Source organism: Mobula hypostoma, chromosome 9 (genome assembly GCF_963921235.1).
Source record: "Mobula hypostoma chromosome 9, sMobHyp1.1, whole genome shotgun sequence".
In the NCBI taxonomy this organism is placed as follows: Eukaryota; Metazoa; Chordata; class Chondrichthyes; order Myliobatiformes; family Myliobatidae; genus Mobula; species Mobula hypostoma.
Genome location: NC_086105.1, coordinates 131,930,755 through 131,991,702, shown reverse-complemented (window position 1 = coordinate 131,991,702; position 60,948 = coordinate 131,930,755). Strand labels below are relative to the sequence as shown.

At 43.4% G+C, this 60,948-nt stretch overlaps 1 protein-coding gene across 2 annotated transcripts; it reads right to left on the bottom strand.

Moving 5' to 3' along the window:
- Nucleotides 1-11,885: 11,885 nt before the first annotated feature.
- socs1a (suppressor of cytokine signaling 1a) lies at nucleotides 11,886-14,260 on the bottom strand. 2 transcript variants are annotated; one of them, XM_063057485.1, is made up of 2 exons: nucleotides 13,905-14,260; nucleotides 11,886-12,864 (listed from the first exon to the last, which is right to left on the bottom strand). In XM_063057485.1, exon 2 carries the CDS (start codon nucleotides 12,790-12,792, stop codon nucleotides 12,157-12,159), a length of 636 nt encoding a protein of 211 aa, XP_062913555.1. In that variant the 5' UTR covers nucleotides 12,793-12,864; nucleotides 13,905-14,260; the 3' UTR covers nucleotides 11,886-12,156. The 2 variants fall into 2 exon arrangements, with proteins under 2 accessions (XP_062913555.1, XP_062913557.1); XM_063057487.1 differs by lacking the exon at nucleotides 13,905-14,260 and adding an exon at nucleotides 13,068-13,100.
- Between the last annotated feature and the right edge of the window lie 46,688 nt (nucleotides 14,261-60,948).

Genomic DNA, 60,948 nt, shown 5'->3' with positions numbered 1-60,948 from the left:
CTGTTACTATTGACAGTGAGGACCTACAAGAACCTAGGGGTGCACCTGGATGGTTGACTTGAGTGGAGCACCAACACAGAGGCTGTGTACAAGAAGGGCCAGAGTCACCTCTACTTCCTGAGAAGACTGAGGCCCTTTGGAGTACACAGGCCTCTCCTTCACATGTTCTACCAGTCTGTTGTCGCCAGTACAATCTTCTATGTGGTGGTGTGCTGGGCCAATGGCATCAATGCAGGTGATGCCAACAGGCTCAATAAATTGATTAGAAAGGCTGGCTCTGTTATAGGAGTCAAACTGGACACACTGGAAGCTGTGTTAGAACAAAGGACCCTACAGAAAATCCTGGCAATTCTGGACAATGTTTCTCACCATTTGCATGCCACCTTGGCTGAACAGAGGAGCACTTTTAGGAATAGGCTAAGACAACCGTGCTGCTTCAAAGGCGCCATTCTTACCCTCAGCCATTAGACAACCTATAGCTGGGGAACCGATGACACCCTCCTGTTAGACTGTTTGAGTAGACTTGTAATGCTACTATTTCACTTTAATTTACTTTGGGAACAATAAAGTATCTATTTTTCTTTCTATCTAAGCATAAAACTCACAATAAAATCACAATGTATGAGTAAATGTTGCTCAATTGTATATACAGAAGATGAGTTGATATACATTGATTGACTGTACGTACATAAAGTGATGCTAGATGCAGGAGTGTCTGAACACAGGGTGACTGACAGGAAATGATGAGGTGACAAGTGACTCTTAGCAAGAGGAACTCTTTGAGGTGGCAGCAAAGCATGTGAGACACACAGTCGGGCAGCGACTCATGGTAAAGTCTTAAATTGCCCTCGGAAATGCCAACTCAGTTAGGAATGGCCAATCCAGTGAAAAATTAGGAAGATGTATTTGCCTATCTTCTCATTATTCTGATAAAAATTCATAAACCTATTGTGTTAACTCTATTTCTAAGGATGTTAGTAGACTGCCAAATATTTCTCGACCATTCAGAAGTTACTTCAGATTTTTACCCAGTCTTCTGGGTATAACTTCGTTTCTTACTCAAATTAAAGTGCTCAAACATGATTTATCATTAAACATTGAATGTGTAGTTCTGTTTTTCTTACAAATGGGTTAGTCTTTTCTTAGTATCTTGCCTCCATGTTAAGAGAACCAAATACTCAAATGGCAAAATAGAACAGCCATGGCTGATAAGGGAAGTCAAAGGTAATGTAAAAGCAAAAGGTGGGGCATGCAACAAAGCAAAAATCAGCGGGAAATTAGAGGATTGGGAAGCTTCTAAAAACCAACAGAGAAGAACTGAAAGAATCATTAAGAGGGAAAAGAAAAAATAACATCAAATGGATAGTAAAAGCTTTTTCAAATATGTAAAAAATAAAAGAGTTGAGGGTAGATATAGGACCACTAGAAAATGAGGGCAGAGAAATAATAACGGGACAAAGACACAGCAAATGAACTGAATGAGTATTTTGCATCAGTGTTCACTGTGGAAGACACTAGCAGTGTGCCAGATGTTGAAGGGTGTGAAGGAAGAGAAGTGAGTGCAGTTACTATTACAAGGGAGAAGGTCCACAGAAAGCTGAAAGACCCAGGGGTACATAGGTCACCCGGACCAGACGAACTGCACCCTAGGGTTCTGAAAGAGGTAACAGTAGACATTGTGGAGGCTTTAGAAATGATCTTTCAAAAACCATTGGACTCTGGCATGGTGCCAAAGGACTGGAAAATTGCAAATGTCACTCCACTCTTTAAAAAAGGAGGAAGGGAGCAGAAAGGAAATTATAGACTAGTTAGCCTGACCTCAGTGGTTGGGAAGATGTTGGAGTCAATTGTTAAGGATGAGGTGATGGAGTACTTGGTGACACAGGACAAGATAGGACAAAGCCAGCATAGTTTCCTTAAGGGAAAATCTTGCCTGACAAACCTGTTGGAATTCTTTGAGGAGACTACAAGTAGGATAGATAAAGGGGATGTAGTGGATGTTGTATATTTGGACTTTTAAGAGGCCTTTGACAAGGTGCCACACATGAAGCTGCATACCATGTTAAAAGCCCATGGTATTACAGGAAATTCACAGGCATGGTTAGCGCATTGGCTGATTGGTGGGAGCAGGGCCGGACTTTAGGCTGGGCTGCAGCCCAGGGGCCAGAGCTGCAGAGGGGCCCAAAGTAGGTAGCTATCATCATGGCGGACAAGAAAACATGCGAGAGTGGGGCACAGAAAAGAAAAAAAGAAACAAGAGAAAGAGGACCATGAGAAAGAAGCATTAAAAAAGATATTGAAATTGACAGAATTTTTTAAACCTGTTCTCAATGATGCAGCAGTACATCGCTCTTGTCACAGTCTGAGACCGGTGGACAAATGGAGACTTGTTCAACAGCTAGTGCTAGCACCAGCGTTAGCACCAGGACCACTGTCCTTGCCACAGTCAGCAGCTAACATTGAAGAGACAGAGAGCATGACTTTGGGATTCTCGACCACAGAGGCCTCCGAACAACCAAGTTGGGTCGCCATTAATGTTAACGTTACCGCTACTGAGGATCCTTACAGCACTGATCCTGCTCCCTGGGGAAAGGAAATGTTAGATGATTCAGTCCGAGCATATTGGGCTAAGAAAGGACCAGAGTCCTGCCAGAATAAGGATGTGGATATCAAAACTTTGGAACAAGTATACAAACAGCAGGGACGTTTTTTCTCCAAATTTCACTTCAAACGCAAGCTCGTAAATGGTGAGTACATATCAAGGCGATCGCTCTTATATTCCCCTTCCGCCAGCTGTGTGTTTTGTTTTGCATGCTGCATCTTCAGTGATGGTAACTGTCAGTCCATCTTCGAAACTGGCTTTAGCAACTGGAAACATGCCACTGAGCGCATAGGAGAGCATGAAAATAACGAACACCACAGGAAAACGTTACTGACCTAGCATCTGACAGCGGAAGAATAGATACAGAACTGCAAAAACAGTTTGAGTCAGAGTGTGTCTACTGGACTGACATATTGAGAAGAGTGGTGGTGGTTGTGAAGTTTTTGGTCAAGAGGGGACTGGCTATCCGAGGCTCCAGTGACATATTTGGCAGTCCTGATAACGGCAACTACATGGACATTCTAGAGGTAAAAAATGGACAAGCTTGAGATAGCTTTTCTGAGCAAATTGTAGCATTGCATTCTTCAGCGCTTTGAAAGTGCAAGCATTGCATTGCTGTAAATCTAGACCTGTGTAATGCTGTGGATTTGGTGAGATCACTACGGGGATACATAGCAAGCTTGCGTGATCAATGTGATACCTTTGAGACCCAAGCTAAAACTATGTCTCCAACAGTCTCACAAGTGTACAAAGAAGACACCCAACAACAAAGGAAACGTAAAGCCTTTCTGGGTGAATCCACAACACCTGATGTTGGCTTGTCAGCCAGAGAAAAATTTTCAGCTACTGTTTTTTTGGTCGTGATGGATAGATTACTTGCAGAAATTGATTGCAGATTTGCATCATATAATGAACTTAACAACACATTTCGCATCCTAAACAATATCCCTTCTCTCTCTGTACAAGATTTGCGCAAGAGAGCATCTGATCTCCAAAGCAGATATTCAGCTGACCTGGAGTTAGGCTTTGTGGAGGAGATTGTCCATTCCAGGGAACTTGTAAGTGGCAAAGATATTTCATCTGCAACAGAGCTTTTATGCTTCCTCAGAGAAAAACACATGCAGGTCATCTTCCCAAATGTAAGGATTGCTTTGAGGCTTTACCTGTCTCTCCCTGTCACAAATGCAAGTGGTGAGCGATCTTTCACCAAGCTCAAGCTTGTGGCTCAGATCCATAATGGGATAGGACAGGCAGAATCATCTTACTCTGATGTCACTTGAAAGTGATCTTGTTCGGAAACTGGATTTTAGTGATCTGATCAAGGACTTTGCTGCGAAGAAATCCAGAAGAACTAGGCTTTAATTTTGAAAAACAAGTATCTGACTTTGTAAATATCTAGGCTTGTGTGTCAATACTGTTCCTGTTTTTGTGGCAATAGGCTAATAGTTGACTGTTTACAAACCTAGCAAATAATAAGTGCTCTTTACTCTGCAAGCCACACAGCACAGCAATAGGCTAGTATGTGCTAGATCTAATTTTTCAAAAAGATTATTGGAGTATTGTCAAGTTTCCTAGTTTGCCATAGCGCTATCTCTCTTGGCTGTTTTGTCTCTCATTTCCATTTTACTTTCTTAGACACACAGTTGAGAAAAATACCGAGATAAAAATGCTTTAGCATTGTTTGAGAAATAGGGCCTATGGTATGTGCAGCAATAGCTAAATAAAGATTTAAGATTGGGTACATCATACTTCATCTCCCTCATAACTTTACTAAGCCAACTAAGCCTAGGTCAATTTTTGAGAGCTTTAGATGCTGTCCTTCAAACTAAGAATCTGCATTACTTTCTGTCCTCCCTCTTAAGGCCTGTAAGTTTATAGCTTACGTATTGTACTAAACCAATGCCCTGGTCCACAGCTTTGATATTTAGACCATTATGACCTTTGCTCTTGTTCTTGCCTTTTTTTGCTTGGTACAGCAGCACTTTACGGTGTTGGCAGGGGCCCACCAGGGCCTCCAGCCCAGCGGCCCCGGCCCCACTAAATCCGGCCCTGGATAGGAGGCAGTGAGTGGGAATAAAAGGTTTCTTTTCTGGTTAACAACAGGAATTCTGCAGATGCTGGAAATTCACACATAAAAGTTGCTGGTGAATGCAGCAGGCCAGGCAGCATCTCTAGGAAGAAGTGCAGTCGACGTTTCAGGCCGAGACCCTTCGTCCGGACTAACTGGCAGGCCGAGACCCTTCGTCAGGACTAACTGGTCCTGATGAAGGGTCTGGGCCTGAAACGTCGACTGCACCTCTTCCTAGAGATGCTGCCTGGCCTGCTGCGTTCACCAGCAACTTTTATGTGTGTTGCTTTCTTTTCTGGTTGGCTGCCAGTGACTAGTGGTGTTCCACAGCAGTTGGTGTTTAGGCTGCTACTTTTAATGCTGTATATCAATGATTCAGGTGATGGAATAGATGGCTTTGTTGCCAAATTTTCAGATGATACAAAGATAGGTGGAGGGACAAGTAGTGTTGAAGAAACAGGTAGGCTGCAGAAGGACCTAGACAGATTAGGAGAATGGACAAGAAAGTGGCAAATGAAATACAATGTTTGAAAAATACATGGTCATATACTTTGGTAGAAGAAATAAATGTGCAGACTATTTTTTAAACAGGGAGAAAATCCAGAAATCTGAGATGCACAGAGACTTGGGAGTGCTTGTGCAGAACACCCTAAAGGTAGAGTTGGTGATGAGGAAGGCAAATACAATGTTAGCATTCACTTCAAGAGGTCTAGACTACAAGAGCTGGGATGTGATGCTGAGGCTTTATAAGACACTGGTGAGGCCTCACCTCGAGTATTGTGTACAGTTTTGGGCTCCTCATCTAAGAAAAGATGTGTCGACTTTGGAGGGGGTCTAGACACAGTTCACAGGGATGATTCAACGAATGAAATGGTTATCATGCGAGGAACATTTCATTGCTCTGGGTCTGTACTCACTGGAATTTGGAAGGATGAGGGGGGATATCTCAGTGAAACCTTTTGAATGTTGAAAGGCCGAGACAAATAGATGTGGAAAGGATTTTTCCCATGGTGGAGGAGTCTAGGACAAGAGGGCACAGCCTCGGGATAGAGGGGTGTCCATTTAAAGCTGGACAGGGAGTAATATCTTTAGCCAGAGGGTGGTGCATTTATGGAATTTGTTACCACAGGCAACTGTGGAGGCCAGGTCGTTGGGTGTAATTAAGGCAGAGCTTGATAGGCTCTTGATTGGATGCAGCATCAAAGGTTGCGGGGAGAAGGCTGGGGTGTGGGGCTGAGGCTGGGAAAAAAGGATCAGCCATGATTGAATGCTGGAGCAGGCTCGATGAGCCAAATGGCCCAATTCTACTCCTGTAACTGATGGTCTTATGGTCTTATTTCAAAAGTTCCTACTCAGGATTTCTTTCAATCAGCAATGTTGTAATCAGGATGAACTGCCTGGTAATAAATTCATAACTATAGTTACCAGGAAAGGTCAGCAGTTCTGTAGATGCTAAATCCACCATAATAAATGGAGGGAAGTACTGCAATTATGTGGCTCTTTCTGTTTCATTTTAGAGTTCCAGCAGTTTGCTTTTTTGGAAAACAACTTGTTTTTGTGTTAATCTTAAATACTCATCTAAAAATGCATAGGAAAAATAGCCACAAAGGTGGGTACTCCCAAGGTACTTAGTGACGTAGTTCATTAGATCCGCTGCCTTAAAAAGAAGAGTACTAACCAAGCTTTATTTCTGAATGACTTCTCAGAAATTGTAAGAAATCAGTTTCCCATTACATATCTGATAACCAAAACTTTTCCCACAAGACACGTTTCTCTTATTTCTCTTCGGCAAACCTTAGGCAAGATTAGTAGAGGAGGTTGCTGGCAAGGAACCTATATCAGGACACAAAACCTTTGCAAATCTTAGCCATAGCAATAAGATATAAAACACCAATTATGTCAATTAACTATAGATAAGGCGAGTCTTTGCTAGCAGGTTCAAAGAACCTATTCTGATATAATTCTCCTACAATTCCTGTGAAATGGGGTTTGGTCAGATGATCTACTTTGGTTACTGAAATAATTACAGATAAAAACAGTCAGCGTTTAACCCCTTCATGGAATTTTGTGTTTGGTTTTATAAGGAGAATGCTTTGTCTTGTGCTATAAATTGAATTTTTAGGCCACAGTGTCAACGAGCACACCAGTGCAATGTTGAGAGAATACTCTATTTTGGCAGAGCAGTGTTTCAAATACAACATCAAACCATGGCAACGAAAGATCCCATGGCAGGGGAGGCATCCCCTATTGTCTGGCCCACATTTACCCCTCAAACAACAGCCCTTAAAACAAGGAGTATATAGTTAACAGATTTCTGGGCTCCAAAATTCAAACATGAAGGATGGTGGAAGATTAATAAGCAGAATTCTACCTCTGGATTTTTGGTTTCTGCACCACAGATGTTCTAAATCAAATATACGGGCAGCACTTTAAAAAGTAGCCTGCAATTAAGAAGAACATTGCACAGCCAGGACAAGGAAATGAAGAGCAGAAATTTCAAGGGTTAAGGGTCAACTTTATTCACCAGAAACACTCAGTGGCCCCTTTATTAGGAGCACCTGCTGGTTAATGCAGATATCTAATCAGCCAATCATGTGGCAGGAACTCAGTGCATAAAAGCATGCATTCATGGCCAAGAGGTTGTTGTTCAGACCGAATCATGAAGAAATCTCAGTGACTTTGATCATGAATGATTGTTGTTGCCTGACGGAGTGGTTTGTGTGCATCAGAAACTGCTGATCTCCCGGGATCTTCACCAACAACAGTCTCTAGAGTTTACAGAGAAACCAAAAAACATCCAGTGAGAGACAGTTCCATGGGTGAAAACACCATGTTACTGAGAGAGGTCAGAGGAGAATGGCCAGACTGGTTCTAGCTGACAGGAAGGCAAATAACCAGGCATTACAACAGTGGAGTGCAGAAGAGCATCTCTGAATGCATGACATATTGAACCTTGAATTGTTTGGGCTACAGCAGTAGAAGACCACACTGGGTTCCACTCCTGTACTTAATAAAGTGGTCACTGATTGTACTTTTACAAGTATTAGTAGTTTACACTGATGTGCTGGTCAGGGCACGTCATACACCATTCAACAATTATAAAGAATAAAGAATTATATTAAAAATAAAATTAGAAGTTCAAGTGCAGATATGGAATAATTTTCTACAGGGGCACAATTGACAGCATCCTGACTGGCTGCATCACTGCCGGGTATGGGAACTGTACTTCCCTCAATCGCAGGGCTCTGCAGAGAGTTATGTGGACAGCCCAGTGCATCTGTGGATGTGAACTTCCCAGTATTCAGGACACTTACAGAGACAGGTGCATACAAAGAAGGATCATTGGGAACCCGAGCCGCCCCAGCCACAAACTGTTCCAGCTGCTGCCATCCGGGAAACGGTACTGCAGCATAAAAGCCAGGACGAACAGGCTCCGGGACAGCTTCTTCCACCCGGCCATCAGACTGATTAATTCATACTGACACAATTGTTATATTGACTGTCCTGTTGTACACACTATTTATTATAAATTACTATAAATTGGACATTGCACATTTAGATGGCAATGTAATGTAAAGATTTTTACTCCTCATGTATATGAAGGATGTAAGTAATAAAGTCAATTCAATTTAGTTCAATTACCAGCATGTATTTACAATATTATAAAAAGTGGTTTAATATGTTTACAGAGCAGTGCAGTTGTGGGGGTAATAGATAGCCAGGGGTGGGTCCAGACTCTCCTTAGCCTTCTATGGTACAAAAGTGACATTGAAGGATTAGGAAGCTGCAAATGTTGATGCCTGCACAATGTAGAGGAGTAAAAAATCTGATCATCAGGCCAGCATCTACTTCAGTTATTCAGTTGAAAACTGACCAATTAACACTATAGCACGTGGCTGGTGAATGCACAGACTTTTCAGAAAGATGGACCAGCAGAAACCACATTCTCAGTCCAAGTGTTGTGCATTTTCAGTAGCACATAACCAAGCTATCTCTTCCCTTTTTTTCAATCTATAGAGGCAGGGAAGGTGAAACCACACAACAGCCTTTCCTTAAATGTCTTTTCCGGAGAGAGACAACTAATAAGATGTTACCTCCCTGAGATCACACCTGAAGACAAAAAAAAAGTTTTTGCACAGGCAACGTGTGTTCTGCAGCCCGTCATCTGGCTCTGTTGGGGGAATTAAGGAATGGAGGGAATATTGTCCTAAAGTTAAAGCTAGGTTATTTTGAATTCAAACCTTGAAACAGTTTTTACTGTGGTTACTGAAAATGTTCCACCAAATCAACTGTGGATACTGGGAATAAATTGGTATCTCCAAATGATATAGGGAAAAGATTGAATGGAGTTAAGCTACAGGGAGTAGTCAGAGCAAATAGTCTATTCTTGTAGAAGATAGTGTGTTAAAATTGGGTTGCCTATATTGGATCATGGTTAAACAACATCTCAACTTAGCAGTGTGATATCTAATCACACTCAGTGCAGGAACATTAAAGCTGGGATTTTCAAGTAACAGGGCAGACATGGATGCTCTGCACCAGTTGGGACTTGTAACTGGAGATCATAGAAGAGGCCACCTTGTGGAGTAGGTGTCCCACTTCCCCACTGTCAAAGACAGAAGACTTTTCCTTGTGCAGGACCACCTAGTCCATCATTAAATCTTCCATGTCTATTCAATGGCCCGCCACTGGCTTGAGTATGGACGGCCTTCTTACTTGAGCAGAAGTAAGTATACACGGCCTTCCTGTAAGGTCTGATAATCCACGTGAGGCTCGAGCAGTTTCTCCAACATGTGTTTGTGCTCTAACTTTGCAGCAGCATCATTAACCATGTAGTGTTGCGGTTGGTTGACCTCTCACAGGGCGACTTCTCCTGCGGAGGCCTAGAGGTCAAACTCCCATTGTGCTTTTTGCGTGCAGGGAAATGTCACTCATGACTTAGCTCTTCAAATCAATTACTTGACGTGTAAATAAACCATGTGCTATAAACTGAGTTTTATAGCCAGAGTGTCAGCAGAGACACGGTGCAATGCTGTGAGAGTGCTCTATCTTGGAGCAGACTTTCAAATGCGACATCAAACTGAGGCAATGGAAGATCCCATGGCATTTCTGAAGAATGGCAGGAGAGCTACGTCCATTGTTCTGGCTAATATTTACCCCTCAATCAACATCTCTAAAACAAGGAATGTAGTTACCAGATTTATGGGCCTAGGTGGTACCTTATATGTATAATTACTACACACCACTTGTTGCCCTGGTCCTCTCCAGGTATGAACCTGTACATATAAGCAGAGCTTAGGAAGCCAACAGAATGGTTTCACCAGCTGCCCTGGGGTTGTAGGCATCTCTTATCATGTGGGAACTCTGTTTGCGGCAATATCTGAATGGATGAGTTAAACGCCCTAGTTTAAAATATCTATTAACTGCAGTTGACTCATCTTTTTAGTTAAACATATTGTCAAGCAGCCACTTTTCCAAATTGCAAACTGTTTGGGTTACGAAGTTCTCAGGAACAGAAACCCGTTGTAAGTAGGGGAGGACTTGCTTCAGCTACGTTGCTGTTATGAGTCACTAGGTTGGAAAGGCCCACTAAAGAATGAGGCCACTGTGTAGCAGAGACATTTTTCACTGTATAAGTGGGCTATAAGTGTGGTTGTACTGACTGTATGAAGTTGTGGAACTACCAACGTAGTAACTACCAGATTATTGTACAATTTTTGTGTTAATATCATGATGCAAAAGGAGAAAGTGACATTCTCATTTTAAAAAATTATACTTGTCCCTTACTAAATGGTTAATTAAACCATCCACCAAACTTCGACAGTTTTCAAGGATCAACTTTTCAAATTAATAGAAATAACTATAAACACAAGAAAATCTGCAGATGCTTTAAGTCCAAAGCAACACACACAAAATGTTTCAGGAACTCAGCAGGTCAGGTAGCATGAAAAAAGTTGATGTATCTTGCCAAGCCCTTGCTTCAGGTCTGGGAAGGGAGAAGATATAAAAATGTGGGGACTGAGATGATCTTTCTCCCACTAACAGCTGGACAGGTGCCACCTAGTGGCATAACTTGGAAGAGAAAGCAGTCAGAAACAATTTTATTGCTCCCCCTAGTCATGGTGTGTAAATTCAGCACCTGCACTCCTGCCAAAAGTCACTGCAATCTCTGCATCTAGCGCCTGCCTAATTCCATTTAAATCAGGAATTGACAGATATCCAAGTTACAAATCTACAATATTTTCAGTGGGTCTCCTTATATTCTTGATGTAAACATTCCACCACCCACACATTTTTTGACACTAACAATTTCTTACTGCCAATGGCTGTAATAAAGCTTTGGGAACAAACCGGGCAATGAGTAACTAAGTAGTAGCTATGATTCTACACTATAGTGGGCCACTGAGTTGAACCCAGAAAATTTTGAATAAACTACATTATTATACAAATTCCAATAGAGGACGAACTAAAGTTGGCACTTCAGAATGTCACAAAGCTGGAGAAACTCACTGGATCAGATGAAGGGTTCTGAGAAATGTCAACTGTCTCGAGTTCCGAAGCAATGTGGACGATAAAGATGGAAGAACTTGGGACAGTTGACATTTTGGGTTGAGACCCTTTATCTAACCCAGTGAGTTTCCTCCGGGCCTGCTGTGTGTGTTGGTCAAGATTTTCAGCACCCGCAGTCTCTTTATCTCTAGTTCTCTGGCCGACCTTGAAAGGTGATGATGAATGGCATGACAACGTAATGCTTTACAGCGCCAGCGACTCGGGTTCAATCCCACCGCCACTGTCTGTAAGGAGTTTGTACGTTCTCCCTATTACCTCACGGGTTCCTCCCACATATGGGTTAGTAGGTTAATTGGTCCCCTGGGAATAACTGGGAGGCATTGGCTTGTTGGACCAGAAGGCTCTGTTACCATGCTGTGTCTGTGAATAATAAATAGTTATCTCTTGTTCCTATTTTTTATGTTCTTATGTCCTTGGTTCAGTAATAAAGACCAGGCACCCTGAAACTCTAGCCAAAGTGACGATATATTTCTACTTAGGTGTGTGCTAAAAGTCCTGAGGACTCTAATTAGAATTCCAGACCAAACAGGAACAATGGAAGATTAAAAACGTCCCAACAAAAGTGTAATTTTAAATCTTTCACAATATATTTTGTTTTATTACAAAATGAATTAAGAATATTATAACTCTGCACGGCAGAAAAAATACAGTGGGTCACAAACCCCACATAGTGTAAACATTTTCTTTTTGTCTGTAAACAGTCATGAAATGGTTCAAGTTTTCTCCAAAACTAAAACACAATGCTACAAAGAGAAATACCCCAAATAGGACCGAACATTAGAATTCCATTGATTTGGTGGTCCCCTTTTCTTCACAGATCGCTAAGTGAAGGTTGGGGTGGGGTGAGGTGGATTGGTGAGGGTGGGTGGGGTGGGGTGTCCAGAAGGAAGGGAGAAAAGAGGGTAATGCTGCTTTTTTAAATGCGGAATGGAAACGTGTTCAGGTAATCCTTCAGGACCTTATTTAAGGGGAGGTGGTCAATGCTGTCTCTCCCATAGGACTCAATAATCCTCTTTCTGCAGATTTCTTGCAAGGGCTGCAGCTTGACTTTTCTCAGAGGTTTGGAGAGAAGGCTCCTTGGTGCTGTTGTGAAATGTTCAATTAGCTTCAAGACACAGCTGAAAAACTCCGTGCTACCATCCAAACTGAACTGTCCATCCTTAAACCGAATCCTGAAGCTGACAAGAGCAGTGGCAGTTTTGACACTGAGGGAGAAAAAATAATCCTTTTGTTTGCTGTCTCTGATGAGAAATGTCCCCACAGGTTCAGATTTAAGTTTGTTGTGTGCCACCTCCACTGACATTGGGCCCCAGTAGAAGCCACTGTTCTCCAAGTATCTGCAAGTCTTATTGATGATGAGGAAGTCCGAGTAAGATTTGAAGGGTCTGAAGTGTGTTTCCACCTGGCGGTTGCTGGTGTTACACCTTGCTGGCTGGTGTCCATGGTTGGGCTGCTGGAGGCCATGGTTGTGCTCTGTGGGTTCCAGTATCTGAGGCTCTAGATGGTCCCTGGCGTTGGCAGCTTTGTCAGTCAGATTGCGGTCTGCCACCATCCTATAGCATGGATGATCCTGGGAGGTCTCCCATAGCTAGAGGCTTCACTGTGATGCAGATAATTAGCAACCCTGGAAGGGAAGAGGAAACAAGTGAGTCAGCAAGTTCCTGTAAATGTGCCAAATGTGAAAATAAAATATGCCAGTAATGTAAACGATTCTCGTATCACTGAATTAGAAACTAAAATCAAAAACGTAATTTTGATACTGATATCTCTATGAAAGATCCAACTGGTCCACAGGCTGATCAAACTGCGCAATAGAAGCTAACTTACTCATAACGATAGTGTAGGAAATCCCATGCTCACGTCCTTTCTAAGTTTGATCACCCAGGGCAGTTCTTGCCATCTCAAGTACTTAAAAACTCTGTAAATACCCAGAAGGCAGGCGCCAACCACAGAGCGACTACAGCTAATGAACCCAAATCTACCGCTGGAACCCAATTTGGGTCACTGTAAACCGGGAGTGCAGGAAACTCCGCAATTATACATCTCGGTCTTCCTCCCCAACTCTGGTCAAACTAATTATTTTTCTCTGCCTCCGCTAGTGCCTGCGACCATTCCCACCTCTGCCCAGATGTTGGTGCACTTCCGCGCATCTGCACGTTATTTCAAGCACCTTTGATGTGGTCCTGTCCATGAAATACAAGCGATGCATCACGCAAGCCAGAAGGCCGCTTTCTAGGTGGGCTTCCAGCTTTCAGCCCTGATGCCTTGGGGTAGATGTCACGGATTACCGCCTGCTCTGCAGGTACTAGAGAAGCCTCCGAATCTGTGTGCATTCTTGATTACAATAGCGGTAAAGAGTATTAACGTTCCCTCACCCCGCCGTGCACAGGGAATCGAATCTCCAAGCTCTCACTGAAAACTATCGTTTAATTGCTTTAATGGTCACCGGGAATCTTTAACAAGATTTTTTTTTGCCTGCAAGCCTTAAGTATGAATTAACCTACTCCCACTCTCCCATTTGCACACATCTCCCATCTGCAGAATTCCTCGTTTGCTGTCATTTGCACTGTTATTTTGACATCTGCAAAATGCATTTAATATTTGAGTGCCGACTCTGTCATTTCACAAACAATGCAACGTAACCTTTAACTACGCCGTTCTTACCTTCTGCATCAGGCTTGGATCTCCGGAGAACTTAAAAGAAAGATTCCAAACGTCCTTTGCAGAGGACGAGGTGCCGAGAAAGTCCGTTCGCTTGGACGAGCTGTAGCAGCAGCGAGTGGCTGGAGTCTCGGTGAATGCTGAGTTGTGCTCCCTGAGTAGTGAACTGTATGATCAATAAACCGTGCCTCTTTACACATTTACAGGGCTCCGAGAAGCCAGGCACATTCATCGCCTCTTGTTAGATCTGGTCTGGAGTCTGAATCTGACATCAGTAGTTTTATATCACCTGCCCTCCTCTGTTCCGATTCGAGGAAATCACCTGCTTTCAACCGACCAGTCCCGTCTCGTATACTTCACTTTCGGTTTCATTTCTAAGCAATTCTAAGAACTGTGTTTATATTTCAGGTCGCTGAATGTTCTGTTTTCTGTGGAAGTGTTACTCAGAGAGCAAGTTTTTTTTAAGCCTCGCACGGCCAAATGAAGGCGCGGGTACAGCGGCAGACGAGGGAATGAGGCATTTGAGTGTGAGAGGTGGAAAGAGTGTTTAGACCGGAGACAGGGGTGGGGGGGAGGGGTAGATACCGGAGCAACTTTGCGGTGAGAGAGACAGAAAGTGTACGGAGTGGTGAGCAAAGAGATGGAGGGGGACGAACAGAGAGAGATGGCGAATTGAAGACCGGACAAATTCCACCTCGGAGCCGAGTGTGCTTGGACTAGAGCTCGGCTCTAGAACAGGAAAGACCTCTCGGTTCCTCCTCGGACCCAGCATGGATTACTGGTCATTTGTTTGAAAGAAAGCCCTGTCGAAGGCGGTCGGCGTTTACCGCTTTACGGGGCAGGAAGGGCCCGTTTTTACCCGACAACCCAGGCTGCTGCAGTTTACGGTCAGGGCAGAGCTCTCAGGGTCGATGTCGGGAGTGGGACTGCCGGGAGTGGGGGAGGGCTGGAACAGCCCCTCGTTAGTGCTGGCGCTAGGAGCACTGGTTTTAGAAGCTCGGCCAGGTTGAATGATACTCTTCTATCGCGCCTGGTCGAAACAAAACGTCGTTAGTTGCTGCAGATGGGTACTAGTTTGTGCCTCAATTTAAAGCGGATTATGCGGTCCTTTAAACTCAGTAGTGTTTATGGGATCTTGCTGTGCAGCATCTGCGTTCTTACTTCAGAACAAGACTTTACACTTCAGAAGGACTTATAGCTCTCAGACACTAGGGGCAGCCAAATGTTAGCATTTGTTTAGAAGCCAGCTGCTTTGAAAATTGAAAGAGTAATGCTCCGTTTTGAGGCCGCCCCCTTTTTACTGTAAAAGAAAATGCCTGGAAAAGTCGTCGAGGAGAATGATTACCACTTATCATATTAAATAGATCTGTAGGACACATCCAGTCACAGCGAAAATCCCTTCCAGTAAACGGTGACTGCAGCGTGTACCCACTGAATAGTTTTAGTTCTGTGTGTTGGAGGATGGGGGTTCACCTTAGAAAAAAAGTGATAGTTTCAAAGATGCCCGGGCCCACCTGTTGTGGGGCGGTCGGGCCTAGTTTGAAGCGAAGGAGCTCATGTGAATGATGGTAAATAGGGGCCGCGGTGCGCAGCCGAGCCGCCGAGTGAGATCCGGTCGCTGGTGCGCGCACACTGCCTGACAGAGGCTTCTGCTCAAGAGTTTGATAGTCAAGTTCAGGAAAGGTGGTTGAGGGTTTCCTGGAATTGGTTTCTGACCTCCTTTAGACAAAGTGATGCGCAGTTCAGATTTCGGGGAAGAGCCACCACATCAATGAAACTGCAAATTATCAACCTTCTCCATTATACAAAAAGGCGGCAACAGCAGCAGCGTCACCGATGATAATTGTCAGTCGACCCTCCTCCCCCTCCATTTCTGTGAATCAAACCCAATTCTTCATCCCTCTGTAGGTTGCATTCTGACTAGATTAGGGGGTCGCCGGGAACTAGGAGGGATGGTTTCATTTTTAAAAGGCGATGTCTCAAAAAGGCGGCATGGCCATTGCTACCATCAGGGAGGAGGTACACGAGTTGGAAGACCACTGAACATTTTAGGAACAGCTCCTTCCCCTCCGTCATCAGATTTATGAACTCTTTTTGCAATATTTATATAATTGTAATTTATAGTTTTTTTATGTGCTGTATTGTACTCACATCTTGCGACACATGTCAGTGATATTAAACGTGATTTTCAACGGGGCTTCAGATCCAGGTGCCTGGTTGGATTTGATTACTGTCATAGTGTGATACCGCTGCTTCACACCTTCTTAGTCAACTATATCTGTATTAGTGTCGCCAGTGTAAGATTGTGGTTCGTTTTCTGTAAGCTCGTTCTGAAATGCAGTAAAGGAGCGCCGGGAGAGAGCATCAGAGTTTTGCAATTTGCATAGTTTCCTGAATGTGTGAAACACCTTTAAGTCTTGACATCACGCTGGGCGATTCCAGCACACACACTGTACCCTAATGTGCTCACCTGCGATTTCTCTCGCCGCCGCTTTAATGTCTGGCATCAACTTTTAAACAAGTGCTACTGAATTTAAATGGAACAACCTCGAATAAATTCATCAATTAAAATCTGGAAATAAAACAAAGCGAGTGATGGAAAGTTGAAATAAAAATAAAATGAATATGATGGCACTACTCTTGGATATCGGGCAGAATTTGTGGAGAGGAAAAATGTTTTGGATTACTATGAAGAAAGATCTTCACTATGAAATGTGACCTTTCGTTTTTTCCTCTGGACTTTATTCCCTAAGGTATAAGAGAATGAGGGGAAATTTGATAGAGGTATGCAACATTATGAAGGGTATATAGGGAAAATGAAAGTAGACCGAGGTTGGGCGAGACTAGGTCATAGGTTAAAGGTGAACTATTTAAGGGAACCCTGATGGGGGAACTTCACTCAGGTGGTGCTAGTGTGGGACCAGGTGCCAGCTGAAGTGGTGGATGTGAATTTGATTTCAACGTTAAAGAGAAATTTGGATAGGTGCATGGATGTCTATGGTTTGGGGGCAGGTTGATGGGCCTAGGCAGAATAGCAGTTTGGTATGGAGTAAATAGGCTGAAGGGCCTTCTGTGCTGTAGTGCTCTACAACTCTGTGGGCCTGCTAAGTATTTGCAACAGTATTTTATTACTATTGAGCATATATCCTTGAAAATCCATACAATGTGGGATTTTTGTAGGCCAGGGTGTTATGGTTAACGGATCCAAGGTTGGGTATAGATCAGATTCAAAGGGCAGAATGACATTCTGTTTTTTTTCCATGTTCCCGTGGCCTGGTATTCCGCTGTGCAATTCTAGGGACCTTAGGCTTGGCATTTCCTTTTGGGCTGGAGTGAGAAAACATGAGAGTATTGTGAGCAGGCTTGGGCCCCCCTATCTAAGAAAAGACTGGGAGACCGCTTTGCTGAACATCTACGCTCTGTCCGCCAGAGAAAGCAGGATCTCCCAGTGGCCACACATTTTAATTCCACATCCCATTCCCATTCTGACATGTCTATCCACGGCCTCCTCTACTGTAAAGATGAAGCCACACTCAGGTTGGAGGAACAACACCTTATATTCCGTCTGGGTAGCCTCCAACCTGATGGCATGAACATTGACTTCTCTAACTTCCGCTAGGCCCCACCTCCCCCTCGTACCCCATCTGTTACTCTTTTTTATGCACACATTCTTTCTCTCACTCTCCTTTTTCTCCCTCTGTCCCTCTGAATATACCTCTTGCCCATCCTCTGGGTCAACCCCCCCCCGTCTTTCTTCCCGGACCTCCTGTCCCATGATCCTCTCGTATCCCCTTCTGCCTATCACCTGTCCAGCTCTCGGCTCCATCCCTCCCCCTCCTGTCTTCTCCTATCATTTTGCATCTCCCCCTCCCCCTCCAGCTTTCAAATCCCTTACTCACTCTTCCTTCAGTTAGTCCTGACGAAGGGTCTCGGCCTGAAACGTCGACTGCGCCTCTTCCTATAGATGCTGCCTGGCCTGCTGCGTTCACCAGCAACTTTGATGTGTGTTGTAAGAAAAGACGTGCTGACATTGGAGAAGGTCCAGAGGAGAGTCACAAGATTGATCCTGGGAATGAAAGGGTTAATGCATTAGGAGAATTTGTTGGCTCTGGGCCTGACCTGCTGAGGATTTCCAGCAACACACATCAAAGTTGGATTTCCAGGATTTTCTGGTTTTATTTCAGATTTCCAGTATTCTGCTTTGTGACTTTATCTGGAATTTTTCACAATGTAATTTCTACCATCCACTCATTCCCAGAGGTAGCAGGCATTGGATCTGATAAACTGTGTGAGACTTCTGAGATTACACTGGTGTTGTTGATAAGTGTTTTAGCATGTGTACATTTGACTGTGAGTAAATTCAACATGGAACACAGAACAGTGCAGCACAAGAACAGATATTTTGGCCCACAATATTTGTGCTGAACACAATGTCAAATGGCACTGAATCTCTAAACACAAGAGAATCCAATGAAAAATCTTAGACTGAAACATTTATTAGATGCTGCCTGACCTGCTGAGTTCCTCCAGCATTGTATGTGTGTTAATCTCGTCTGCCTGCAAGTGATCTCATATTCATGAACCAATCTTAAAAGTCTCTTAATCTCCATGTTTGTATCTGCTTCTACCACCACTCCTGGGCATCCTGTTACAGACACCCACCACTCTCTGCGCAATCTATGCAAAACTGTATGTGTGACTTGTAATATGGAACAGTATGAATAAGATTAGCAGCACTGAGCCAGAAGCTGGAGGAGGGGAGGTTCCATTTGTTTGGCCAGCACTTCTTTTAGACGGATGAATAATGGTGTAGGTGAATGCTATATTTAGATGATTTTTTTTGTTTGCTCTGTGGGAGTAGTGATGCACAAACTGGCCAGGACCACAAAAGTAGTTGTGATGATGGTTACACACATAAAAGTTGCTGGTGAATGCAGCAGGCCAGGCAGCATCTCTAGGAAGAGGTGCAGTCGACATCCTGACGAAGGGTCTCGGCCTGAAATGTCGACTGCACCTCTTCCTAGAGATGCTGCCTGGCCTGCTGCGTTCACCAGCAACTTTTATGTGTGTTGCTTGAATTTCCAGCATCTGCAGAATTCCTGTTGTTTGTGATGATGGTTAGTTAGTCATGAGTTAACAGCCTAGACACTGGATTGTGCTTGAGCTGAGGGAGATGTGGGGACAATTCCATCAAGTGCTGCTGGAAGGTTATCAACTCAGTGAAGGATCTACCCAAAACTTGTCAGTCTTCCAGCACCGTAAGATGTCTGTAAGGGAACAAAAGCTAATCAAAGGCCCAATCTGTTCTGATGTACACATGACAAATAAATCTGAATCTCGAATTTTACTGACTGACACAGTCCAGGCTTCAGGAGTATGCACTTACAGATGGACTGAAATTCAGTGCTACGAATGCTAAGACTTTGTGGAGTAAAACCATAGAATAGAATCCTTTTGCTACCTCACATGGCGGGGCAAAGTTGGGTGGTGAAACCCCTCGAACAATGAAAGGAGTGTCACCTCTGGGAACCACATGAGGGACAATGGTGCTTTATTTGTCTGTGTTTTATTCCTTCAAAGTTTACACAACTAAATCTACTCACCATGAACGTAAAAGTTCTTTTAGCACTGTTTTGTCCTTTTATATATTTTTTAATCACGAATATACTCTGGTTTTTAAAGGAAAAGAATATGTTTCACACAGCAATTGAGGGTCAATTCAGAACGCATCAAATGTTTGAGTTCATGAGGTAATATCGCAGCTCTATTAAACTCTGGTTAGACCACACTGGAGTATTATGTTCAATCTGGCCACCTCATTACAGGAAAGATGTTGAAGCTGTAGAGAGGGTGCAGGATGCTACCTGGATTAGGGAACATGATTTATGAGGAAAGACTTAGCAAGCTTTTCACTTCGAAGTGAAGAAAGACGAGAGACAATTTGATAGAGATGTATAAGATGAGAAGAGACACAAGTAGGATGGACAGCAATGGTGAATACCAGAGAACACCCTTTTAGGGTGAGTGGGGGGATAGTTTAGGCGAGATGTCAGAGGTAGGTTTTTTTTGCACAGAGAGCGGTGGGTGCATGAAACGTCCTGCCAGGGGTGGTGGAAGAGGCAAATACATTGGGATAGTTAAGAGACTCTTGGATAGGCACATGGATGGAAGAAAAATGGAAGGTGGGTCTGAGTAGGTGGCAAGGGGATGGTCGTGGGGTAAGTTAAATGGTGGCACAACATCATGGGCCAAAGAGCCTGTTCCGTGCTATACCATTCTACGTTCAAAAGCACTTTGTTCCTCTCAATACTTTCTCTGGAGGCTGCTTCATAGGCTGTAGCAATGCTCACAACAGTGGAAGAGGCACGTGGGTTGAGGGTGGGGCAGGCAGGATGAAAGTTGAAGGGGTCACCCAGTTCCGGTGACCTGCGTGTTCAAACTTGACCTTGGATACTGCTTATGTGGATTTTGCACTTCCTCCTAACAATTCCATGGGCTTTCTCCCCCGATGTTCTGGCTTCCCAAAGGCATGCTGGTCAGTTCAATGGCTACTGTACGTTGCCCTCTAATGTAGTGGGTAGCAGAAGAATTGGGGGAGAAAGTGGAGGAACAGGAATGATGGATATGCTCTGAAAGCTGCAGGGTCAAATAACCTTCTGCAATGTATAAAATAGGAGATGGAAAGAGTTAAACCTGGTAAACTGGAATCAAATACAGAAGCTCACAATTTCACTTTGGCGTGCTGGGGATCTTTCCTTTTCCTCTCAGATATATATTAACATAAGCAAAAAGTCCAGTAAAATTGCTTCTAATTATTAATTATGCTTTTAAGAGCCTTTACTTAGGCTGCATATATTGCAAAGTGACCACTGTAACTAGCCAGTCACCAGCAAATTTATCAGCAGGAGTTGGACATATCCTCCCCATTTCCAGCCAATCCATCTACCAACTCTAACTATCAAGGCTGTCTTCTTTCTCACAAGGATTGGTTCAGCAGTGAGATTCACCCAACCCCAGTAACCAGCACAGTGTATGGCTTCAGCCATATCTGGCTTCTGTTCCCAGCATCACTCTTAAAGCTGCCTGGGATTTCCGAGGTGCTGACTAGCTTCTCGAATTTCCAGTAATGGACTCTTCCTCCTCTCCTTCACCATTCCCCATCCCTTTTTGCTCTCTCACCTTATCTCCTTGCCTGCCCACATCACCTTCCCCTGGTGTTTGCCCCCCCCCACTTTCCTTTCTTCCATGGCCTTCTGTCCTCTCCTATCAGATTCCCCCTTCTCCAGCCCTGTATCTCTTTCACCAATCAACTTCCCAACTCTTTACTTCACCCCCCCCCCAGTTTCACCTATCACCTTTGTGTTTCTCCCTCCCCTTCCTCCACCTTTTAACCCTACTCATCTTCTTTTCTCTAGGCCTGCAGATGGGTTTCGGGCATGAAACTTCGACTGTACTCGTTTCCATAGACGCTGCCTGGCCTGCTGAGTTCCTCCACCGCTTGGTGTGTGTTGCCGCACTTTTCCTTCTCTGTTTCACAGATGGTTGATTTTGATGATGGCCACGTTCTTCCACAAGGGCCCAGGAGAGAGAGCACTGTCACAAACAATCAGAATCAGAATCAGGTTTAATATCACCGTCGTATATCATGACATGTGTTAACTTTGCGATACTAATGCATTACAGTACAATGTAATACATGATAAATATTGTCAGTATATATGTATATTAAATGAAGTTAAAATACGTAGTGCAAAAACAGAAATAAATACGAAAAAGTAGTGAGGTAGTGTTCATGGGTTCAATATCCATTTAAAATTCAGATGGGAGAGGGAAAGAAGTTGCCTCCCGCAGGGATTGCTCACTACATGACTCGCTTGTCCAGTCGTCCCGTCCCACTGATCTCCCTCCTGGCTCATACCCTTGCAAGTGGAAGAAGTGCTACACCTCCCCCTACACCTCCTCCCTCACCACCTTTCAGGACCCCAAACAGTCCTTCCAGGTGAGGCGACACTTCACCTGTGAGTTGGTTGGGGTCATCTACTGTGTCTGGTGCTCCCGGTGTGGTCTCCTGAACATCGGTGAGACCCGACATAGATTGGGAGACCGCTTCGCTGAGCACCTACGCTCCGTCCACCAGAAAAATTACGGTCTCCCAGTAGCCACTCATTTTAATTCCGCTTTCTGTTCCCATTCTGACATGTCAGTCCATGGCCACCTCTACTGTCGTGATGAGGCCACACTCCGGTTGGAGGAGCAACACCTTATATCCATCTGGGCACCCTCCAACCTGATGGCATAACATAAATTTCTTAAACTTCACCATTCAACCCCCTGCCCCACCACCATTCCTCATTCCCTTTTCCCTCTCTCAATTTATCTCCTTACCTGCCCATCACCTCCCTCCGCTGTTCTTCCCCCATTTCTTTCTTCCATGGCTTTCTGTCTTCTCCTCTCAGATTCCCCCTTCTCCAGCTCTGTATCTATTTCACCAGTCAACTTCCCAGCTCTTTGCTCCCCCCTCCACCCACCTTCTAACCCTGGCTCCTCATCTTTTTTTCTCTAGTCCTGCTGAAGGATTTCAGCCCAAAACGTCAACTGTGCTCTTTTCCATAGATGCTGCCTGGCCTGCTGAGTTCCTCCAGCATTTTGTGTTCGTGTGTTGCCTGAGTGCGTGCCTTCAGCCTTCTGTTCCTTCTTCTTGCTGGTAAGAATGAGAAGAGCTCTAAACAAGCTCTCTGCACAGCTCTCGGGGCCTGTGGAAGCACGCAGCCTCCCTCTAGGCCATTATCTAGAAAATTCAGCCCATCCTATGAATAGAATTTTCAGCTCAGGATCACTTTACGTTATATTTAAATCAGAAAGCAATTAGCTATTTCAACGGAATGATTTGGAAAAACTCAACCCAATACACTGGACCACCTTAGGGGAACAATTATCTTGTGTGAGCTGTGGTTAATTAGCACCATGTGTTTACGACATGCAATGCTTCCCACAGGGCATTGATGTTCTGCATAATGCAACTCTGAAATGGGCATGTGTATGCTATCGGCTAATAAATATGTTTAAAAGATTCAGAAATGATGTTTTATTTTTATGGAGTATCTTTCATGATTCAGACTTTCCAAACTAATTTACAGTTGGTTAAGTCTTATAAAGTTGCACAGCAGAGAAACCCCCAGCCATCAGTTTCCACTTAATATGTAGCTAATCAAAAATGGCAGCATCCGACGCTGCAGATGCTGAAATCTTGAGCAAAAATAACACAAGCTTGTTGGAGGGGTGTATTGGTCAGGCATCGTCTGTGCAGGCAAAGGGATGGCTGTTGTTACAGGTCAGGGCACCGCGTCAGGACTGCGACGGTAGAGAAAAGATAATGAGCGCCTGAATCAGGTTTATTATCACTGTTGGCTTGCGACAGCAGGACAGTGAAATACATTAACTTTAATATCAAAAAAATATATTGTAAAAAGGCTTAGTGCAAAAAGAGAGAAAGAACAGTGAGATAGTGGGTTCATTGTCCATTCAGAAATCTGATGGCAGAAGGGAAGAAGCCGTTCCTAAAACACAGAGAGTGTGTCTTCCAGCTTCTGTGCCTCCTCTCAGATGGTTGTAATGAAACAAGGGCATGTCCTGGTGATCCTTAACGATGGATGCAGCTTTCCTGAGGCATCACCTTTTGAAAATGTCCTCGATGGTGGGGAGGCAGGTGCCCGTGATGGATCTTGCCGAGTGCAGAGAGGTGAGAGGGGTTGGTGAGGCTGGGGCTGCTAGTATCGGGGACCGGTGGAATCAGGTGAGACGGAGGCTGATAGGTAGACGGGGCTGGTTGAGGAATTTTTTTGAGGGCATCACAGTCATTTTCCCGTTGTTCTTTGATATACAAATACAGTATTTGGGAATTCAAACCAGTCGGGTTTATTCAGAATAATGTAAATGTAGAGCATATCTATGTTGACATCAGGCTTTGCCATTCATTAGCTGATGTCAAAACTATGTTTCCTTTTATTTTCCTTCAAACCAAATATGATGGTATCACTTCAAATATCTAAAGCCGACTTTTGTTTTAGGGTGTGACAGTAAAATGTATTTACAAAAAAAAAGCTCTGTGGGTGGCCTAATTTGCATGACTTAGGTGTCTAAAAGAAGAGTCATAGAGAAGTACAGCGCAGGAACCTTTGGCCTATTTAGTCCATGCCAAAACCGTTTAAACTGCCTATTCCAATCGACCTGCATGGGGACAGTAGCCCTCCATACCCCTACCATCCATGTACAGTACCTATTGAAACTGCTCTTCAACATAGACATCGAGCTTGCATGCTCCACTTGTGCTGGCAGCTCATTCCATACATACTCTCACGACGCTCAGAGTGAAGAGGTTTCTCCTCATGTTTCCCTTAAACTTCTCACCTTTCACCCTTAGCCCATGACCTCTGGTTGTAGTCCCACCCAACCTGAGTGGAAAAGAAAGCCTACTTGCATTTACCCTCTCTGCACCCCTCATAATTTTGTATACCTCTATCAACTCTCCTCTCAGTCTTCTACGTTCTAAAGAATACAGTTCTAACCTGTTCAATCTTTCCTTAAGACTCAGGTCCTCCAGACCCGGCAACATCCTTGTAAATTTTCTCTGTACTCTTTCAACCTTATTTACATCTTTCCTGTAGGTAGGAGACCAAAACTGTGCACAATACTCCAAATTAGGTGTCACCAACATCTTATACAACTTCAACATAACATCCCACTTTTGGTAATGTGCCGAAAGCTTTCTTTAGGACTCTATCTACCCATGACTCCACTCCCAACGAATTATGAACCTGTATTTCCAGATCCCTTTATTCTACCACACTCCTCAGGGACCTACTGTTCTCTATGCAAGACCTACCCTGGTTGGTCCTACCAAAGTGCAACACCTCGCACTTGTCTGCATTAAATTCCATCTGTCATTTATCAGCACATTTTTCCAGCTGATCCAGACCCCTCTGCAAGCCATGATAGCCTTCCTCGCTGCCCACTATACCCTCAATCTTGGTGTCATCTGCAAATTTGCTGATCCAATTAACCCCACATTATCATCCAGATCACTGGTGTAGAAGACAAACAACAAAGGACCCAGCACTGATCCCTGTAGCACACCACTAATCACAGGCCTCCAGTCAGAGAGGCAATCGTTCACCGCCACTCTCTGGCTTCTTCCGCAAAGCCAGTGTCTAATCCAATTTACGACCTCACCTTGAATGCTGAGCGACTGAACCTTTCTTGACCAACCTCCCAAGTAGGATCTTGTCAAAGGCCTTGCTAAAGTCCATGTAGACAACAGCCACTGCATTGCCTTCATCCACTTTCCTGGTAACTTCCTCAAGAAACTCTATAAGATCGGGTAGACATGATCTACCATGCTCAAAGCCATGCTGACTATCCTTAATCAGTCCCTGTCTATCCATATACTCATATATCCGGTCCTTTAGAATACCTTGTAATTGCTTTCCTACAAGTGATGTCAGACTCACTGGCCTATTGTTTCCTGGTTTCTGTTTAGAGCGTTTTTAAAACAGTGGAACAACATTAACTCTCCTCTAATTCTCTGGTACCTCTCCTTTCACTAAGGATTATTTAAATATCTCTGCTAGTATCCCGGCATTTTCTGTACCTGTCACCCATAGGGTCCAAGGGAACATCTTGTCAGGTCCTTGGGATTTATCCATCCTGATTTGCCTCAGGAAAGCAAGCACTTCCTCCTCTGGAACCTCTACAGGGTCCATGAAGTTGATGCCACTTTGCCTCATTTCCATGGACAGTATCTGTCTCCCAAGTAAATACAGATGCAAAGAATACATTTAAAATCTCCCCCATCTGTCATGGCTCCACTCATGTATAATCATTCTGATCTTCCAGAGGACAAAGTTTGTTCTTTTCAATCCTTTTACTCATAACATACCTGTAGAATCCCACAGGATTCTCCTTCACTTTGTCTGCTAAAGCAAGGTCATGCCTTCTTTTAGTCCTGCAGATTCCTTCCTTCAGTATTCGCTTGCATCTCTTGTACTCCATAAACACCTACCTGTGTATGCCTGCTATGCACCTCCTCTTTTCTCTTACCCAGGGCCTCAGTACCTCTTGAAAACTAAAGTTCCCTACGCTTGGTTTCTTTACCTTTTATTCTGACAGGCACATACAAGCTTTGTACTCTCAAAATTTCTTTTTTGAAGGCCTCCCTCTTTCCAAGTACACCTTTGCCAGGAAACAGCCTGCCCTAATCTACACTTGCCAGATCAATACCTGTAGGAAAGTAGGAAACTTAATGCTCAATATTCAGTTGTTAAATTGTCTTGACATTAATTTTGTGTGTTTATGATCAATGGTTGATTGCCCCATGCTGGATTACAGTCGCATTAATGTGTTCTTTCTCATATCCATACAGGAGTCAGACAACCATGTATATGGTACAAATGAACAGAGTTATTTTGTGTGTGCTGATAGAAAGTGTAGTTTGGAAATGGCTGACAAACCTACATGGAAGATCTAATGTGTGACCTCTGTAGTATGGACAGCCATTGTAGCCATTGAACACCAGCTACCATGCAGTCCTGGCAGAGTGAGGTCTTTGTCCAATGACAAAGAGACCCAAAGGGCTCAAGACCAGGGTTTGCAGTATTGATATGTGACCAATAACATAAACATACATGGACACACTTACAGAAACTTGTCCACCCTTGTCAGTTACATAGACGTTTGCATACGTGTGCACGCGCGCGCGCGCACACACACACACACACACACACACACACACACACACACACATACCCCCATTTTGACATTCACACACTAATCACATACACTCACTCAACCACACAAACTTTTTTGTTGGATATATTTAAAGTGGTTGATAGGTGTTGATTTATTTAGTTAGACTCCACGCAGAATAAGTTCTTCTTGCCCTTCGAGCCATGCCCAGCAACCTCTTGATTTAATCTTAGCCCAATAAAAGGACAATTTACAATGACCAATTAACTACCAACCAGTGGGTCTTTGGACTGTGGGAGGAAACCAGAGCACCCAAAGGAAATCCACGCAATCATAGGGAGAACACACAGGCAGTGGTGGGAGTTGACCCTGGGTCGCTGGTACCGTAAGGCATGTTAACCACTACACCACCATGCCACCTTGATTAGTAAGGTGCCACCTTGATTAGAAGGCAGGAGAATGGTGCAGAGAAGGAATAATAAATCAGGCATGATTGAGGGGCAGGGCAGATTTGATGGGCCAAAATGGCCTAATTATATTCTTATAACTTATAGACTTATACAACAGATAGGAATACACACACACACACACACACACACACACACACACAGAGACACATATACACACACACATTTTTGCACAGTTACAACCTGAGCTCACTCCTGCACCCACACTGCCCTAATTCCATCTATGATGCCATCCTCCTCACCCCCAGATTCCTACCTCTTCCAGGGTAAATGATTCATTTCAGCATCTTGCAGAGGCTTTAGAGTCCAACTCTGGGTTGTAGTCACAGGGAGGACTCCCAGCTTCTGTGGGAGTTCTTGTGTCTGAGTCAGTTGACTTCTCAGTTCGAGAACAGACGCAAGTGCTCAAAATCTAGGCTAACCAGTGCTGAGGAAAGGCTGCATGCTCTGAAGTGACCTCTTTCGAATGAGACATTAAAGCAAGGCGTTGTGTGCCTCATGTGATTGCAAAGAAACTGTTGTCAATATTTTGAAGGACTGAAAAATGTCAAAGTAAAATTTATTAACAAAATAAGTACAGTATGTGTTACCATATACTACATTGAGATTAGTTTTCTTGAAGGCATTTATGGAAAAATAAATAAATACAATCGGATTTATGAAAAAACTACATATAAACAAAGAATGACAAACAGCCAGTGTATAAAAGCAGACAAATCAAGCAAATAAAAAATAATACCGAGAACATGAGCTGTAGAGTCCTTGAAAGTGAGTCGGTCTATCGGTTGTGGAATTTGAGCAGTACTTAGTCACACAATTCATAGTTATAAATTGAGTAAAGCAAGGGATTAAGCACATAGCCTGTTTATCTGTATAATGGGATATCTGGTCACTATAACATTGCTGGAAAATTACTTTGTAAAAATTGTTTTTCCTACATTATAACAATGGCTACACTTTAAGCATATTTTATTGGTTATAGACCTCTTTGAAATGTCCTGAATGGCGCATTAGAAGTGAACATTTTTCTTTTTTAATAATCAAAGGATTCTAATGTCAAAGAAGGATACTACCTGAAAATCAAAACTCTGCACCTGTTGTGTATCTGAAATAAAACAGAAAATGGTGGAGATACTCAGTGAGCCAAGCAGCATCCGTGGAAAGAGAAACAGAGGTTAAGGTTTCAGTTTGAAGACCCAATAGGTCCATATCTAGTAACGTACCGTACTCCACAAAGAGGAACTGGATTCGGACTCAGATTTATTGATCACGTGTACACTGAAACATACAGTAAAATGCATCATTTGCATTGACAATCAGTACACCAGAGGATGTGTCGGGAGCAGCCCGCAGGTGTCACTACACATTTCGACGGCAACTTAGCGCCACAATGCAAGCACAACAATAAAACAAGAGAACAGTAGCAAAACAAGTCCCTTTTCCATCCCTACCACCCACTCACACATCCAGACAGAACCCCAACCCTAGGGCGGCCTCCTCTCGTCCTTGTCCCCGGATTCTCAGACTTAGGACTTCACCCCAGGACACTGATCATGTAGCTGGCCTGCTGGGTTTTCCCAACATTAAAAATTCCACATAACAAATCAAAGAAATATATTTATCTCTTTGGTAACAATTATATCTTAGTTGAATAACGATATTCACATATCATCCTCATGACCCACACCACCAGGTTCAGGAACAGTTATTACCCCTCAACCATCAGGTTCTTGAACCAATGGGGATAACTTCATTCAACTTCACCTGCCCCATCACTGAACTGTTCCCATGGGCTCACTTTCTGATGTTCTCAATATTTGTTGCTTATTTATTTATGTATTTATTTTATTTGTATTTGCACAGTTTGTTGTCTTTTGCACATTGCTTGTTTGTCCGACCTGTCGGGTACAGTTTTCCATTGATTCTCTTATATTTCTTGGATCTGCTGTGTATACCCTCAAGAAGATGAATCTCAGGGTTGTATATGGTGACATAAATATACTTCGATAATAAATTTACTTTAGACTTTGAATAAAAGGGGTTACATTTAAAATGCTGATAAACTGTTATTCTCCAAAGGGATATTGGCATGGTGTTCATTAACAGCTGAAAGCAGATGTACAGCGATTGGTAGGGTGGTGGCAAAGTTACTAGAGGAATATTCTAGGGGCTTGACTATACACCTGGTTTATGAGTTCAAATCTTAGTCTAGAGCTTGGGAATTTATTTAACTAAAAATTTTAAGTAATGATAGCTATGAGATACTTGATCGTAAAAAGTTCTTACCTGATCACTAACGTTTTTCAGCGATGGAAATCTGTGGCTTTTATCTACTCTGAAACAAGAGAAAATCTACAGCTACTGGAAATCCAAAGCAACTCACGCAAAATGCTGGAGGAACTCAGCAGGTCAGGCAGCATCTATGGAAAGGAGTAAACAGTCAATGTTTCAGGCTGAGACCCTTCTTCAAGCGTGAAGAATGGTCTCGACCCGAAACATCGACTGTTTCCATAGATGCTGCCTGACCTGCTGAGTTCCTCCAGCATTTTGTGTGTGTTGGTTTCCCTACTCTGGTTTGTTTATGACTCCTGGCCCACTGGAGTGTAATCGCGGTTATAATGAAATGGTGTCGTAAATCATGCAGTTTGAAGGCGATTAGCGATGGCCAGTAAATGCTGGACTGGGCAGGTTGTCACAAATCGTGTGAATGAGTTTTAAAAAATATTACTAAAAGTAATCAAAAAAGGCAAGCAATGATATGTCAACCTTTATTGCAAGAAAGTTGGATTACAAGAGCAAGGAACACTTGTTGAGCTGTATTCATTTAATGGCTTAAGATATAACATGCCATGGGAAAGTGGTCATTACAATCAGTACAAATGGGTTAATTCAGTGATGTGAACACTAAGGTTTAATGGTTAGAAATTAAAGTTACTTTCACTCTTGTAGCCCACTCCTGCTGTTGTTTCATTGTTTCTTATCACTTTAGTGAATTAAATGAATAAAAATATGTGTGATTGAAACACAGTAATAAGTGACCCTGCACACACAATCAGCTCTTTTGGTTTACAAGTGCAGTCTTTAGAGAAATGGAGCATGATCTTGTAGAAATTCTCTGTATTTTCACTGCAGAACTTGCCCAAGTAATCTGTGCATTTCTGTTTATTTAAAACAAAAAGAAGCAGCAATTGTTACAATTGTTTTAAGTTAATTCTGTCCAGTTAAACATTTAGCTTTTTAAAAGTGTTCTTAATTAGTGCTTTAGCATTTTAGTGTTTCTTATAGAAACATTTTAATAATTTTCATACCTTTTTCAAATGTAAAAGTTTTTGAATGCTTCTGGACTTGAACAATTGTGAACAATTTTTGCATCCATCTGAACTGTTGGGCAACTTCAATGATGGGGACTGTTGTTTCATGGACAGAGCTAATTCTACCCTCGCCCCAGTGGAAAGCATTACATCGAGCCAATGTCTTGTTACTCCACAGGGCCTCACTGTTGACGTTTGGGCCATTCATTTGCAGGAAGCTGGTGCCAAGTTTCTGAAGTTGCTTTCAAACTTATTGTGGAGGTCAATGGCTAGTGTGAATGCCTTTATGCTAGCAGGTTGCCATAGAGTCATAAAACACTGCAGCACAGAAACAGGCCATTCAGCCCATCTAGTCCATGCTGAACTGTAATTCCCTCTGGTCTCATGGGCTCACACCTACATCCTACACTGACATCACATTGCTTGTGTACAGCAAGGCTATGGCTTAGCCTGTAGCACACTAGCAAAATCAGATGAGAGTGCCACTGTTTGTTATGGATCCTCTTCTGGGCAAAATATATACAGTATGGTCTTTGTCTGATTTGGAATACAGAAAAAAGAACAGTCCTTGGATGGCTAAGGAAACTGTTCTTTAAGTAAACATACATTCAGTGGCCACTTTATTAGATACAAGAATGGAACCTGGAGTGGTCTTCTGCTGCTATCGCCCATCCACTTCAAGGTTCGATGCGATGTGTGACCAGAGATGCCTCTTCTGCACACCAGTGTCATAATACTTGGTTGTTTGAGTAACTGCTGCCTTCCTGAACCAGTCTGGCTACTCTTGTCCGATCTCTCTCGTTGACAAGGCGCTTACGCCCACAGAACTGCCACTCACCTGGATGTTCTTTGTTTCTCGCACCATTCCCTGTAAACTCTAGAGACCGTTTTGTAGGAAAAACCCAGAAGATCGGCAGTTTCTGAGATACTCAAACCACCCATTTTATAATTATGAAGACACGCAGTCCTCTTTTATTGTCATTTAGTAATGCATGCATTAAGAAATGATACAATATTTTCTCCGGTGTGATATCACAAAACACAGGACAGAGCAAGACTGAAAAACTGACAAAACCACATAATTATAACATATAGTTACAATTATGATTTAGCATCAACAATAGGGTCAAAGGTACCTGGATCACTTTTCTTCCCCATTCTAATGCTTGGTCTGAGCAGCAACTGAACCTCTTGACCATACTTGCATGCTTTTATGTATTGAGCTGCTGTCACACGACTGGCTGAGCATTACATCAATGAGCAGGTGTGCAGGTAAAGCGGCCAATAAGTGTATTTTTTCTTGCTTTGTCCCCTCTGCCCTATCACCCTGTTCACCAGTGTTGCCATGTGTCTGCTGGTTTGGCAATATGAAATGTGGGAATCTTTCCTTCCCCAAAATGCCTCTGCTGCCAGGCAGTGCATTAATTGGGTCATGAGCAGTGGATTCCCCAACCCTACCACCAGTGTGACATTTCCTCAAAATGAATCAGCTGGGCTAGCAACAAGGGGAAGACCGAAAATGAATGGCAGTACTGTAAAAACTTTCAGCTCAAGCCCTTTCAGTAACTCATTAAAGACCCAGCAATGACACATCTTTAAAAAGCTATTGTGACCCAGTTTAATTTTCACCACATTGTCAATAAGGACTTTTTTTCCCCAAAAACCTTTGCTGTTATAACTTACTGGTATATGTAATATTTGTGAATTGCAATATAAGGTCAGTCTGCTTAGATTACAAATACTTGTGGACTCGGAGTGCACATAGTTGTATATTAAAATACAGTTTGTTTTTATTCAGATTGTGAAATATTAACAACTTTGTAGCAGCCAATTCTAACAAGCCCATTGCCACTGCTGGCGAGCTAGCATGGGTTGTTATCCTCATATGATGCACCCTCCAATCAATAAAGTAATGATGTTCCCCAAAGCCAAAGTAATGTATTTGATCCTTTATTAGCAGCTAGCAAAACAAGCAATCTGGAAGTGATGCAAGTTAGCATAATTAAATGTAACTAAGTGGAATTAGGCGGTCAATGAAAGATATGACACCTGGTGGTCCCCAGAACCAAAACGCCCAGAACAAGCCACTAATATGTAACTTATTCCCTTTGCTTTTACCACATCCCGACACATGTGACCAGCATCCACCATAAGCATAATAAATCCGTAACACGGAATACAATGCAGACAGAAAACAGTTGCATGTCTCCGACAAACATACATAATTGGAATTCAGAAAGGGAAGCCTCAACATCACAGATGTGCCAGAAAGCATCTCATTAATAAGACTCGCTCATCAGGATTGCCGTGGGCTGCACTATAAGTCTTTCTGCCTTTCCCCTTTGCTCTTGTTTAATCTCGATGTATGATGAGCTTCTTGGGATAGTTGGTGACATAAGGAAAGGAAAAATGCTGGGCTGGATGGTTTGAGCATCTCAGAAACTGCTCGTCTCCTGGGATTCTCAAGCACAATAGTCTCCAGAGTTTATGAAGAATGGTGCGGAAAACACAAGGACATCCTGTTGGGCGGCTGTTCTGTGGGAGAAAACACCCCTGTTAATGAGAGCGGTCAGAGGAAGAGGAGCCAGGTTCAAGCTGACAGTAACTCAACTAATCATGTGTTACAACAGCGGTGTGCAGAAGAGCATCTCTGAATGCACAACACATCAATCCTTGAAGTGGATTGGTTACAGCAGCAGAAGGCCACATCGATTCCACTCCTGTACCTTGTAAAGCAGTCACTGAGTGTGTGTCACTCGGGAAATTTCCCTTTAATTCTTTGAAAAGAGGAGAGCAGGTGAGAACTTCATTTTGAAAGTTGGCATTTCTGGCACCCATTCACTGCTACACTGAAATGTCATCTGGGTTCATGTTTAGTTCTCTAGAATGTGCCTCAAAGCCAAACTAACAAAGTTTCAAGACCAAGCCCACTGTTGATAAGATTTAAAGTGGGTCTCCAAGTGGCACTCTCGAATCAGCTCTACATTTTCTCAAAAGTCCGTGAGCCGGTGCTTTCTGCAGCGGTAGCGTGTTTCTCTAGATTAGATACAAATCCTTTGCTTGGGGGGGTTTTTTTGATGTCACATATAAAATTAAATTGTACAAATGTGGCCTGTGTACCGAATGGGGCTCACATACTGAAGCAGATAAGTAAGACCCGGATCAAACCTCAAGGTTGAAGGCCAAAGTTGGTGAGCCTGGAAGTCAAGGCCTGACGGTCGAAGTCAGTGGGTCAGCATATCCACAAGATGGAGGCTCCACATCTGTGAGTCCAGGCCAGGGACAACCCCCCATGTTCGGAGGCCTGTGTGACACCAGAGTTCAAAGTCTGGACTCTCACCGGCCTCTTTTTGGTAAACCATGGGGTCGATACCAAAGTTCACAGACCGAAGTTGGCATGTCTGAAGGTTGAGGCCCCTGTGTTAGTATGTCCAAAATTCAGAGGCTCAATGTGTCTAAGTCTGTGAGTCTGGGCTAGGGGCTGCAGATTGGAGGCTCTGAAGTAGCCTGTGTTGGGGTTGGAGGGTTGTCTGAATGTGGATGGGAGGGAGGGACAAAGGGGCTTGATTTACTGCTGTTGTCTTGTTGTTGTTGTTGCTTGTGTTGTTCTGCTGAACATTAAGGGCATGCCACCTTGTTGCTGGAATGTGTGACAACACTTGTGGGCAGCCCTCAGCACATCCTTGGGTTGGGCTGGTTGTTAACACAAATGATGCATTTCAAGTTTCGAAGTTCAAAATAAATTAATTATCAAAGTACATATATGTCACCATATACTACTTTATACTTTATACTTTATTGTCGCCAAACAATTGCTACTATACCGTACAATCATCACAGCGATATTTGATTCTGCGCTTCCTGCTCCCTGGATTACAAATATTAAATATTTAAAATATTAAAAATAGTTAAAATGAGTAAATATTAAAATTTTAAATTGTTAATCATAAATAGAAAATAGAAAAATGGAAAGCAAGGTAGTGTAAAAAAACCGAGAGGCAGGTCTGGATATTTGGAGGGTACGGCCCAGATCCGGGTCAGGATCCGTTCAGCAGTCTTATCACAGTTGGAAAGAAGCTGTTCCCAAATCTGGCCGTACGAGTCTTCAAGCTCCTGAGCCTTCTCCCGGAGGGAAGAGGGGCGAAAAGTGTGTTGGCTGGGTGGGTCGTTTCCTTGATTATCCTGGCAGCACTGCTCCGACAGCGTGCAGTGTAAAGTGAGTCCACGGACGGAAGATTGGTTTGTGTGATGTGCTGTGCTGTGGTTCACGATCTTCTGCAGCTTCTTTCGGTCTTGGACAGGACAACTTCCATACCAGGTTGTGATGCACCCTAGAAGAATGCTTTCTACTGTGCATCTATAAAAATTAGTGAGGGTTTTAGGGGACAGGCCAAATTTCTTTAGTTTTCTGAGGAAGCAAAGGCGCTGGTGGGCCTTCTTGGCAGTGAACTCTGCTTGGTTGGACCAAGTCAGGTCATTTGTGATGTTGACCCCAAGGAACTTAAAGCTTTTGACCTGTTCCACTTGCGCACCACCAATGCAAATTGGGTCGTGTGGTCCGCTACTCCTTCTGAAGTCAACAATCAATTCCTTCGTCTTGCTGACGTTGAGGGATAGGTTATTGTCTTCGCACCATGCCACCAGGTTCTTAATTTCCTCTCGGTACTCAAACTCATCATTACCTGAGATACGGCCTACAATTGTTGTGTCCTCAGCAAACTTATATATTGAGTTTGATGGAAACTTGGCTACACAATCATGGGTGTACAGTGAGTAGAGCAGGGGGCTGAGTACACAGCCTTGTGAGAGCTTGTCCCCTATTTTTACAGCCTGAGTCCTGTCTGTGAGGAAGTTGAAGATCTGAGTGCTAAGGCCCAGGTTCCGGAGCTTAGGAATCAGTTTATTTGGAATGATGGTATTAAAGGCAGAGCTGTAGTCAATGAAAAGGAGCCTTACGTATGCGTCTTTATTCTCCAGGTGTTCTAAGGAGGAATGTAGGGCCAGAGAGCTGGCATCTGCAGTTGACCTGTTGCTCCGGTAGGCGAATTGCAAAGCGTCGAGGTTGACTGGTAGGCTGTGACTGATGTGTGCCATAACTAATCTCTCGAAGCACTTCACAGCAATTGATGTCAGAGCCATAGGTCGATAGTCATTCACGCATGCCACCTTGCTCTTCTTCGGCACTGGGATTATCGTTGCCTTCTTAAAACACGAGGGGATCTTAGACTGAAGCAAGGAGCAGTTGAAGATGTCAGCAAACACTCCAGCTAGCTCGCTTGCACAGGCCCGGAGAACCCGTCCTGGGACGCCATCTGGGCTCGTCGCCTTCCTTGGATTTATCTTCAGGAAGGCCCTTCTAATGTGCTCCTCGGTGATGATGGATCTGGATGCTACCAGGTCCGGTTCTTCCGGAGGGAGCGGGACGCTCCTCTTCTGTTCGGATCTTGCGTAGAATATGTTAAGTTCGTCAGGAAGAGAAGCGCCACAGTTATTGATATTCCTAGCCTTTTCTTTGCGCACAGTGATCTCATTTAGACGCTGCCATAGTCTACTGGCATCCCTCTGCTTAGCCTGGGCTTCCAACTTGGCTCGATATTGCCTCTTGGCGTCCTTAATGGCTTTCCGGAGTTCAGTCCTGGATTCCATGTAATGACTGGTATCCCCGGACCTAAGAGCCACAGCTCTAGCCTTTAAAAGGGACTTGACCTCATAATTCATCCAAGGTTTCTAGTTAGGGAATACCCGGATCGTCTTGCGAGACACACAGTCCTTCGTGCATTTCCAGATAAAGTCCATGACAGCTGAGGCATACTCATCGAGGTTAGCTGCCGAGTCCTTGTATACTAACCAGTCCACCGATTCAAAGCAGTCACGGAGGACCTCATCCGTTTCCTCCGTCATTACTACCTGAGATTCTTGCGGAGATTCACAGTAGAAATAAAGAAACACAACAGAAACAAAGAAATATAATTTCACTAGTTAAGAGGGTTGAAAGCTACGAGTTCCCAGAAGTGAACATCACCTTTCTTGTTCAGGCCACTTAACTCACTAATGCCTCGACTTCCCCAAAAAGATAAGGAAATTTGACATGTCCCCTTTGACCCTCACCAAGTTTTATTGCTGTATCATGGAAAGGAGTCTATCTGGATGCATCACAGGCACTCTCAACAGTAGTGTAGTGGTTAGAACAACAATTTACAGTGCAGGAGACTGAATTGAAATATCTTTATTGTCATTGTATAGTACAATATGTCATGCACCAATACAGTGAAAATGAGTTTGCAACTCTTATAGTCAATGCTATAAAACAACAAACAAAATAAACAAACAATAAATAAAATTGAGTAACCAGCCAGTACAAGCAACGTCCAGCAGTACAAAAGTACAACTCAGATGCATGACAGCCGAAGGTTCAAGTCCCACCACTGCTTGTAAGGAGTTTGTACGTTCTCCCTGTGACTGTGTGGGTGCTTTGTTTTCCTTCCGCAGTCTGGTTGGTAGGTTAATTGGTCATTGTAAGTTTAACTTAAATTAAGTCGAGGTCTGTTGGGCAGTGCAGCGTGAAGGGCTGGAAGGGCCTATTCCGTGTTGTATCTCAATACATGATAAATCAATACATTCAAGTCAGAATTTGCTTTGGCACTATTTAGCGGGCCACTGCTGCAGTGATATCACATCCACCTTCTTCCTGGTGGGTTTCTCAGTGACTGCGCCCATCCTCAGCTTGCTATTAATCACTGAGAAAACATTGAACATTCTCCCAAACAGTCCCTTCCCAGTCATCTCCTTGATGATATCACTGCCCCTCCCAACCAAGTACAACCAACTATCCCATCATGATCCTTTCCTCTCTCATGACCCTGTCCCATTTGGCTCTCTTTCCCTCACCCAATCCTCTCCCCTCCCCATTGCTCGGCTCTCCCAGACTCATCTCTTCCACGATTTTCACCCCACACAATGGAGGAATAATATAGAGAAAGGGTCCTGTGTGCGCTTACTTGTGTGAGGTCTATTCTACCTTGAACACTTTGTATGATAGAACCTTGTGCCAGTTGGTATGAACCTGGCACATGATATCATGCATTTCCATGCATGCTGCAGTTTCTAGGCCACTGGGTAGAAACACCAGTTCAGACTATCCCTTCACCTCTTTAGAACGTGGAGCACTAAAGCATAGTACAGGTCCTTTAGTCCACAATGTTGTAACGACCCCTTAACCTACTCCAAGATCAATCTACGCCTTTTCTCCCACATAGGCCGCCACTTTTCTTTCATCCACGCACCTATCCAAGAACCTCTTAATTGTTCCTGTGCGCCCACTACCCCAGCAACATAGCCCATGCACCTTCCAGTCTGTGTTAAAAAACCTGCCTCTGACATCTCCCCCTATACCTACCTCCTTAAAATTATGCCCCCTAAAATTAATCCATTTCCACCCTGGGAAAAATGGAGCAGTATCCCTATGGTATCACAGTCTAGGTTAAAATTTCCTTAAGTTACTTTTCCTGTAATATGATGACATAGCTGTTGTTCTTTATTCCTCCTATTTCCTTCAGCATCTTATTGCTTTGAAATGCAGATCATAGTTGTACAAGCATTATTTCAATTACACAATGTTTTCCAAGTACTTTAACCTCAATACACATTACTGCAGGGCTATTTAATTGGAAGCATCGCATTAGAGCCTGATTCATCCTAGGCTTAACCCAGGCACGTTGCCAGAAATGACTGCTGAATGATGTCCTGAAGCAAGAGATCTGACTGAATAACCTTTTCCCAGCCAGACTGATGTTGTGACAATAGTGCAGTGTTTCCTCAGTTTGGACAAGGTCCATTCTACCGTCTCAAGTTGATGAAGAAGTCCCTTCTGCGCTATTTAGGAGAACTCCAGTGATATCGTGGGTTCTCAACCAACATCCCTTAACCCTTCAGCTCTACCTCACCATTTCCCCACAACTTATTTAACTTTTATGTACAGTGAATTCCAGTTAATTGGGATCAGTACATTTTGGCTCACTGTAGTGGCTGTCCCAGTTCATTGAGATAGTTAAAGGGTATAAAAAAAGATGAACTACCATTTAAATGAGCACCAATTTATGTATTCAAATGAGGTACAGAACAAATGAGAGCAACTACTGATACCTCTAAAGTACTATAAAACTATGTATTAGTTCATAATGGTTATCGATGGAGGAGTTCCTCTGTCACATTCATTTGATTGACTGTAAGTGAACAAAACCAGTACAGACACTTAGTGTAGATAATGTACTGCCTCATACAATGCTTTCGACAATTGCCTCCTCCAAATCTTCACTTTCATTGTAACATGATTGTCGATACCTTCGTGATTCCTAACGTGATGGTGGTGAAATTGTTTCATTTTCACTCGCGTGGTGTGACTAGTGCATTGAGCTGTATACATTTCAATGCAAGGAGTATCATAGGAAGGCCGGATGAGCTCAGGTCATGGATCAACACCTGAAATTATGATGTGGTAGCCATTAGTGAGACTTGGTTGGAGGAGGTGCAGGACTGGCAGCTTAGTCTGTTGTATTAGATGTGACAGAGCAGGAGGGATTAAAAGAGGAGGGATGGAGTTACTAGTCAGGGAAAATGTCACGGCAGTGCTCAGTCAGGTCAGACCAGAGAGCTCAACTAGTGAGGCGTTAAAGGTGGAACTGAGAAATAAGGAAGGTATCACTACGTTAATGGGGCTATATTACAGACCACCATCAGCTCTAGGGATTTCGAGGAACCAATTCGTAAAGAGATCACAGACTGTTGCAAGAAATGTAAGGTTGTTATAGGAGGTGATTTTAACTTTCCACATATTGACTGGGATTCCATACTGTAAAAGGACTAGATGGGATAGAGTTTGTCAGATATGTTCAGGAAAGTTTCCTTAATCAGTGCATTGAAGTCCCAGTGAGAGAGCATGCGATACTGGATCTGCTGTTAGGGAATGAGACAGGACAGGTGACTGAAGTTCGTGTAGGGGAACGCTTTGCATCTGGAGACCACAATGCCATTAGTTTCAAAGAGGTAAGTCTGGTCTGCAGGTTGACACTCTAAATCGGAGAAAGGCCAATTTTAATGGTATCGGAAATGATCTGGCAAGTGTGGATTGGGAGAGTCTGTTTTCTGGTAAAGATGTACTTGGAAAGTGGGAGGCCTTCAAAAATGAAATTTTGAGAGCACAAAGCTTGTATGTACCTATCAGAATAAAAGGTGAAGATAACAAGTGCAGGGAACCTTGGTTTTCAAGAGATATTGAGGCCCTGGTTTAGAGAAAAAAGGAGATGCATAGAAGGTAGAGGAAAGTAGGTACAGGTGAGGTGCTTATGGGGTACAAGAAATGCAAGAGAACACTTAAGAAAGAAATCAATAAGACTAAAAGAAGGGGCAAAGTTGCTCTAGCAGACAAGGTGAAGGAGAACCCGAAAAGATTCTGCAGATATGTTTAGAACAAAAGGATTGCAAGGGACAAAAATGGTCCTCTGGAAGACCAGAATGGTAATCCATTTGTGGAGCTAGAACAGATGGGGAGATCTTAAATGAATTTTTTGCATCTGTATTTACTCAGGAGATGGACACAGAATTTATAGAAGTGAGGCAAAGGGGCATCAACTTCATGGACCCTGTACAGATTCCAAAGGAAGGGTGTCTGCTACCCCGAGGCAAATCAGTATGGATAAATTCCCAGGGCCTGACAAGGCGTTCCCTTGGACTGTACGGGAGACAAGTGCAGAAATTGCCGGGCCCCCACAGAGATATTTAAAAGATTGGGGGATAGCCTATGTTGTTCCACTGTTTAAACAGAAACCAAGATATTATAGGCTTGTGAGTCTGACATCAGTTATGGGAAAGTTATTGGAAGGTTATCCAAGGGACTGGATATATAAGCATTTGGATATTCATGGGTTTGTTAAGAATAGACAACATGGCTTCGTGCATGGTAGGTCATGTCTAACAAATCTTATAGAGTTTTTTGAGGAAGTTACCAGGAAAGTGGATGAAGACAAAGCTGTAGATGTTGTCTACATGGACTTTAGTAAGGCATTTCACAAGCTTCCCCATGGGAAAATGGTTAAAAAGATACACTCGCTCAGCATTCAAGATGAGGTCATAAATTGGATTAGGCATTGTCTTCACACACTAAATACTGGTGGAACTCAGCAGGCCAGGCAGCATCTATGGAAAAAAGTTTAGGCGATGTTTCAGACCGAGACCCTTTGGGAGGTCCATGGAAAGTGGGGAGGTGGGGGTGGGAAAGATGTGCTTGGTGATGGGATCCTGTTGGAAATGGTGGTAGTTACAGAGAATTACATGCTGGATGCAGTGGCTGGTGGGGTGGTAGGTGAAGGCAAGCAAAACCCTACTCCTAGTGAGGCAGTGGGAGGACGGGGTGAGGGCAGATGTGGCAAAATGGAAGATATGCAGGTGAGGGCAGCATTGACGGTGGAGGAAGGGATGCCCCTTTCTTTGAAGAAGGAGGACATCTCCTTAGTTCTCTCCAGCCCTTTATTTCTTTCACCAATCGATTTCCCGGTTCTTTACTTCACTCCTCCCCCTCTCCTGGTTTCACCTATCACCTATCACCTATCACCTGCCTTGAATTTCTTCCTCCCCCTCCCATCACCTTCGTTCTATGAATTCTCATCTGTTTTCTTCAGTCCTGATGAAAGGTCTTGGCCCGAAATGTCGACTGTTTACTCTTTTCCATGGATGCTGCCTGGCCTGCTGAGTTCCTCCAGAGGGTGCTTGGATTTCCGGCATATGTAGATTTTCTCTTGTTCGAAAATCACATTTATGTGAGAATTGATGAAATCTATCTGAAATAACACCTAGAGAACTTGTCTCAGCTAATTAGCTTAACACCATTGCAATATGGAAATATTAATTTATTTAAAAGATAATGGCTCACAGAAACTGGGAACAATTATAAAAGTTCAAAAGTTCCAAGTAAATTTATTATCAAAGTATGAAAATGTTACCACATACAACCCTAAGATTCACTTTCTTGAGGGCATACTCAATGAAGGCATAATGGAATAACAACCATAATCAATGAAAGACTGCATCAACTTGGGCATTCAACCAGCGTGCAAAAGATAACAAACTGTGCAAATACAAAAAGAAAGAAATAATAATAATAAATGAATAAGCAATAAATATCAAGAACATGAGAGTTCTTGAAAGTGAGTCCATAGGTTGTGGGAACATTTCAATGATCGGGCAAGTGAAGATGAGAGTAGTCATCCCCTCTGGTTCAAGAGGCTGATGGTTGAGGGGTAGTAACTGTTCCTTAACCCTTGTGCTGTGGGTCCTGAGTCTCCTGAACCTCATTCCTGATGGCAGCAGTGAGAAGAAAGCATGTCCTGGGTGGTAGGGTGTCCTTGATCATGGATACAACTGGAGTCAAGAGGTACAAAGATACCTAAAGAATGTTCTCCCTCTGTACTGCATGGAGAGTCGGCTTCTGTTATGCACTTGAATCTACAGCCTTTCAAGGTTTCCCAAGTCCCCTTTCACCACTAAATTTTGAGTATTCTCCTCGTTTAGGAAATAGACTACCAAAGAGCATGACCATATACTTCCCAACACTATATTCCATCTCCCACTTCTTTGTCCATTTTCCCAATCTGTCTCAGAGCTGAGCATTCTGAGCCACTGAGCTGAACTAAAATGGCTACATTTACAGAGGAAGAATAATCTGGGGATTGTGTGAAGAATTACATTTATATCTCTACATGGGAGCTGCTGATTAAAAACTTATGAAGTGTAGTACCATCACGTGGGTAAATATTATCCAAAAGACCATAAGAACGTAAGACCACGGAGCAGAATTAGGCTGCTTGGCCAATGAGTCTGCTCTGCCATTCCATCATGGCTGATTTATTATTCCTCTCAATCCCATTCCCCTGCCTTCTCCAGATAACTTTGACACCCTGACTAATCACGAGCTTGTCAATCTCCGTTTTAAACACATTTAGTGACTTGCCCTCCACAACCATCAGTGGCAATGAATTCCACAGATTCACTACCCTCTGTCTAAAGAAAATCCTCCTTATCTCTGTTCTAAATAGACGTTCCTCTATTCTGAGTCTCTGCCGTCTGGTCCTAGACTCACCCACTCTACCTAGGCTTTTCAACATTCAATAGGTTTCAGTAAGATCCACCCCCACCATTCTTCTGAACTCAGGTGAGTATAGGCCAGGGCCATCAAGCGCTCTTCATATATTAACTATTTCATTCCTAGAATAATTCTCAAGAATCTCCTCTGGAGATTCCACTGAAATGACAGCACATCATTCTCAGATAAAGGGCTCAAAACTACTCACTATACTCCAGGTGCAGTCTGACCAATGCCTCAGCATAATATCCTTGCTCTTATATTCTAGTCCTTTCAAGGTTTCCCAAGTCCCCTTGCACCACTAAATTTTGAGTATTCTCCTCATTTAGGAAATAGACTACCAAAGTGCATGACCATATACTTCCCAACACTATATTCCATCTCCCACTTCTTTGTCCATTTTCCCAATCTGTCTAAGTCGTTCTGCAGACTCCCTGCTTCCTCAACACCACCTGCCTCTCCAACTAGCTTTGTATCATCTGCAAACTTGGCCACAAAGCCATAACTTCTGCCGTCCAAATCAATGACGTGTAACATGAAATGAAGCGGTCCAAACACTAACCCATGCGAAACACCACTAGTCACTGGCAGACAACCAGAAAGGGCCCCCAGTATTCTGACTTTTACCTTTTGCCAGTGAGCCAATCTTCTATCCATGCTAGTTTCTTTCCTGTAATACCACAGGCTCTTATCTTGTTTAGTAGCCTCAAGTACGGCACCTTGTCAAAGGCCTTCTGAAAATCCAAATACACAACATCCATTGACTCTTTTTTGCCTATCCCGCTTGTAATCTTGAACTGCTCTACCAGATCATCTATCTTATTCTGTGTATTGTGTGTGCTCAACCGTAACATGTTCACTCCTGTATTCATCACTCTTTCCAATTTTACCCCCATGTTACACTTCAATGCATCCCACTACCCAATCTCCTGCCTGTGCTTCCTCACAGTCTCATTACAGAGTGCATCTACTTGTACAGCAACTGTCCCATCCTCAGCCCTATCACTCTGGTTCCCATCCCACTGCCAAACTAGTTTAAACCCTCTAGCAAACCCTTTTTGTACAAGTCATACCTTCCCCAAAAGAAATCCCAGAGATCCAGAAATTTGAAACTCTGCCGCCTGCACACTATTCCCTCTGAGCTGGTTAATATAAATTTGAAATTATGCTAATATAATTGTGAAATGCCTTGTAATTAATTATGTGTTAATTAATATTAATCCATAAATTTTCTAAATAATGTATATACCACAATCTTTACTTTGAAAAATTTTAGAGCTTCAAGGTATTTATATTGTCAGTGTTTCCACCTGCAACACACTTCCAAATTGTAACAAATTAATGAACCATGAAAGATTTTCTTTGTGGTACTGTATTTCATTATATCCTCCAATTAATAAATAAAATCAAAACAGTGTGAGTTTTCAATTTTCATTCTAAATATCCAGAGAATGCATATTACAAAGAAAAAAATGTAAAATGACACACAGTCTTCAGTCCGTGTAAAAATTTCCTGCTCAGAGCAGTAGTTGGTCTGCTCATCTGTACAAAAAAAATGAGAGAAGACGTTGCCCCTGCACCAATTTCTCAGCTAGGCATTTACCTACCAAATCATCTTACCCTCACTGGCATGAGCACAGACAACAGTCCATAGATTACTACCCTAGAGCTTCTGCTTTCAGCTCTCAGTCTACCTAACTCCCTCTTTTATTTCTTCAGGACCTACTTTTTCCTACCTATGTCATTGGTACCAATGTGTACCATGACTTCTGGCTGCTCACCCTGCCCTTTTAGAATGCTGTGGACCCAGTCTGACACACCCCCTACCCTGGCTCCGGAAAGGCAATGTACCATTCTGGCGTTTCTTCCATGTCCACAGAATCTCTTGTCTGCTCATCTAACTATGGAATCTCCTGTCATTACTGCACTCCCCTTCTTCCCATTCCTTTCGAAGTCACAGAGCCAAGCTCTGTGCGGAGTCCCGGTCACTGCAGCTTCTCCCAGCAGGTCCTCTCCCCCTCCAATAGTAGCCAGTTATTGAGGGGAACGGCCACAGGAATGCTCAGCACTTGCTGCCTATTCCCTTTCCTTCTCCTGATAGTCATCCAGGTATATATCTCCTGAAACGTAGGGGTGACTACCTCCCTGTAGCTCCAGTCTATCATCTCCTGTATGAGCCATATGTCGACAAATACAGCATGTGTACAGTAGGACTCTACAATCAACCAGTGAGAGTCAGAGTTTAGAAAAGTAAAGGCGATCTTAAGAAAATTTGTAAAAACTGGAAATAGCTCAACAGCTGAGATGTTGAGAGAGTGAATACTGCTTGCAGGGCAGACTTGATGGGCTGAATGGCCTGACTCTGCTCCTATGCCGTACGGTAATCTAAATCATTATCTGTCTGAGATGAGAGTGCTGAGGAGTTTCTTCCTTCAGATGAATCTTTAGAATCCTCTACCCAGGAAGCTGTGGAGGCTGAGATTGCATGTATTTAAGAATGAGATATTACCATTTTTGGACCACAGAGGTCAAAGGTCTTGTGGTTCCTTTGTGAAAATGGAGCTGAGTTCAAAATTGTTGATCTTATTAAATCTTGGATTGGACTCAAGGACTGTAGTGGCCTACACCCATCCCATTCTCTTACATTCTTAGTTCTAATTTAAGGGCAGAAATGTTTTCCAAACAATTGGCAGAAGAGTTTCCTGCTCCTCATATTGCTACCCTTGTCATAGTACCAAATGGGATACAATTTAACGTCATCCAAATGATAGCACCCTCAGAAAAATCTGTCTTCCTTCCGTACTGCAGGGTGTGCCCTCTTCCGTTATGTGGTAAAGTAGTGGGATTGAGTCCATAGCCGTGCTGACTCAGATGAGATATCTGAAACACTGAGCCCGACAAACAGATGGAAAGAGATGTCTGACACTTTTTAAGGAGTTCAGGACCGGCGTGTTCCAGGAAGGGTGAAAGACATAGGTGGAAAGAATAGGGAATGCTGGATGGCAAAGTGTATTTAAGGTTTGATTAAGACAGAAATGAATGAAGCATAAGGCAAGGGTAAATCTTTTGAGGAATATGGTGTGACTCAGAGTCCTCATTTCTGCCTCTATGGTAAGGCACCAAGTTATCTTTGGTCTCTCAGGGTTCCTCTGCTCTTCAGGGGTCCAATGAGGTGCTGCCTCGATGATGGAGTTGGTTTCTCTTCTCAGCATATGATTAAGGAGAAAGGAAGATGCTTTAAGGGGATCGAAGAAAACAATCTTCTCACAGACATTTGGAACTTCAATAGCTCAATATTTCAATAGTTGCATTTTATATCAGAGAAATGTATACAATATACATCCTGAAATTCTTTTTCTTCTCAGGCATCCACGAAAATAGAAGAGTGCCCCAAAGAATGAATGACAGTAAAAATGTTGGAGCCCCAAAGCCCCCCTGTACTCCCCCCTCCCACGCGCAAGCAGCAAAGCAACGACCCTCCCCCACGCCCACCCACTTCTGCAAGGACTTTCTGCCAGAAGTGGTGGTGGAGTCAGACACAGTAACTACATTTAAGAAACATTTGGGCAGGCACTTAAACAGGAAAGGCATGAAAGGTTAAAGACTCAATGTGGGCAAGTGGGTTTCGTGCAGATAGGGAGAAAGGTCAGTATGGACATGGTGAGAGGATCGCTCAGTTCTGTGCTGTACACGATGACTCAATCACTCTATGCTTTCATCTAAGACTGATATTGCTGGAAAGCAGCTCAATTTCCCACCAGATACCAAACTGAATAAGCTAGGTTGTAAAGTGGGAAGTAACTGAGGCGTTAAAAACTGTATTTTCAGCTTACTGGCATTTTACTTTATTTATACTCATGTAAATTCTTGGTATATCATATGATTCACTTTGATTAACAAGGAACACAGGATTAACAAGCCTAACATCATTCCCTCTTTCGAGCTCTTGTGATCTGACGAGAGAAGCCTAGCATGTTACTGATTTGACCTAAAATGGACAATTATTATGTATTTATATTAATTCCAGCTAGAGTATCTGTGGTTTCCTTTGGAAACAATGTATAAGCTCTCCATTTTCTCTATGGTTGAAGATGATTGCTTCCACACCACTTCTATAAGTAAATGTGACCTGACCCCCACTGTTGGAAAGGTAATCATTGAACAAGACATCATTGGGGACAAGTAATTAGAATGTAGTTGTGGGGGTCACAGCTGAGATCTAACCATCTGGGGGAAGAATTGTCGCAGTGCGGGACAGCTAAGGTGTATTCCAGTCCCAGGTGCCATGTCTCAATAGGTGAGCTTTCCATCTACCAGCCAAGATTCAAGAGGTGGCTTGAGTACAACATGTCTCAATTCTCTGAGACCCTCTGCACATTGCCGTCTGCTAATTTTAGCATTGAATTGATTTGCTTATTTGTTGAATCTACAGTCGATAGCATTTTAGTAGCTAGTTTAAAGTGTTTTTGGGTGAGAAAAGTTGAGTTCCAATGGGAGACATAACTTGTCTCTAATGATTATCTTTCCAACAGAGGTGTTACTGTCCCAGACAAATGGTGTTTCTGGAGACATGGCGGTGTTGTAATAGAAATCCTTCTGTTCATTCTAGGGTGTGAGGAGTGGTTGACATATATTGAATAACCCACATTGACATGGGAACTTGGCTGTGATATTTTGTTTTGATTTTTCTCCTCATGGCCATCCACGGAAGTTTCACATTGATGGATAGGTTTCCAAGCTTGCTAATTAGCTTTGACAAAATCCCACTGTCCGGGTAATTCTGATGCAGCGAACTGTCTAAAAATAGAAGAGAAAACTCACCCTGACCTTTGCCACAGTGATGGGTATGAAGTGAAGTGCTGCCTCACCAGGTTGGCTCTTGAGGTTGACTTAGATCTGGAGATGGTTTAGGGGCCTCCAAGTAGATTGATTGTCCTCTTCCCTTACAGTAAGCTGCCTTGTCACTTACTGACACCATTGCTAAGGTCTGCATGTTGGTCCTCATGGTAGCTGAAAGGATGGTGTACCACCACAAGGAATCTTTTCCATGACATTGATACAAGTAGAGAGCTTACTCAGCAACTTCAGAAGGTAGCAGAACTGAACCCCATTGGAACTCAATAATTTGGAAGGACGAGTAGAAAGGAAAAAGGCTTGAGATGGTTATAAGCAATTAAATCAGAGTGATACTGAGAAGGATAATTAGCTCAAAGTACCAAGACGTAGAATTAATCTGGGTGAAGGCAGGAGAGTCTAAGGAGAGAATATATTGGTGGGAATTATCCATATGTCTGTAAGCAGTAGTGGAAATGCATGAGATGGTATCAACAGAAAATTAGAGTTGCATATAAGAAGCGTACTATGATAACTTTCGGTGGCAGGGTGGAGACATGTCTCTACTAAAGGAGGTGTGAAGCCATGGGAACAGGTGGCAGGCGGTGGACAGTCGCTTGAGCTGCTGGTGCATATCACAAGCTCTGGTTATGCGACCACCGACGCCAGGAAGTCAATCTCTGAAGAGTATTGATGATGGCTGGGGTCGCCCATCTTGTAAAGACACTGCCCTGAAGAAGGCAAAGGCAACTTCTGTAGAAAAATTTTCCAAGAACAATCATGGTCATAAAGACCATGATCGCCTATGTCATACAACACGGCACATAATGATCATGAAGATGACTGTGGCAGTCATGGGCAACTTTAATCTAAATTTAGACTGGTCAAACCAAGTTAATAAAATGTACTATGGAGGAGTGTATAAGATTGTTTTATGGACCAGAATGTTGAGGAGCCAATTTGAAAACGGGATATATTAGATTCTGTGCAGTACAATTAGAAGTGGTTAATTAATAAAGTTGCTTGGCGTCCTTTCAGGAGGATTGACCATAATATGGTAGGTTTTTTTTCAACAAGGTCGAACAAGAAGTAATTCAATCGAAAACTGGGATCTTTAAGCTGCATACATGAGTGTGTAAAAGTATAAAGAGTAAGGTAGATTGGAGAGTTTCATTGAAAGGCATGAATGAGTGGGAGTCAAAGAAAAATGCTGAGCAGATAAATAGGCAGAGTTCAGTTTGAATAAACATGTGGAAGCTGTCACTTAGAAGGATGGGTCTACAATGGTCTCTGAGAATGTTAAGATATTACGAGCTAGGAACTGGTAATGATATAATCACAGGATAAACCATTCTAGCACGAGACAATCCAAGATATGAGCAAAGACATCCACCTGTAATGAGATTAACATCTCACTTACATCTTTGACTTCAACAGCATGGAGAAAAGCTAACCCAATCTTAAGTGTGAAAAAAACAAATTTCAGGAGGACTCACTACAGTATCTGTGGAGGCAGAGAGATAGTCAACATTTCTGTTGAAACTCTGCATCAGGAGGCGTGAAGTCCTTGTCTGAGCTGTTGGAAGAAATCAGTCTAATGCTTTGGTGTATTTAATTGGCTCACCACCAATAACTGAGATGCTTTACAAATGGTGAAATGAACTCTGGAGATAGAACATCTACAGCACATTGCAGGCCCTTCAGTTCACAATGTTGTACAGACATTCTATGTAACCTATGTAACCTATTCTACAAACTGCCTAGAATTAGCCCTCTATTTTTCTAAGATCCATGTACCTATCTAAGAGGCTCTTAAAAGACCCTAGTGTGGGTGAAAAACTTACCCCTGATGTCCCCTCAGTACCTATTTCCAAGCACCTTAAAACTATGCCCCCTCATGTTAGCCATTTCAGCCCTGGGAAAAAGCCTCTGGCTACTCACATGATCAATGCCCCTCATCATCTTATCAGGTCACCTCTCATCCTCCAAGGATGACATCCAAGGATCCAAAGAAGGATAAAATGGCTTGCACCAGGACTGGATTAATCTCCTTGGAGGAGAACAGAAGAGATAGGAAGGAGCTGGATATTGGAAGCAAGATTTAACTTCTTACTAGAGCCTGTATCTCAACATGAGAACTGGGACTAACGCTCAGTTGGATGAGACCCAAGTCTGGGACTCAGCGAAGAAAGGAATCAAAAATGCAAAACTAATGAGCTCATATCCTGATGGTTGGTATACAGTGCAAGTTGTGAGTGCTTGTGTTTGGCCTTTGTAAATTAAGTACTTGAATAAAGCTAAGTTTCTATCTTTCACCAGTTGCCAGTAGTGTCTCTAATATCATTGTGTACTAGGCATGACAATGGTCGACGGGTAATGGCTGACAGTTTAGCAATAAAGGCAGGAAATATAATGGTTGTTATGAATTCCTGCCTGGCACAAGAATACGAAAAAGTGACCCAATCATACTAATAGAAGAAGTTAGTGTTAAAGAAAGATTGGCTTTATTTGTCACATGTAGATCAAAACATACAGTGAAATGTACAATTTGAGTCAAATCAAATCAGTAAGGTTTGTGCTGGGCATCCCCCAAGTGTCGCCCACATTTCCCAACATAATATCCACACAACTTATTAACCCTAACTTTAACCATACATTTTTGGAATGTGGGAAGAAACCAAAGCACCCAAAGGAAGCCCACATGGTCACGGGGAGAACATACAAACTCCTTACAAACAGTGGCTGCAATCAAACCCGGTCAATGGCCACTGGCGCTTTAAAACGATGTGCTAACTTCTATGCTGCTATGTCAGCTACTGTGTTAGATCCGGACAGCAGTCATACAAAGTTACACAAAAGATGACAAGCCGGAGGACTGGGAGTGGTTTGAAATTCAGCAAAAAAAAAATCAACCAAATGATCAGGAGAGAGAGCAAAACCAGAGTAAACCCACAAAGAACATAAAAACAAAATTGTAAGAGCTTCTTACAAGAGATGAAAAAAGATTAGTGAAATCAAGTGAAATTTCCTTTCAGAAATAGAAGAATTTATAACAGGAACAAGCAGGGTAATTAATCAAGAACTTTGGTTCTGACTTCACAAAACAACTTACCAGAAATACTAGGGAACAAAGAATATAATGACAAGGAGGAACTGAAGGGAATTAGTATTGGTACGAACAATGCTGGCAGAATAAATGGGACTATAAGCCAATATTGAATTGAATTGAATTGACTTTATTTCTTACTTCTTTGACATACATGAGGAGTAAAAATCTTTATGTTACGTCTCCATCTAAATGTGCAATGTGCAATCATAGTAATTTATAATAAATAGCACAGTCAATGTAATATAGAGTACACTCAAGCCAGCGTGAGTTCATCAGTCTGATGGCCTGGTGGAAGAAGTTGTCCCGGAGTCTGTTGGTCCTGGCTTTTATGCTGCGGTACCGCTTCCCAGATGGTAGCAGCTGGTATAGATTGTGGTTGGGATGGCTTGGGTCGCCAATGATCCTACGGGTCCTTTTTACACACCTGTCCTTGCAAATGTCCTGAATCATGGGAAGTTCACAACTACAGATGTGCTGGGCTGTCCGCACCACTCTCTGCAGAATCCTGTGATTGAGGGAGGTACATATATTCCCAAGGTTTGGTCATCTGTAACACAGAACAGTAAAAGTAGTAGCCATGGATGCATTAATTTTCATCTTCCAAGTTTCTGGAGAATGGAGGGAGGAAAATATAAGCCGTCTAAAGGGGGGGGAGGGGAAGAAGGAAAACAAAGACTGATAAGGTTTACATCAGTTGTAGGAATAATGCTAGAATCTATGGTAAACAAAGTGATAGCAAGATACTTAGAAAATTATGGGATTAGACAAAATCAACATGGATTTTTCAAAGGAAGGCATTTGTCCACAAAATTAAAGCACGTGAGATTGGGGGCAATATAGAGGCATGGATTGATGGACAGAAAACAGAGGAGGAATAAATGGAGCAAAAAAAAAAACTCCCCAGGGGATCTCAGTGGGTTAGGTAGCGTCTGTGAAGGGAAGGGAACTTAAGGTCAAAACCTTGCATCAGTCCTGATTACATTAACCATTCCTTTCTTTCCACAGATGCTGCCCGATGCTCCGGGTTCTTCCAGCAGTGTGTGTTTTTGGTCCATATTCCAGCATCTGCCATCTCTTGTGTCTCTAGAAATAAGCGGGTCCTTTTCAGCATGGTGGGTGGTGATTATTGGGATAATCATCCTTTCATAAAGTATTTCAATGATTTAATGAGGGAATATTTCCAAGTTTTCCAATGGCATGAAGCTATTATTATTTTAATATAGTTAGATTAATATTTATATTAAGTGATAAATGACATTATAAGAATTATAAATTCTGAGGAAGATGCAAACAGGTTTCAATGTAAGTTGAGTCACTGGGAAATACATCAAAATGCCACTAAAAGCAAGCCTGCAGGTGCAGCAAAAGCAGTTAAGATGGCAACTCATTTGCTGATCTTCATTGCAGAAGATCTTAAGTAAAAGAGCAAGGCTACTTTACTATAATTCACCAGGCCTCAGGGAATACTTACTTCTGCCGTTATGCCACTGGCATTTAGAGCAGCAATGACGGACCTTTTTCTGTCCATACTGTCACATCCCAATGTAGAAGCATTCTTCATTGCTGTTTCTGTAACTTTTTGTTTGACCAGTCAGGGTTGTTAGCTCTGAGCTGACCCCCCCCAAACCTGGAGGACTGGTAGACCACTCCTAGTCTGGCCTCTACCCTTTGACCTGTCTGGCATGGATGACCCTACCAAGAGCCAAAGCAAAAGGCCCTGACTATAGCCAACATAGCTCTTTGGGTCATTGGGCACGCAAGCCTCCAAACCACGACAAGTTTGTGGTCCTCTCGCAGGATTATTGTTCAAAGCTCAAAGTAAGTTTTTATCAAAGTACGATTACGTCACCATATACAACCCTGAGATGCATTTTTGTGAAGGCTTTCACAATAGAACAAAGGCATACAATAGAATCAATGAAAAACTACACACAAACAAAGAACGAGCAAAAGAAGATGTTGTATATGTGGCCTGGTTACACAACAATGCTATTAATAACAACGCTGGAGATGGGAGCTAAGGTTCATGGTTCTTTACTGGCAGAAACTGAACTCGGCACACATGTACAGATCAATACGTGCCTAATAGCGCATGCTCAATATGCGCCTAATAGCGCATTCAATGATTTGTTACTAAAACATAAAGTAGTTCCTTATTATACTGTAGGCTATACGGTACAGAAGACAAACTATGTATAATCCCCAGGTTAGGCTTTCTACTGCTGTGCTGTGAGGTAGTTTTCTGGAAAAGCAATGTGTCCTACTGGTAGAATGTTTTGGTTTCGGCTAAAGATAAGAAGTCATGTTGTTCAACTTACGAATGTTGTGTCAGCCAGTCAGTCTTCTTTTCTTCTTCCAATTAACTGTATGATCAAGCTAAAAACTGGTAAATATACTTTCTTTATAATTTTATATGGTGTACAATCTGTTATTTCTTGCTGACCAATAATTGTGTGTGGGCAGTCTTGAGGTTCCTTTAATTGGAACATCCCGACGATCCTGATTGGTTGAAACCCAAATCATACCACCCCTAGATGTATACTGTTTATGAAAGGTGACCCTGTCACCGCTGGGTCACATGACTGTTAGCAGAGTTAGCTAACGAGCCGAGTTTGTACACGAGCCCCAGTGAGAGGGTTACATATGCAAATACAGAAATAATAATAGTTAATAAGTAATTAATAATACTGAGAACATGAGTTGTAAAGTCCTTGAAAGTGAGTCCATAAGTTGTAGAATTACTTGAGTGTTGAGGTGAGTGAAATTATCCACCCTGGATCAAAAGCCTGATGGTGTGAGTCCTGAGATCCTATACATCCTTCCCGAAGACGGCAGGGAGAAGAGAGCATGGCATATTGTGCACAGGTTTAGTCTTAGCCAAGAGAGGATATATTGTATTTACATTAGAGGGAGAGCAGCAAATGCTCATCAGATTGATTTTTAGGCAGTTATATGAGGAGAAATTGTGTTCACTATTTCTCATAGTTTTCTATGACATAGAAGGAAGCCATTCAGCCCATCAAGCACAATGTGTTCTCAAAACCTCTTCCCTCACTAGAAGGACACTGGTGAACCAGATGGATGTTTAACCTCATGGCGTTTCTTACTAATCCATTTTGATAGTTCTGATGGCCAAATTTTGTTGGAATTAGATTGGATTGTTTAAAATAGAAAAGCAAAATTTAATTTCAGTATGCAACACAATCATTCAATAGATTTTCCAGAGGAAGCACAGAAGAATAAAATACTCATTTCATTTTTATTTTATTGAACGTGACTAATGTTTGAATTCTTTTCAACATAATAGGGTCGGGAGAAGAATATCTGTATTTATTTGGCCATTTCATATCCTCAGGACATCTCAGTATGTTTCACAGAATACTTCCATTGTAACAAACACAAAATGCTGGAGGAACTCAACAAGTCAGGCAGCATGCTGGAGAGGAATAAAAAGTCAACGTTTCATGCTGAGACCCTTCATCAGGACTGTATAGTCATTCAGGACATCAGGATTGTGTAGCTCCTATTGTTTGGGCAGCATTCAATTTACACGGTTTGACACAGCTGTTTTTTTAAGTTGTTATTCAAAGTTCAATAATTTTCCATTTATTGAGAAGAAAAGATACCAGTTCCAAGAAAACAGCACTCCCTGGGCATGGAATTGAAATATCCGCCCAGATTGGTTGTAATCACTTAGTTAAGTCGATAGTTGTTGTAGATCAAAGTCAATGGTTGGTATCCTTAATGACTCAGATTTGTTTACTTCCCCATCAGATAACCAAAATAAAACAGCATAGCCAATTCCTGTGAACAGCTTATCTTTTCTCAGCTCCAGAATGCAGTGGATTTTGTGATTTGTTTCCAAGTCAATAATTCTATTCCCTTTCCCAGGAAGACAAAGATTTCATCTGTAGTCCTACTGTTCTCCCGGAGGCATCCTGGCTTCTTTGTTCCACTTTCAAAGGATCCTGTCATAAACTCCATGTCACTCCAGGAGTGTGGTACAAGAGTCTTACAGGAGTGTCTCAATATGATGCCTGTTGCTCATTTTCGCTGAATAAAACACTTCTATAGTCATCAGCTTCAGTGTCTCTCTGGTGATTTTGTTCACAGTTACAACTTCTGGCTGTCCTCCGGGATATGTTTGTATCCCGTTGTATGGTGAGCTATCACAGCAGTCTAAGTGGGTGAGTAGTTTCTTTAAAGATTAATACTCGGACTTCCATCTGTTCAGGACAGTGACTAGGGATCATGACGTATCATAATCACGGTGGAGAGCTGAACGAGTAGATATAAATGTTGTATGGTGTGTGTGTTTTTAGGTAAGAGACTAGGTTGGATCAGCAGTAAGGAAAGTGAATGCTATGTTGGCATTCACTTCAAGAGGAATAATGTATAAGAGTAGGGAGGTGTTGATGAGGCTCTGTGGGGCACTGGTGAGACCTCATTTGGAATACTGTGTGCAGTTTTGGGCCCCCTATCTTAGAAGGGATGCTCTGATGTTGGAGAGAGTTCAGAGAAGATTTACAAAGATGATTCCTGGAATACAGGGGCTAACATATGAGGAGCGTTTGTTGGCTCTTGGATTGTATTCATTAGAGTATAGAAGAATGAAAGGGGATCTCATAGAAACATTTCGAATGTTGGAAGGGTTGGACAGAGTAGATGTGGAAAGGCTGTTTCCCTTGGTGGGTGAGTCCAGGACAAGAGGCCACAGTCTTAGAATTAGAGGGTACCCATTTAAAACAGAGATGAGGAGAAATTTTTTTAGCCAGAGGGTCATGAATTTATGGAATTCGTTGCCACATACGGCTGTGGAGGCCCGATCATTGAGGGTGTTTAAGGAGGAGATTGATAGGTATCTAATAAGTCAGGGTATTTAGGGATATGGGGATAAAGCCAGAAATTGGAACTAGATGGGAGAATAGTTTAGCTCATGGTGGAGTGGCAGAGCAGACTCGATGGGCTGAATGGCCTACTTCTGCTCCTTTGTCTTCTGATCTAGACATTGTTGTGTTAATTTGGTGAGACAGGGCCACCAGTTACAACAGGCAGTTACTGACCTTTTGGGACATCAGTCGGGTGCATTCAGGGTACTGTATTGTAGAAGACACGTTTGTGAGTGCGTTTTGTGTTTTAAGAATAAGTCTGTAACCTTGGTGTAACGGTTTTAGATGCAAATATGGACATCAGGCGTTATGAGCTCAGATACACATAAGTGGCAGATTGCGAAGTGCATACTCTGCAGTTTTAAGTGTGTACTGTTTAATTTTTATGTATCATTTATATTTTGTGTAGTGTGGAGATATTTGAGGGAGGATTATACCCAGATATATCTGTGGGAATAGCGCAGATTGAGCTCAGGCAACGTCAGGTTGAGAGCCCTGACAATATGAGCCAGCCCTTGACTTTGATTACCACCATCTATAAGCCCGTCACCCCCGGGGAGAAGCAGTGCACTTTGTCAGAGTTGCCTGCAGGGATGCAGAATTCTGGAGCAAGCTCGAGGAAATGATTGAAGTTCACGAGATGCACTCCAACAATCAATCTCTTTTACCCTCCCACATCTATTCCAGCAGTTCCTTGCTATGTGCCCCAGTTGCTGGCACACAAAGAAAATCCTCTGTGACGTCACAGCAGCTACAGCTACAGCCACTGCAGCTACTTTACAACTTCTCTTCCCTCTCCTCTGGTGTGTCTCACCAGCTCATGATACTATTGCAGAGTAGGTCGATCCCAAAATCTAAAACTTCTTGGTGGGCAGGGCTCTGACCTTCCGTCAGCATTTTCAGGAATTATCCAACCCTGAGTACTCACCATACACTCGATATTTACAATATTATTATGAGTTGGTAAAAGAAAAGTGCCTGAGGAATATGTGGGACAGGATGGCCCAGGAAGTGCAGGGTGATACATGGGCAACTACCAGGAATGCCAGCAATGAAGAGATGATATCACTCTTTTAAAGGGGAAGTGAGGCAGTGACTGGGGAGGGGGGTGCGATGTCATAGAGGGGTGCTGGAAACGAACCCAAATGCAAGATACAGACACTGAAGTACAAGGAACAGGACTTGACTAGAGTAGGGACATGACAGGATACAGGCAAGGAGCAGGGACAAGAACACAGACTTGGGCTAGGGAAAGCGGGACCAGGACTAGAAACCATGGACTAGGAGACGAGGCTTCGACTCCGAGCCCGAGACAGGATAAGGACCCAGAACCTGGGTCTTGCCTCGGGCTCGAACCCCAGAACCAGGCAAGGACATGACATGGCTTCAGGACAGGATGTGGCTGAAGTCTAGAGGCCTGAGCTTGCTGGGAGGCTGGGGTCTTGGGATCTGCAAGGCTTGTGTTCTTGAAGCTTCTCCTGGGCAGGATGCAGAATTTCAACTCACAGAAGCAAGGACAGGGAGGGACAGAGAAACCACAGGGTAATGGCAGTTACAGCCTGGCTTACCCAACAGAGGCAAGAACAGTAAAGGAGCTCAATCCAGGGTGGCTCTGAGTCTTGGGGCAGCCAGCAACCTTGGTTGGCTACAGAAACGGCCAAATCCATACCACAATAACTGCTCCAACGAGTGGCAACAAGGCTCCATGAAGCCATGGTCCTCCAACCAGGCCTAGAGATCACAAATGGTTTCACTAGCCTTCCATCAGCAGGTTGCTCCAAGAGGGACTGACAAGACAAACCAGCAGCTCACACTCAACCCCAAGGCTACTTATATTCCAAACACCAAGATGGGAATCAGGTGCCTATGCTCAACTCAATCAAAACAAGGGACAGCTGGAAGACCCGGAGTCCTGAGTCCACGGACCAGACCATGAACCGGAATGCGGACCTCACTGACCGGACCATGACAGACGAGGGGAGTGGGAAATCTATAATGTCAGTGGTTCAGAGAGCTGAAGAACTTGCTATGGATTATGCATAACGTAAATATTGAGTGTGTGAGGTGTATTCAGAGTTGGAAAATCATCGGGGGGGGGGGCGGAAATGACCCAGTATTCCTGAAAATGCTGAAGGAAGGCCAAAGCTCAGCCCACCGGGATGTTTTAGATTTTGGGATAGCAATGGAATCAGCCTACTTCACAATAGTGTCATGGGCCAATGAGATAGACCAGAGGAGGGGAAGAGAAGTCGTAAGGTAGCTGCAGTGGATGTAGCTGCTGTGACGTCACAGAGGACTTGCTTTGTGTGCCAGCAACGGGAGCACATAGCAAGGAACTGCTGGAATAGATGTGGGAGGATAAAGTAGATGATTCGTTACAGACGTGGCTTCTCAGGCCATGGTTGAAGGCAGCATCTTCACCCATGAAGAGACTGCCTTCGTGGGTGAAGAGAGGAAGGTGCGAGAATCACTCACCGAAACAGGCAGAGTCTACAGCAGTGCCCGCTCTTTCTGATTTGACTTCTGACTAGATTGTGGCGCTAGTGAGGTTAGCCAAACGGTTGACGGCAGCCTCTATTGCCAGTGGTGGTCATCCACGGATGTACACAAGACGTCTAGAATGTGAAGTGTTGGTGGACACAGGGCGGTCAGTATCAATCACTGATCTGCCCCTGCCCACGACTGGAGAGGCGATTTACATCAGCAATGCAGGAGGTGAAACAATGTGGGCGGAGAGAAGTCAGCCCCAGTCACTAGAGATTGAAGAAGTGCAGCTTCCTGTAGATTTTTGGGTGTGCCCAAACAATGAAGGTACTATCCTGGGGTAAGGCAGGTGTGACCATAGAGTCAGCAAAAGGAGAAATAATGTGGACAAGACAGGGACTGCGAATGTGTGAGACCCGGAAGGCAGCTAACATGGCCCTCAGAGAGGCAGCAGCCCCAAGCAGGGAGGAGAGACAGGGCAATGAGTGGGAATCATATCAGGAGGTCCCGGGGGTAGGGGCCAAGCACAGTCAGGAGCTGTTAGAATTAGTGCAGATGCCTAAGGAGGGAGCTGAGATTAGAGTAAAGGCTCATCAGAAAGGGGGTAGTGAGGAGCAGAGAGGGAACAAGTGGGCAGACACAGTGCGAGGAGTGCAGCGGAAGAACAAGAAGCAACAGGAATTACAAGTGTACAGGAAGGAACTACAAATGCCAAGTTAGTATGGTTACATGGAGATTTGAAGGAACACTGTAGCCAGGGATTGATCAAAGCAGCAGCAACATGTTGTGCATCAGAGAGAGCCAGAGGGAGAAAAGATAGTCCTCCCACAGACAGGTGACCAAGTCATGGTAAGAGAGCTGGCTGAAAGGACTGCCTGTTTTGGTGAGTGATTCTCACACCTTCCTCTCTTCCTCTCACCTTCCTCTCTTTCTCACACCTTTCTCTGTTCCTCACACCTTCCTCACTTCCTCACACCTTTCTCTGTTCCTCAGGCCTTTCTCTCTTCACTCCCAGGTGGACAGAACCACAGTTGGTGCACCAGACGAATGGCGCTTGTGTTGGTGTACAGCCCCGGTGAGTCAGCCAGTGGAAACACTTGATGCACTGCATTCTTGTCGCCCCCGCAGACAGATCGAGAGATTGAGTAACAGTGTCATTGCAGAGAACCCAAGTGATGAACAGCAGCCAGCTGCATCAGATCTGGCCACACCCGATGGAAGCAGACCCACAGCAAACATAAAGGCAGAGGACACTGAGAGGGCCTGGCAGCAAACCGTGAACAGTATGATAAAATATTATGGTAACGGTACTCCGTAATGAAGGCTGCTTGCTGATGGTAGATGATTTGTTGTACAGCTCAGAATAGAAAAAAAATTGGTGAAAACAGACGGGAGGGGATCCAAATTACAGCAGAGACATCGGGTTCCACAACGTCGATGGCGTGGCAGACCAAGAAGAAGAAAGTAAATCCACAGATCTTCTGAAGGCAGTCACCCCCCGCCTGAATGGGGAGTGAACACAAATGAGCTGGGACCTTCCAGTGGTTGGGCCAGCAATCGACTGGACGGTTTGGAAGGGGGTGCCACTGGAGTGAGGTTCTTGCAGTCATTCAAACAGACATCGCCCCAATCCCTCCTATACAGCGATGAGGGGGCCTATGAGCCTGATACATTTACCTTGCTGGTGCCCCTGACCAGAGAGTAACTACCAACAGCCACTGCAGAGCTTTAGCTGTCAGAAAATGAAGGGGTGAAGATAAAGAATGTGATTAAACTGCAATCGGCCAGCAGGTAACAGGCATATTAGATTAGATTAGATTATGAGGACACTCACTCATTTATTGTCATTTAGAAATGCATGCATTAAAAGATGATACAATGTTCCTCCAGAATGATATCACAGAAATACAGGACAGACCAAGACTAAAACTGACAAAAACCACATAATTATAACATATAGTTACAACGGTGCAAAGCAATACCGTAATTTGATAAGAGCAGACCATGGGCACGGTAAAAAAAAAGTCTCAAAGTACCGATAGCCCCAACGTCTCACGCAGACGGTAGAAGGGAGAAACTCTCCCTGCCATGAGCTTCCAGTGTCGCAAACTTGCCGATACAGCACCCTGGAAGCACCCGACCACAGCCGACTCTGAGTCCGTCTGAAAACTTCGAGCCTCCGACTAGCCCTCCGACACTGAGCACCGAGCACCATCTCTGCTGAGCGCTTCGACCCTGCCCCGGCCGCCGAGCAGCAAGCAAAGCCGAGGATTCGGGGCCTTCCCCTCTGGAGATTTCAAATCGCACAGTGAAGCAGTGAAGCAGGCATTTCAGAAGTTTCTCCAGATGTTCCTCCGTGCTCTCACGTCTGCCTCCATCAAATCAGAATTGTGCACGGCCCCTACTTGACAAATAACAGGTATTCATCACCGGAGTGGCTGCGTGCGCTGCATCGCGCCGCCATCTTCTCCTCCATAAAATATGAATGTTAAAGCTGCATTTTCAAGAACTATTGGTCAAATTTCTGGAACAATCGCTGCTTATAGTCTTGTAGGTAGCCACTAGGGATGATAGGGGAGATGTAGCTCTACATAGGGATATGATAGTCATTGGGGAAGGGGTTCCGAAGTACAGGGCATTTTTGCTGCCCTATTTGATTCAATCCTCCTTACGGTTTGGCCTTTCCTGGCAAAACTTTATTTTTGTCCAGGAGAGCCAAGAGGAGGGATCTGAAAAGATTATAGTGTGGAGTATGGTGGGGAGCTGTGATGATTCATAAGATTTCACACCACACTAGAATATACTGTACCATTGGCAGTAATTGGGCCTTAGTTGAAGAAGTGCCTGAAACTTATTCAGACAGTCTTGGGAAAACTTGTAAATGTATGGTTAATGCATTAAATACCAGATGTCCTGATGGAGGGTCTTGATGAAGGGTCTTGACCTGAAATGTCGACTCTTTATTCCTTACCATAGATGCTGCCTGACCTGCTGAGTTGCTCCAGCAACTTATGTGTGTTGCTCCGGATTTCCAGCAGCTGCAGAATCTCTTGTGTTTATTAAAACTGGAAGGCACTTTG

Excerpts from the sequence above, each read along its gene's own strand:
- socs1a (XM_063057485.1), bottom strand. The coding sequence starts at position 12,792 with ATGGTGGCAGACCGCAATCTGACTGACAAAGCTGCCAACGCCAGGGAC.